This window comes from Megalobrama amblycephala, linkage group LG6 (assembly GCF_018812025.1).
Source record: "Megalobrama amblycephala isolate DHTTF-2021 linkage group LG6, ASM1881202v1, whole genome shotgun sequence".
Classification (NCBI taxonomy): Eukaryota; Metazoa; Chordata; class Actinopteri; order Cypriniformes; family Xenocyprididae; genus Megalobrama; species Megalobrama amblycephala.
The window spans coordinates 5,882,757-5,940,052 of record NC_063049.1 but is presented as its reverse complement, the minus strand read 5'-3'; the positions used below and the strand labels follow the sequence as shown (position 1 = coordinate 5,940,052).

At 38.5% G+C, this 57,296-nt stretch overlaps 1 protein-coding gene across 1 annotated transcript; it reads left to right on the top strand.

The window, feature by feature from the left end:
- Positions 1-10,485: 10,485 nt before the first annotated feature.
- Positions 10,486-39,911, top strand: LOC125269758 (sacsin-like). The gene is made up of 8 exons (XM_048192721.1): positions 10,486-10,671; positions 12,431-12,484; positions 13,018-13,105; positions 13,211-13,322; positions 22,307-22,453; positions 26,754-28,182; positions 28,291-28,379; positions 28,488-39,911. The coding sequence occupies exons 2-8, from the start codon at positions 12,450-12,452 to the stop codon at positions 39,377-39,379; spliced, it is 12,792 nt and encodes a 4,263-aa protein (XP_048048678.1). The 5' UTR covers positions 10,486-10,671; positions 12,431-12,449; the 3' UTR covers positions 39,380-39,911.
- The last annotated feature ends 17,385 nt before the right edge of the window (positions 39,912-57,296 follow it).

The following is a 57,296-nucleotide window of genomic DNA, read 5'->3' as shown; positions in this document are numbered from 1 at the left end:
TTACAATTTTGTAAGCTCGCATTGCCTTTTTACTTTTGCAATTATGCAAAACAGAACAATACAGTTTTAAATCATTTTTAAAGCAAAAAAAAAATTGGCTTGGAGTCAGACCACTTCATCTTATGAATGTGAAACTTTCCCATTAATATTAACGATTGTATAAAGTATGCCTTTTCTTTCTCAATCCCATGATCATTAAAGTGTATCATTATATCAAGTCCACTCAATTGCAATTCAATGTTCAATTTTTTCTTAATTAAAAGCTCGACATCAATCCAAAATATTTTTGTATATATACAATGGAAAAATAAATGAAAAATAGTTTCTTTTTCACCTTTACAGAAATTACAAGAATAATCGATATCTAATTTAAACCGTTCTAACACATGTTTCACTGGGTATATTCTATGCATTATTTTAAAAGAGACTTCTTTTACATTATTATTAACATAGAATTTATCCACTGTTCGCCAGGCTTTATGCCAATTCACATCCCCAAACACAGAAGACCAGAAAAAACGAGCTGGAGGATAAACAATATTATTAAGTATATTTCTAATATAATTATTTGAGACTCTATTTTGTAAAATATTTGTATAACCAATAAATATTTTACCCTTGATGTCTGTAAAATTTAGATCTTCCTCCTGTAGTGCATTCCTCAGAAGGATCAATACTTTTGGGGGAATTGCATCCAATACAACAGCAAACTCCTTAGGTCTAACTGGTATTTTAAATTTATTCAAAAATTCTCTGTAAGTCAATAAATTTCCATCATTATTTAAAAGCTGACTAACTAATATAATATTGTTTTCAACCCAGTAATAAAAAAAAAGAGATTTAGTTTTGTATAAGATGTCTTTGTTGTTCCAAATATAATATCTCCTAGGTGAAAAGTTATGCTTATAGGCCAGTGTCCATGCCATGAGAGCTTGTTTATGAAATTTTGCAAGCTTAACCGGTATTTTTTCAATTGAATAATTACACTTTAATAAAAATGAGAGGTCACCCAATTGCTTAAATAGATAATTGGGAAAGGAGTTCCAGATACTATCTTTATCTTTTAAATATTGAATAAGCCAATTTATCTTAAATACATTGTTTAAAGCATCATAACTCAACACCTCTAAACCACCATGGTCTTTGGAATTGCATAAAATTTCTTTTCTCAGATAATGAGGCTTGTTTTTCCAAATATAGTCAAAAAGCATTTTATCTAATTGCTTGGTAACTTTAGGGGGAATGTCCAAGGATAATGACACATATACTGATCTGGATATTCCTTCAGCTTTTGACAAAAGCACCCGCCCCTGAATTGACAAATCCCTTTGTAACCACATATTAAACTTCTTATTTGTTTTGTTAATAATTGGATTTAAGTTTAAACTATTACGCAAATATTCATCTTTACATATAACAACTCCAAGATATGTTACTTGGTTTGCAATTGGAATATTACAAAGATTAGTTAAACAACAGTCTTTAAGAGGAAACAGAATTGACTTATTCACATTCATTCTTAGTCCTGATACATCTGAGAAATCTTGTATGCATTTCACTGCTTTAATGATTTCATTCCTATCTTTCACAAATAAGGCAGTGTCATCTGCAAATTGACACAGCTTAAATGTTTTTCCTAATGCAGTAATTCCTTGAAAATGTCCTTTTTTGATGTGAAGGGCCATTATTTGTGTTGCTAACAAAACCAAAATGGCAAGATCGGGCACCCCTGCCTAATCCCTCTACTTATTTCAAATCTACCAGATGTACCCCTTGCTAATTTTACAGAACTGGTACATCCTTTGTATAGGGTTTTGATAGCTTTTTGAAAATAACTGCCAAACCCAAAAAATCAATTGCTTTAAATAAAAAGTTGTGTTCTATGGTATCAAATGCCTTATGAAAATCAATAAAAAAGATAAAACTATCATCTAATATATATTCATTGTAGTCTACCATATCTAGGATCAATCTAATATTATTACTGATGTGCCTTCCTTGAATAAATCCAGTCTGTTCCTCGTCTATAATATTTTCCAATCCTTTTTTTAGTCTTTTAGCAAAAATTAAAGCAAATAGTTTGGCATCATTATTTAATAGACTAATGGGTCTCCAGTTTTCTAAATTCAAAATATTTTTGTTTGGCTTTGGAATTAATGTAATAACGCCTTGTCTTAAAGAGGTGGGCAGTTCCCCCTTTTCAACAGATTTGATGAAGACGGCTAACAAAAAGGGGCGCTAACTTATCTCGAAACACTTTATAGAACTCACTAACAAGTCCATCATTACCTGGAGAACGATTATCTTTAAGATTGCCAATACACTCTTTAACTTCCTCCAATTTTAAATCACTATCACAAAACAATTTAAAATCATCATCAATAACTTTGGCTTTGTCTACAACACTATTCAGAAAGTCATTTAGATCAGCAAATACAAAATTGGAAGTATACAGGTCTTTATAAAACTTAGTAACAAACTGTGATATCTTTTTTCCATCCTCTGTGACTGTATTATTAATTAACAATTTACTTATAGAAGTCAATTCACCATTTCTTTTCTACAAATTAAAGAAATATTTTGTAATTTTTTCCCCCTGTTCCAACTATTTATGTCTTGACCTGATAAATGCACCCTCTGCTTTTTCTTGATAAATGTTATCCAATTGTAAATGTAAAATGTAATGATGATATGTCCATCAGTTCCTGTGTGTTCAAATTACCTTTACTAGACAGGCGCATTATTTATTTTATAACACTATATTCTTTTTGTCTTTTAACTGAAGCAATCGATTCCAATGGAATTTTCCCCATAAGCATTCATTATTTTAGCCTGAGACCATTGCTTATCTATTAATTTTGATACCATTTTTTTAAATTATCATCATCTAATAACCTTTTATTCAATTTCCAATAACCCCTTTTTAATTTAAATTCAGCTGGACCATGCATATTAATCAAGATTGATATACCCTTATGGTCAGTTAAAACTGACGGCTCTATCGAAACAGTCTGGACACACTGTTCCAATTCATGTGATATTAGGAAAAAATCAATCCGTGATTGTTTGGAATAATCTTTGTTGCTCCGTATATATATTCTTTTGTCTGTATTTTTGAGGCGCCAAATGTCAGCTAAACCTATACGGGTACATACATTCCTGATTTCACATCGAATTTCATTGCTCCTTGATGGCCATCGATCCAAATCTTCATCAAACACACTATTGAAATCACCCCGCCATATTATTTTTGCCAAGGGAAATTTATTTTTGATTTGCTTCAATTTAACTTCGATATTTGTGAAAAAAGTTTCATTAAGCTGTCTATTATTGGTGGCATATGAGTTCACAAGAGTGTAATGAGTTTGATCAATGTTAACATGCATTATTACCATTATTCCCAAACTATCAATTTCGTGGCTAAGAACCTGACCCTTGAAATTTCCCTTTAGTATAGCGACCCCCGCAGACCTAGTGCTGAAATGTGAAAACCATACGTCATTTCCCCATTGACTTCTCCAGAACCTTTCATCTTCCTTACAAGTATGCGTTTCTTGAATAAAATAAAAATCAACACCCTTTCCTTTTCAGTATAAAAATTTCATTTTCAAAGGATCACGTAAACCTCTGGCATTAATCGAAAAAACTGAAATAGACATCAAAACTTACACTTGCTCTTTTTACAAAAAATAAACTCTTAAATTAGGGTCTTTAAGGTGCTGTTGTTGCATAAATATCTTCTATATAATCCTCTGAAATATACAATGTAAATGTAACAGCCTGTAAATGCAGATTAAATATCTACAGTTACATATGAACACATTTTTAAATAGACTGTAAAGGTACCATTCTTAACATAACTACAACTTGTTACCAATATAGCCTACATAAGCTACTTCTTACTCAAAAATAGAGAAAGTTGCTTGAGAGCAATATATGTTCTAGTTAACCAAACTTTATGTAACTCGAACCTCTTTCTTATCTATGTAAGCCTTGTTACCTACAAAGTACGCTCTCTTTCCCGCTTTGCGTGCCTTTTCTACAAGAGGCCATAACTTAAAGCGTGCTTCTTTGTCTGCAGCAGTCAGATCCTCTTTGAAGTGAAGATGCTTTCTTTGCAGATAATCATTGGCTTTGGCAGATCTCCACACCAAGTCTCTTGCTGTCCGGGAAAGAAACCTGATGATTACTGGTCGCGGCGTGACGTTGTTCTTCATCTCTGGAGGTTTGCCAATCCTGTGGACGACATCGGTGGAACCTGCCACAAGTGTGCACTCAGCTTCTGGAAGGATCTCTCTACATATTTCTTTCACGACAGCTTTAATGTCTTCTTCTGTTCTCTCAGGGACTCCGTAAAGACGCAAGTTCCATCGCCTGTTATATCGCTCAGCATCATTCAGCTTTTGTTCCATTTCTTGAATCTTATTTTGAGATTCCACGCACTGTGTTTTAAGACATGCACTTTCCTTTTTTAAATCAGCAATGTCTTGATAACAGTTATCAAGTGACTTCTTAAGTCCTTCAATTTGCAGAGTGTTTTGTTTGACTGCCATATCAATTTGATCAGCTCTTTGGTCGATTTTTGCCGTCAGAACGCGAATAATGTTCTCTTGCATCTCGGTCAAAGACGGTTCATTCTCTCCATCGTTCTTAGCTTTCTAAGCGTTTCTCTGGAGTATTGGGGTTGGTGTTACAGGCACCTCCTTCATCCACTTTACAGGCATAAGAGTGAAGATCTTTACAACACCGCTTTTCTTTCGCTAATTCAATCTCCATCTCCACAGAGTCCTCCATCTCAATTATCCGGACGCAAATCAGTTGTTAAAAGTCTCCCAAAGTGTCTTAACAAATGTATCGCTAACAATAATTGGCAACCACACTGGTTAAAACTTATTATAAAAAGTGGACCCCATATTCTCTGTCTCAGCTCGAAACACCACAACCGCTCATGTCGCCATCTTGAGCAGAAGATATGATCTTCTTTCAGACAAACACAATCTGAGATATATTTAAAAATATCCTTAGTCCTCCAAGGTTTATAATGGTTGTGAACGGGGGGCACGTTTTGAAGTCAAAAATAATTCATCCATCCATAAATAAATCATCCATACCACTCCAGGGGGTTAATAAAGGCCTTCTGAAGCGAAGCGATATGACTTTCTAAGAGAAATATCCATATTTAAAACTTTTTAAATTCAAATAACTAGCTTCTGGCGGACGACCGTACACATACTGCACAAGTCGACTTGCATGACAAGAGTAATCCTCTGACGCGATGTATGATGCAAGATGTAGGAGTATCGTAAGCTTAGATGTCTCTTGTGGTTCAAATCAATAGGGCTGGGCAACAAATTTAAGCTCCTCTTCTCTTATATCAAAATTCCTCTTGATCGTTTTAGACTAATAATCTGTGACCAGTTATTTGTTTTGCTCTCTCCTCTGCGCCTCCGCGTTTGTCATTACGTTGTGCATCAGGTCAAAGGATACTCTTCTGCCGCAAATTGACTTGTGCATTCTGCGTGCAGTTGTCAGCCGGAAGCTAGTTATTTGAATTTATAAAGTTTTAAATATGGATATTTTTCCCACAAAAAATGCATTATTTTTTTTACTTCAAATAGTGGCCCCTCATTCACAACCATTATAAACCTTGGAAGAGCCAGGATATTTTTAAATGTATAAAAATATATTGTGTTTGTCTGAAAGAAAATAGTCATATACACCTAGGATGGCTTGAGGGTGAGTAAATCATGGGATAATTATCATTTTTGGGTGAACCCTTTAAATCTTTTTATAAGCTGATTCACTGGGTAAATACAATGAATAATTTTAAATGAAACTTTAAAACAATGAATCTTATTGATGACACAGTATCTCCTGGAAACCATAAAATGGGGAGAAAAATTGTTTTTGTACTCCAGCAACCAGGATAACAGAGCTTGCCTATGAAAGTTTGACAGCTTAATGGGGATTTTATTAATATCAAAGTTACAATTGAGGAGAAATTTAATACCACAATTTATACCTGTACCTAAAAAGCATCCTCATCACCAACACTAAGAGTCTGATCTCCAATGTGGACGACGACTCCTTTGGAAGCATATGGGTAGCAATAGTCAATATGAAATGTCATATGTAAAATCATCACCTGTGTTCGTGCCTCTGTAAATAAACATCTGTGTTCTAACATCTCTGTCTCTGTCCGAGTCTGACAGCAATATGTGAAATGGCAATGCATTTCTGTATTTAAGTTGATTAAAATGATCATTCAAATTCAATAATATAATTTACATTTGCCGTTTCCTACACTAGTTTTAACATATATTTTAACGCTTTGTAAGCTACAAAATTAAAATGAAAATGTATTACCGAAATGATTATATATGTTTAACATGTTCAAGCAAAAATGGTCACACTGCTTTCGCCACAGACTTTTGGGCCGTTCACTACGTGCCGACCCTCCACCCCTTCTGCTGCAGCAGGTTCCTCCCTCCCGCCAGGTACGCCTCTGTCCTCGGTCACACTGTCATCGCTCCAGTCCTTGGGTGCTCTGGCTCCGCCTCCATCGCTCGCACCTAGGGATCCATCTGCCTCGTCGACATCGGTTGTTCCCCAGATGCCGTCAGCCACCAAAACACCATCGTTTGTCGTGTTGATATATATTCTTCTGCCTTCGTCTGTTTCTGCAAGCAAAGTGACAGTGCTTTCTATATATAAAATCACTTTTGTAAATTTCTATTAATGCAGACTTCTAAATGTCTTTGACCCATATACAGCATGATGCGTTTATTACAGTATTTTTTGATAAGGAAAATCATAATACATTAAAAAAGGGATCTCATTCAAGCATTTTAAAAAGCTTTCAGAATCCTTGTGTAACTAGTATAGGCCAGGGCCCGTATTCACAAAACATTTTATCTTACCACTAAGAGTTCTCCTAAATAGCAGAAAAAGTTCTTAAGTAAGAGTTTCCTCTTAAAACCTATTCACAAAGCTGCTGAGACAAACTTTTAGTAAGGAACAGAGAGAAGTCTTAAGCTAAGAGAAAGGATGGGGTTGACTTTGTTGCTATGGATGATGTCAGCACACTTACTAACTATGCACACAGTGATTGGCTGATAGGGGAGGGGTCTCTTTCAGTGATTTAATCATAGAAATATTGTAGAACGAGTTATCATGTTGCCATATTCAAATAAAGATTTTAAAATAAGAATGTTGCCATATTCAAATGAAGATTGTAAAAAGTCTAAGTGTCACTAATTAAACAATTATGTTCAGCTAATTGTCAGCCTCTTACATGTCTGCATCTCGAGAGATTGCAGAATTCAAGTGACAAATTATGTTTTATAAACAAAGTTCAGGAGGAGCACTATCTAATCAGCTCAAGAGGAGACATACAGTATACACAGCCAACTCACCTAGCGGTCACTTCAAAATTGCGTCAGCTGACACTATGGGAACTCCTCTCCTTCTCTGAAAATCCTGAAATCTTATAGGATAACACTAGTTAAATTAACTGCCGAATTGTAGGGAAGTATGCAAATCGCATGCAAATACTGGCAGGCTTACTAGTAGTATATCATGTGGTGGCGTGACAATTGCATCAAAATCTTCTCCTTCACACTGCTGCCATCGTCGAAGACATCTACCCTTCATAGCATCCGATGGCTACATTCTGCAGAATCTGCACAGGCCCCATTGACCCGCCAGACCTGGATGAGCACTGCATTACCTGCCTGGGCCTAGCCCACGCTAAGGCTGCCCTTTAAGAGTCGGACTGTGTTGACTGCGTGGACCTGCTTCACTGGGGCACAGTGCCAGTCTGCAAACATTGGATCTGGCAATAGCGACCAGAGAGATTCCGCCGCTATGTCAGTTTCTAGATGCGTGAAGAGCCATTCGCATTGGCTGCTGGACATAATTCAACATGGGTATTCTCTTCAGTATAGGCGCAGACCGCCCCACTTCAACGGCGTGGTTCCGTCTCTAACACTACCCCAAAATTCCTCTGTTTTGAGACAGGAGGTTCACAGCCTGCTCGCAAAGGGAGCGATAGAGCAAGTCCCACAGAGCGAGTTACAGCGCATGTTGTACAGCCGATTGTACAGCTGGTATTTTGTAGTACCTAAATGAGATGGGAGATGGAGTCTGATCCTGGACCTGAGACCCATCAACCGCGCGCTTCACAAGCGCGCATTCAGGATGATGTCTCTAAAGCAGATCCTGGCACAAATCCATCCTGGTTCTCATCTGTGGATTTGAAGGACATGTACTTCCATGTTCAGATAGCGACACACCACAAGCGCTTCCTGAGGTTTGCTTTCGAGGGCACAGCATACCAGTATTCAGTGATCCCGTTTGGGCTGGCCTTAGCCCCTTGCACAATCTCAAAGTCAAGTCAAGTCAAGTCAAGTCAAGTCACCCTTATTTATATAGCGCTTTTTACAATGCAGATTGTGTCAAAGCAGCTTTACATTGATAATTGGTATAGAATTTTCCTTTTAAAGAATAGTGTCAATGCAGGCAGATCAAAAGCACTGTTGAATAAATGTCAAGAATACTGTTGAATATCAAATGTCAAGTCAAATTAAATTAAATTAGGGCTGCATGATTAATCGTATTTTAATCACGATAACGATATCTGCTTCTCCCGATTGATTTTAAATAATCGTCACGATATTGGCCCACTCTATGAAAATGAACATAATTTGGAAATATTGGAAGTAATATTAGGAGTTTCGCTGTTTTATCTTTTGAAGTTCCTAAAGGTTTCACCAGTTTTCATAATGTTGATCAGCTAGAAATGATTGTTCTTTGCTTTACAAATTTGCCGGGTAATTTGAATCTGGTTTGTCTTATTGCAAACGAATTTTGTTGCTTTAAAATCTAATGTGAATACATATTACAAAGCGCTCACCAAAACCATGTTTTGTATTGATTTACCATCTAACGAAGTTATCATAGTTGGTTAAATTAAGTCGTTGTGCCACCTACAGGCCTTTTGGGTGAATTGTAGGTTGGTAAAGAACTTGCAAAATAGCCATAATTACATTACTCTTTTTGATAGAATAAATGTAATTAATAATCGTGATTATAATTTTGAGGAAACTGTGGCACTGGCTGTCGTGTCGATGAGGCCTTCACAATGGATGATCTAGTCGACTCGATCTCTGCTGATACTTCAGGGCTGCGTTGTGGTCGTATCAAGGCGCCGGTCCTCGGTCTCATCTGGATACGGCCCGAATCCGGTTGACTACGGTAAACCTCGGGATAAACAGAAAGACTAATATTAGCGTAGATGCCATTCTTTTTCTGATGTAACGAGTACATCTGGTGTTATAGGAAGTGTTCCCGGTTCCGGCTGAACTAATTTATGCAGCCTAATAATCCTTTAACGGATTTGAAAATATAAATTTATAATGTGTTATGTGTATGCCAGGTTAAGGAGATGTGTTTTTAGTCTAGATTTAAACTGACAGAGTGTGTCTGCATCCCGAACAATGCTAGGAAGATTGTTCCACAGTTTAGGTGCCAAATAGGAGAAGGATCTACCACCTGCGGTTGATTTTGATATTCTAGGTATTATCAGCTGGCCTGAATTCTGAGATCGCAATAAACGTGAAGGACTATAATGCATTAAGAGCTCGCTTAGGTACTAAGGTAGTAGGTACTTAGGTACGCTTAGGTACTTAGGTACGCTTAGCGCTGTATCTCAAAGTGCGTAGATACAGCGCTTTCTCCTCTCAGAGAGGCTGATTTTGGCCCATTCACGAGATGTGCTTATCTGTCACACGGAATCGCTGCTTTGCCATCTGGAGTCCTTGGGGATGCGTGTGAATATGCAGAATAGCATGTTCACCCTGGGTGTGTATTTCGACTCGGTGGCGATGCGGCCTGCCTTTCTCAAGAATGCATAGAGGCCATTTAATTGACCGGGCCGGTCTGTTCTCCTGAGGGAATTTCAAAGACTTCTGGGACTTATGGCGTCGGCTTCATCAGTCTGCCATCTGAGCCTTCTGCACGCCCTTGGAGGGCATGAACCTCGGGTCGTATACGCATTCTGGTCACACACAGCTGCGTCAGCACTCTGAGGCCATGGCACAACCCAGGTATGTTCATTCGAGGGGTGCCCTTGGGACTGGTGACAGGTCGCACTGTAGTTACAACAGATGTGTCGACCTCAGGCCTCAGGGAGCAGTGTGCATGGGCATACCGATGTAAGGTCTGTGGTTGCAAGGCAAGTGGCACATAAAACCGCTTGGAATTAAAGGCAAGTTAGGAGCTACTTTTAGCCCTTAAAATGTTTTGTGAATACGGCCCTTGTTCTTATTTTTTCCTGATCTTTTCTATTCAGTTATCTAGGTGTGATTTCCCCTCAAATATGATGAATTCAAAATACAAAGTAATGCTTTTGTTTTCAAGTATTTCTTTTTTTTTTGGTTTGTGAATAGTAAATTCAAGTGTCGGGTTTAGTTAAATAGAGCCATTTTGATTGAAAACTGGTTTATTTTTTAACTCATTCACTGAATTATGAATGAAGGAGGAGTGTGAGTTTCATTTTTGCTAAACAGGCTGCTTCTAGTGAATAGAAACCTAGAGAATCCGCAAGCGCTGAGTGGCTTTATCAGTCTCATTCTGATCGCTGGATTTCACTCTGCATCAGGACCACTGAAGGTAGGAGATAACCGCATCAGGTTTTTGAAATGTCACTAATATGATATAATACTCTAATGTAATAGGCTATCATATATCGCAACAATGAATATATGTATTTTTCTTCAAAAAAATAAAAAAGGGATTATAAAATGGCATTTTGTTTTCATATTTTTATTTATCACAAGTATGAATAAGCTATTTTACATAAAAAGATTTTTGCATAAAGTCCACAATTGTTCTTATTTTGTTATTTGGAAAAATGTCTTTTCAAACGATCTTTAAAATGTATTTAATACCAGTTGTCGAGGTTCAAGCTCTTTAAGACCTTTAAGTGCATGCATAAAAATATTATGTATTATTTATCAAGCTTGTAAGCACCTTAATCAGAGACTAAAATGACCATTTTTGGTAACACTTTAGTTTAGGGTCCAATTCTGACTATTAATTATTTGCTTATTAGCTGCATATTATTAGGATATTGGCTGTTTATTAGTACTTATAAAGCAAATATTAATGCCTTATTCTGCATGAACTTATTCTACATCCCTTAATCCTTCCAATCCAATACCTAAACTTAACAACTACCTTACTAACTATTAATAAGCAGTAATTAGGAGTTTATTGAGGCAAAAGTCATAGTTAATAATTAGTTAATAGTGCGAATTGGACCCTAATCTAAAGTGTGACCCAATTTTCGTCAATTAAAGTATTTATCAATTTAATTTATCAATTAAAGTATGCTAATTTACCAAAGAAATTTGTACTACACTGGTTTTGCTGAGAAAAACGAGTGTGCCTTTTTCGAAAACAATAATAATTTCAAATATTTTAAAATTTTGATTGACACCAGAGGTTCTTGTGGCAAAGGTGAAGAGATCTAACATATGATTTGAATAATGTGTATGCAAGTGGTTCAGAGCCAAATGGGTGGAGCTTGACCTTTTCCAGCTCCACCTCTGTGAATCTAAGGGGTGGAGTTTAAGATGGACGGTCGAGCTCCACTGATTAGGTCCAGAGAGGGAGAGAGAGGGAGCTTGACGTCAAGCTCCACCCATTGGCTCTGCAGTAAGTAGCCTCTATGTGTATCTGTGACACATTAGCCTTCTTGAGTATCAGTGAATGTTTGCAGCTTTTGTAATAGTTGTGTATGAGTCCTGCAGTTTAACTGCTCAGAGATGCGTTTCTCAAAAGCATACTACGCCTAAGTTGATTGTAGAGACCACTGGTGGCAATGGTTCTAAGATAAACTTAGGCTTACAATGCTTTTGGGAAACACAGCCCAGGACAGTCATGATCAATCAAGGACTCTTGAACATCTATCACAAAACATGAAAACAGTGGAAGATCATCCAGGTAAAAACACACAGTATAAGGTTCAAGTGTGCAGTATGTAAAGTTTTGAACTGGTTCAGTTGTGTAAATTTGTCTTGTGACTGTATGGAAAAATCTGTTATGCTGTTTAGCTTATTCAGGGCAGTACAAAATAAAGGACAAAATGCAATTTTTCCCCCTTTTGTTTTATAATTATTATTTTTAATGATTAACATTTAGCAGATTCTTCCAGCTGTATGTAATCTTATGAGCAGACTTTAGCTTTAGGTCACATGAGACCCAAGAAAGCAAGGCTAACTAGCTACTTAAATTTGTATGAAAAAAAAAAAGATTACATTTAGAATATTATTATAACAATTACTACGGAATAACTGTTCAAAAAAGGCTTCTTTTGAGAATTTGGAAGTTAATTGTTTTTAAACAGTTTTCATTTTTAACCACACAGGAGAATGTAAAGAAGCACAATGAGTTCAACATCGAGGCAAAAGAAGAAAAAGAAGTATGTGGTTTTATTCACTGCATGTTTTTGTAATGATTATGTTCAGTTTATGTTCCTGTTTGACTGTGTTCCCTTTGTTAGTTTGTCTCTGTGGTTTTTGATTGAGTTCACATGTTCCTGGTTACGTTAAATATCCCTGTATGTATTTAAGTCTTTTTTTCCCCCTAGTTCAATTGTCTGTTATCATCATTGTTATATTGTGGTTTTGTTATATTTCCTGTAGATACTCCTAAGTGTTCTTTGTTTGGATTTATTACAGACTGTTTATTGTTTGGTTATTGTCTCCTCAGAGATAATGCGCTCATTACAGCCACATTGTGACAGTTTTATGCTTGTGCCCAGAACTAATATGGTGGAGTGGAAAGTTAAAGTACACTGAGTCATCAGATAAAGCATGTTTATGTTTTACAAATGATCTCAAGCATACTAACAATTAACTTATTAAGCTGATTTTTTACTTGCACAGTGAACCTTGAATTTGCTCTGTATGTGTTTTGTACAGTTTGTGATAAACTTTCCATTGTTCAATGCAGAAATAAATTTGGTGCGACGTCTCCACCGTTCATTGATTACTTGAAAGAAATTTTGAGAAGGTACCCAGATGGGGGACAAATATTGAAGGTAGTCAAAAAAAGCATTAAATATTAAATATCGCATCATTGTCAAATGGTATGCATCTTATATCTCATCGTATCTGTTGATAATATTTATCCTGTAATGTATCAGGAGCTGATACAGAATGCAGATGATGCAGGAGCTTCACGTGTGGTGTTTATTCATGATGAGAGGCATTATGGGACTCAGAGCCTGTGGACTGAAGAGCTTGGACAGTATCAAGGTATTTGTGCTGTAAACACTGGGAGCAGATTTAAAGGGTTAGTTCACCCCAAAATGAAAATTCTGTCATTAATTACTCACCCTCATGTCGTTCCAAACCTGTAAGACTTTTTACTCATCTTCAGAACACAAATGAAGACCTTTTTGATGACAGAATGCTGTCAGATTTCCTTCCATTGACTGCCTTTGTAACTACCTCTTTGACGCTTCAAAAACTTGATCGGAAAACTAATCAATATGAATCGAGAGGTTTAGACCACATTTTCTGAAGAGAATCGATCACTTTATATGATGAAAAGATTTAATTTAGGCTTAATTTGGCAGGTAAACATTGATCAGCGAACATAAGCAGAAGCTCAGCCTAACTTGAATAACACACAAGAACAAACCTCTTCCGGAAGCTCAAACGTGCTGCGTAACACAAGAATGAGCCTCATTGGTTACACCGCACGTTTGAGCTTCCAGAAGAGGTATGTTCTTTTGCGTTATTCAAGTTAGGTTGAGCTTCTGCTTATGTTCGCTGATCAATGTTTACATGCCAATGTTTAAAGACTAAATTAAATCAATTCATCATAACAAGTGATTGATTCTCTTTAGAACATTTGGACTAAACTGCTTGATTCATATGGATTAGTTTTCCGATCTCTTTATCAAGTTTTTGAAGCGTCAAAGTAGTTACAAAGTCTGACAGCATTCTGTCATCAAAAAGGTCTTCATTTGTCTTCTGAAGATGAGCTAAAGTCTTACGGGTTTGGAACAACATGAGGGTGAGTAATTAATGACAGAATTTTCATTTTGGGGTGAACTAACCCTTTAAGACAGTGGTCTCAAACTCATTTCCTGGAGGCCCACAGCTCTGCACAGTTTAGCTCCAACTCACACCTGCTTGAGCCTGCAACAAAGAAATTACACTATAGGACTTTACATTTGTCCTCGTTCACAACCATGAAGAGTTTTGCAACTATACCTTCTTTTTTTTTCTTTTTTCTTTTTAAATTGTAAAGGAGTTTTGCATTCTGAAAGTTTTCTTTTGAGTTCATGGAACTGACACATTTTAAGTAATCTGAATTGTTTAATTGTTTTGAGTTTTATGAACTTGTTTCTTTTCATTTAGACAAACTTAAATTTAACTTAAATTTCCCAGCATGTTTTGCCATGACACTCGAAAGGGAGAATAAATACTAAAATTAAGTGTTATATAATGTTTTTTGTGCAAGATTAAAGGGGCTATATGTAAGATTTTCACTTTAATAAAGCATAAAAAATACCCCGATATGTTTGCATATATTTAGGAAACATGCTAAGTTCACCTACTTGTTTCTCAGAAAAACAATGCTACAACCAGATATTCTACTTTGAAATGTGCGTTCTGTGTCGGAATGTCTGTCTTTGTTTTGTTCTGTGCGAAACCGTGTGCTGCCAGTTTATCCAATAGGTTGTTTGCAATCACGTGGTTCTGGTGACGCGCGAAATTCCGGTGGAGGGCAAGCAGTGAAAATTAGAATGAAAAAGATGGAGAAAAGTCCTTTCTGTGCTGATTTAGAAAGGTATAAACAGAAAATCACAACATATGTTGGACGTGATCCTTATGTTATGAAAAGAAGCGACCACTGAATTGAAAGACGCGTTCAGTTCTAGTCTGGGTTTGTTTATATCGTGCTGCCTTTCTGCTAGTGAAGTTAGTGCAGTATTTTGATTTTCTTTCATAATTGTGAAAAATATCGCCATTGTAGGTCATTTATGCTGAATCGAGAATTGCAACAGGAGCTCACATCATCGTTCAGGGAAGAAAATGGACGGTGTAATACAATTTTCGCCTTTCTATGTGTAAAAACACACTAAGCAGGCTGAGGAGGTGACGGCCGACTATGTATAGCAAATGTAATGTCACTGATTGAAACCACTCCCTATCACTCAATAAAATAATCACATTGCTGAGTGTTTTTGAAAGTTTTGTATTTTGTTTTGGTGTAATAATTAACATTACATTTGCAAGTATGACTCTCACTCAGCTTGTGAATGAGTATAACCTAAACACGGCCACTTCAAAACTGTTCACGAGCATCTATGGGCTTGATTTTGGTTGTCATTTGTTGAAATAAATACAAAAAAAGTGTGTCAGTGTCTGTCATAGACTAAAAAAGGGTGTCTGTCCACTGAATGCCCCTCTGATTCTCCTCCGTGGTCATATAGGGAAGTGAATATTTACAAAGACAACATTAAAACTACACTTACATTTAACGTTACACCCTTCCAACAAAGAAATTGATCAATTCAGCTTGTTAAACGTACTGCAAACTGGCAGTAACCAACTCACACCGGATCGTAGAGACGGGCATCCTGAGGAGCAGGACTTAAAACCCTTGCAATTGAGGGGTGTTACTCTGCTCAACCTAGGATCTACAGAGCACTTCTTAAACAAGGCACTCTGGCTGAGTACTCTACATAGGGTCCCTAATGAGAGGCAGTTTCAATAGGAGCTGATATACCAAGGGAGTTCATACAAAAAGAATCTCTTAAACCTTTAAGACCAACTCAGGGAGCGAGGTCCTCATATGACGACCCACACAAGAGAGGAGAGTACCTACAGCCTAAAAATACTGAACTACCAGGGAGGTCTCATGAGGGACCTTCAACCTTCCGTCCAGAACTCAGGAGTGCTGTACTCTAAGGAACGACCCTCAGTGCGAGGGGAGTACCAACTAGACTCAACCGAAAGGAGTATTGACCAAGCTCAACGCAAGTACCAGGGAGGCTCCTGAAGAGCCTACACTCTGATATAACACTAGGGACTTAGCTGGAACTTAGCTGGAAGTGCTAAGGACCTACTCGACCCAGAGGATCGCTCGAGGGCCAACTGCTTGCTAGCAAATCTAGAATTCTAGGACTAGTATCAGGGAGGCTCCACTGGAGCCTGAGCTACCTGACAACCATCTGCTCAACTCTAGGGAACTAGGACAGAGGAACCTAGCTCAACCTGGAGGATTACTCTCAAGGAGACCCAAGGAGACCCAAGGAGGGCCAACTACTTGGTAGCAAATCTAACTCCAGCAGAAACAGCCACTAGAGGTATTTCAGGCTTAGAATACTTGTTTGCATTGCCACAACGAGGAGTGTACTCAGCACAATGCTTTCTACCCTTAAAACAAGGTGAGTACAAATCTATGTAACCGGGTTTACGAGGAGGCCTCAGATAGGGCCTAGAACTCTAGCTTAACATGGCCACAGGCCCGGGGCCAAAGCTCGAGCTCTAAGGGAGCATGCTCAACTCACCCTGAAAGGAGGGAGTACTCGATACGCTCAACCTGAGCATCACTGGTGATGGGCACATATGGGGCACAGAGCTCTGGGAGCAAAGTGAGCTAAACCCGAGACACCGCTTAAGGGTGAAAGCCTGAGCATAAACTCTTGCTCCAAGATGAGAACGACAATCTGAGCTCAGCTCTGGAGGAATGGAGGCCTCAACAGGAAGAAATTCCACAGGAGGGGCCTGCAACACTCGATCCCACAACTTGATAATAATCAAAGAGCTTTTGGCTGAGAGATTGCTCTAAGCTTGAACCAGATAAAGCTACTACCAAAGCTCTAGAGAGCGGAGACTTCAGCATAGTGCTTTCCACTCTCTAAACGGGAGGAAGTCTAACAACGCTCAAGGATAACCACCAGGGCTATCTGACACCTGGCTATCTGTCTGTGCCTAACATCACTAGGGAACTGAAGCTCAGCATATCGCTTTAACTTTAATATAAAGAGGAGTCTCAGCTAAACCTAAGCAAATTAAGGAGGCTGGAAAGCCTGCTACTCGCATTAATAGCCTAATGCAGAAGGCGGGCCCCCGGCCAGGGACGACACTCACAGTGAGAGGAGGCATACTAGGATCACTAGCTGCCAGTCCTAAGCTGGAGAGGCTCTCCTAGGAGTAACCTACTCTGAGTTACGGCATGCTAGGAGGCGGAAAAGCTACAGTATAACCGCCTCCGTCTAAGAGACCCTCCTAAAGTACTAGCCTAGGCCGGATATAGGGGCGGCCCAAAAGAAGGGCCGACACACACACACTCATGACCTTCCTGGAGCTCAATGGAGCGGTAGCTTCGAATAGAGACTCAAATGAGAGGAAGCCAGCTCATTCACCACAGGGTAATGTCAAGGCGGCCCAGAGAGGGCCAACACCTACAGTCATGATCTATCTGGAGCTCGTGGGAGCAGAGGCTTCAGCATATCACCCTTTACTCTCTCAGCGAGAGAAAACCACTTCACTCGACCTAGGGAAGGTATCAAGGGGGCCTAACAAAGGCCATACACCTCAAATCGTGATATGACCTGAAGCTCAGCAGAGCAGTGGCTTCAGCTAATTGACTCTCTTCAATGAGAGGAAGCCAACTCATTCAACCAGAAGGATTATCAGGGCGGCCCTGAAGGCCTGAGCACCTGACATATCAACTATCTGGAGCTCAGATGAGTGGCGGCCTAGAAACTTGACTCTCAGGAGGCCATGCCATTCACTACAGGTAATATTTAATTCTAAATATTACCCACTATATAAAAACCTCACAAAGAAAGGAAGCACATAGTAAGGGTGTCATGATAACCTTCCCTAATCATGGGAGCTCCAGGGCCCCAGTTAAACACCCCAATACTAGGGGTGTAACGTTTCACTTTTTTTCTCGATGCATCGATTAAAATTCCTGACGATGCATATGCATCGATCTTGAAACATGTTTTTTGAATCGTGAATCGTTAATTTCAGCGGATAATCGATGTAAAATGTTAAGAATCGGATTAATCGCGATTCTATAGCGATTCAGTGCTTTAAAATACAGTATATAAACATTAAATTACTACATCCGCAAATTGATGGAGACGTTGTGCGCCATCATTCGCGCTCTCACAGCTCTCCTTCACACAGACGCGCTGCACTCTTTACCGCCTCTCACTGGATTGCGCTCGCACTCCGTCCATAGCTCTCATTGACATATTTTTGAGAAGCCTACATTTGAGCTCTCCTCAGGACGGCCACTGTTATTCACATGAGCAGATGACCGCCCTCTATTATAAAAGCAATAGTCCTGAGTCACACTGCTCAAGCCATTGATAAAGCTGCCAAGTCATTGCTTGGTCACTACTGTTGAAATAAAACACTTTTATTGCGTGGAAACATCACCGTTATTTTCTATAAGATAAAATACTTAAGTTTTTAACTTAAGTTTTTAAGCCATCGTTTAAGCCAAATGAAAAAGAGAGGAGGAAAAGAAAAATATAATAAACAATAGATAGAAAACAAATAGGTGATCTGATCTTGATGACGCAGACGTCTGGGTGGAAGTTTTATACCGCGACTCCGCCTCCGGGCTCCACTGACGATTCTTTCTGCGCATGCCCAGGCTCCAAAACTGACATTTTTGAGTAACATGTCAACGCTCATCATCGTCCGTTTTACCTTCAGTTCATTACAATGGAAGGAAGCGGTGTCGCGTCGTCCATCTTTTTTTACAGTCTATGGTCTAAATACATACGCACAGTTCCAATGAATGATAAATTATATTGTGAACTTAATGTCATTAAACTGAATGCACAAAGGAAACTGATGAAATAACTACAACATTAACAACACTGACATAAGAGCGTGTGGTTTATCTATACTATAGCAACAGTAAACAATCAGCGCATTTTCTTTCAGAATCATCATAAGGAAATGTTCCGTAGAACAAAGAGGGCTTTTCTTACTATTCCGTGGAGAAAAGTTAGTTTAGGATTAGTTGGAAAAGTGCATGATATTCTAAGGTAGTCTCTCCATGTAAGCATTAGTATGTTTAATGTACCTGGAACACTTTAATAAGGTTGTGTAGCCATTAACACTATCCTACACTATTGTTAACATGAACTAGGCCTAACAATACTTTTACAGCCTTTTAAAATGTTGGCTTATGTAAATTTCCACAAATGCCAATTTTTATAGGCTATTAAAATAAAGTTATGTAGCATCATTAAGAACTAACATGAACTAATGTTAATAATGGACAAAAGGTTTTTTGTTTGTTTGTTTTGTTTTGTTTTTTGCCCCCACTCTAACCGCCTTAAGGTCGCTGTGTAATTCTCACCCTGACTAAGACACATTGGGGGAAGCATTTCAATAACCCTATGTATGCATATTAAAATGGAGAATCGAATCGAGTCACATCGAATTTTAATGTGAATCGTCTCGAATCGAATTGTTCTGAATTTGCGAAAATCGTTCTTGAATCGAATCGAACACCCATGAATTGTAAATCGAATCGATTTGCTGTATACACAAAGATTCACAGCCCTACCCAATACATATCATAATCTAACACATATATAGAATAAACACCCCCTTATTCCTCTCTACTGGGAGCTGAGGTCACTGAATTTTTAACGGCTCTCACGAAAGGAGAGGTAACCTAAAAGCTCAAACTAAGACCTTAAAGAGCAGAGGCCTAAATGTAAAAGTGGCCTGCTATACTCTTCAGTCTGAAAGGATGCGCTCACTAACAAGCTCTTGTTTATTCCTTTCTATCCACCTGTTTCCGCGGGGCGCTACTGTAAAAAAGAACGTGGGTACAACTTCCGGTGAGGCAGCAAAAGTAGCATACCAATGGTATTTTGTGTATTAATTAGCGAAGAGGCTAAGTGTTTTTCGGATCATTGTTTACTTTGTAAAGTTGCAAATCTTTATGAGAGATATCGTTACGGCACTCAGGGACAACATTTCAGTTTAGTACAATTATTAGTTAATAATATCACAATACAATAAACAGTTTTTGTGCCCTTAATTGCCCTTTACTTTACTGACCTTCCACAAAAGTGCTGCTGCATGACTACAAGAGCATCCTGGCCCTGCAATACACGAACAACCTGCTGTCTGTTCTTCACCTGTCACTGATGCACCAAAGCCATATGATGTTATATTTTACTCCTAACCTGTCGTGCGTGCCAGAGCCAGTCGCGTTTCCACTGTCATATAGGCTATGCGATGATTATGTTAACCATTGCGATAATAAATACACTCGTTTATGGAAAATACTAGAGACTGCTTGAGGAACGTAGACCATTCTTATATGATTTATAATCGTCTATTTATTTGGTTTAATGTTTTCTGTCTCTTCCCTGTGCCTTTGTTGATTCCTCACAAATGCATATCTTTCATAGATTCACACACACTCTGTTAACTTGTATAATAACTCCCGTTGTCTTCTCATGAGCTCCCTCTGTTGCTCTGGCTCGAAGGATCAGGATAGATAGACGGAGAGATCGTGCAAACGTCCTCGGATTGCAATCGTCGCATAATTTATAAATTAATAGAAATGCACAGAAAAGTGACGCAAACATAGGGTATGTTATCAATATATTTCTAAATGTGTAAGCCTTTGGATTTAAAAGCCTTAATGCAGTTGTTTTGTGCATTCTTGTAATCGTAAATAAATGAAGCAGGTGCAACTGAATAGGTATGCGTTTTCTTTTTATGTCAATATAAATATCAGTTTAGCATGATTGATGTGCACCCTGACATAAATTAATAAATTATTGTTACTGTAACATTTTTTTATTGTAAAACGTTCAAATATTGATGCTGGAATCTTAAATCTTTAAGTAAAAGTCGCAAGTTTGGATCGCTAAATCTTGAATGACTGTCAACTGTTGAATGAATGAGTGTCACGTCCAGCTTGTTTACTTCGAACTGGAAGACACTCCCACTTTTGACGCAAGGCCTCATGGGGCGTAGGAAACTTGTGGATAGGGAGCAAAGGTCACTAAAACTAAAGGTTCTCACAAAGTGAGGTGACCTACAAAACTCAACCTGTAACTACAAATAGAAGAGGACTTAATGTAAATGAGGCCTGTCATACTCATGCAGACTGAAAGGATGCCGGACCAACAGAAGGGTTCCTAATGAGCTTTCAACGTCGATGCCACACCAGCCACTCGATAATTCGCAAACATCTTGTTCGATGGTCATCGACACTAAGCTCACGCAACGCCATCTGCATAAATTACATGCTTACGTTAATGGATGCGGGACAAAAACAGATTCTTCCACGACCTGTCAATCTAAAAGAGGAGGTTAAAAGGGAAAGGAAGGCTCATATACGCGGGTACAGATAAACAACACGCGACTGGGGTTGCCATGGGAAACACACACAGTGCGAGCAAACAGTTTCTTCAAAAACTTAACGTGCGCGCTCCTCACCCAAACAAACAACGCAAAAATTAATGTGTGTGATTAAGTGATTAAATTTGAACCAATCCACACATCACTCGAACGTAAAGAGCACAGTCTGCCAATATTGAGGGTGCAAAGACAACGCATCCTCAAACAGCAGAACACTCTCATCAGCCACTGAAGCTTATAACAAAAATAAACACCTACAAAAACCTACGAAATAAACACCTACAAACACTTAAGTCAAACTTCTTCTGTGCGCATCAAGCTCAAAAGATTGTCCCTCTTCCCACAGGAAGAGAGACAAACGAGAGTGGAGCTTCCTCAGCGGGAAAAGCTCTCACAAAAACATGTAAAGAACTCTCAAGCACTGATATGCATGCACTAACAAAGGACGCAAAAGTCATGAGTGTCATTAAGCATTAAATATCTATGGCACGGATGTACACACCGGTTGAAACGTCTGCTTAAAAAAGCCTTGAACAGTGTTTAGACAAAACAGTCCCTGAAGATGAAAAGAGGATGACTTGTTCTCTAGACGCCCCTTCAGTGCGGTCGGGTCGCACTAGTAGTGACATCATAGGCTGATTTGATAGCGCTTCAGACACCGGTTCCCGCAGAGGCGTTCCCCATAGCGCTAAACGCAGTGCGAGTTCCCTTTCGAAAGGGAACTCATTTTTTCTGTCATGACCAGTATTTGACCAGATATTGAAAGTCTTTACTGTGCTAAAGGCAAAGTGTGTCATTTTTTAAAAGTTGTTTGGCCATTTTTGTGTGATCCGCTGTTTGTATCTTTGATCTGGCAGGACCTGCTCTCTATGCCTTCAATGATGCAGCCTTCACAGAGGAAGACTGGGAGGGAATTCAGAGAGTTGGCAGAAGCATCAAGCAGGATGACCCAACAAAAGTTGGGCGATTTGGGATCGGTTTCAACTCTGTCTATCACATTACAGGTGAAATACATTACATTAACAGATTGGCTATAATTTTTTGGGGTATTCTACTAAGTGCCTGCTGATTAGAAATCCTACAATATCACTTGTTGATTTATGTTGCGCTGAGTTAATATCACAATATGTCAGTTCATGTCTTTTTAAATTATGTTACTTTACTTTACTTTATTATTATGCATGTTGTGGGAAATTGTCTCTGGCTTCACAGTACATCACATAACACATGACACAAATACACATAAGAAGAAGCATGCAATTCATAAAATAAAAAAACAAACAAACAAACATCAGTCTCATTTAAAATTTTGACTGCACTAGGCACGAAAGATAATTGGTAAACTTTCCTTGTCATTCGTGGTTGCCTAAATCGTCTCCCTGATGGCAACCATTGAAATTCGCCATGGTTGGGGTGAGACACATCCTCAACTATCTTTAAAGCCTTTTACTTAACTTTTCATCAGTAGAGATCATTCAGCTCTTTCTGCGTCTTACCAATTATCTTGCTTGCCTCATTCACAATCTTGGACAACTTGACTCTGTTTACAATATTCAGACTACCATACCACAAAGTCATGTTAAAATCAAAATACTTTACACAAATTTTACACACATTTTTTTTACAGAAAAAATTCTATTGGATTCCCGTTAAGCACTACAGGTTCCAACTCTAAGGTGTTCCGTTTGTCTCCAGTAATTACCAAATCTTTAGTGTTTTCTATATTCATCACAAGTGCACTCAACTGACACCACTCAAAAAGGGCTTTTATGTGCTCAAGATATGTAGAAGTCCTGCCATCACCTCAAACACTCAGAAGACCCACGAGAGCCATATCATCAGCATATTTAAAAAGACTGAAAACCTTGTTTTTAATTTTAAACTCATTAAAGGTGATACAGAGGATCTTTTCGTCGACTGAGAAACCAAAGACTGTTAGTGAGTTTTTGAAATGAGCGCATGCGTAAGAACAGCCCCCCTCCTTCACAGCTTGTAACAGTTTTGTCACATTAGTCCCAGTAGATTACCTAATGTTATAGCTAACCCAATCAGTAGGGGGCGATCTGGAGTCTGAGTTGGCTGACTGCCTAAAAGGGCTAGAGAAGAAGTATTGGGCAGGAAGTAGTGTGCTAAGCACATTGGATGTCTTCTCACTTTTGTTTGCTGTCCTTTGTTGGTGCCCTGATTTGAGGAACAACTTGTTCCTATTCTCAAATGTAAGTAAGCATCTATCTATGTATGTATGTATGAAGGGTTTGTAAATATGATTTTGTTGGGGCTTAGCATCAGACACATGTTTGTTTATTGTTTGTTTATATGCAGAGGGCTTCTTGTGTGCAAGGATCAGCTCAATTTCAAACAGGACCTAGACCAAAGGGATTAATTGTCTTCGTTCATCTAACAACCATCTGCTAACCATCTCATTGACTGTGGTCAACGACTGGTGAATTTGCTGATATGGATTTATTTCACTTCACTTAAAGACTTTTGCCTCACACATTCACCTTTGAAGACTGATCTGTGGCTGGATACTACTTATTGCTGTACTTATGAACTGATGGACTTTCCAACTGATGGTGTTTCTTAGACTGTGGTGTTGGAATAGACTTGTTGATGCTGATGTATTGCTCGCAATATGCATTGAATACACATGGGTCGTAGAAAGGTAGCAGTCTGTGTGGTCCCTCAGTTTATTTATGTAGCATCAAAAAGGTTAGGTGTTACAAGCTCATTTCAAGGGAACGCCTCCCAAAACTTGTGCACGAGTATTGGAACACGAGTGTTTGTTTACCACCGGCATTCGCAGTGTCGTGTTAGTGGATTCATTATGTCGGACTCACCGCAGGTAACTCATAATCTGCAGTTGTTACTCCTGTCTCCGGACAAAAACATTGCATGCAGCGCCTGTGGAGTGTGGAAAGTTACTGGAGCGCGGAGCGTTACTGGAGCGCGCAGCCGCTCATCTCTCACAAGGAATGTAATGGCAGTGATTGACAAGCCAGAGGGCCAATCGTTTACGCGATGATCACGTAAACGATTGGCTGATGTTTTTAAGGCCCTACCTCGTGCACAGATGATGTATATTAATATTATTACTTTCAGTGCACCTAATAAATAGTCTTTTATCAGTTAGTAAAGACCGTTTCAAGTAATATTGCAAAAATGTATAAAACAAAACATCATCTGTAGCACCTTTAATGTATAAAGAAAAAAAGTAGGGGTGATAAAATTGCTCCTTGTGGAGCTCCTGTATTCAAAATCATTGTTCCAGACATATTGCCATTGATAGCCACTCTTTGTGGGCGATTAGAAAGAAAATCTTTGATTCACCAAACAAGTCCCCCATTAACCCCCAAATCAATCAATTGCTGCATCAAAATATGAATCTTCATTGTGTTAAAAGCTGACGTAAAATCTAAAAACAGAATTCTAGCATAATTAGACGTTTGTTGTACATGCTCAGCAACTGAATTATGTAATGTTAGCACTGCACCATCAGTACCTCTAGCTTTCTTGTATGCAAATTGCAGCAGATCTGAAACATCCACAGAATTCGTTAAATGCCTCATAATAACCCTTTCCATGCATTTTCCCAGTACGGATGTGAGTGTATCAGTAAATATGTGAGATTCGATTTCTTTCCCTTCCTTTCCACCATCACATTCAGTCCCTCCCATGCTTGCTTTGCATTGCCCTCAAAAAATTAACCTTCAATTTTGGCTTTATATTCAAAAAAGTTTAGCACTTTTCATTTTTTCCCTGAGTTCTCTATTCTTTTCTCTAACTAACTCCTTATCACCCTTCATAAAGGCTACCTTCCTCTCATTGAGGCATAATTTTAGATCTTTGCTGAACCAGTTCTTATTGTTTGGGTATATACTCACAGTTTTAACTTGAACACAGTTGCTCTCACAAAAATGTAAGTAGGACGAAATACTATCAGTAATATCATGAACATTATCACTTGCGTTAAAAAACAGTTGCCAGTCTGTCTGTTCAAAACAGTCTTTCAATTGTTCTTTACTTTGTTCAGTCCACAGATGTACTTGTTTTAACTATCGGTTTCTCCTGTTTGATCTTAGCTCGATGTCTGGGGAATAAATGTAAGACATTGTGATCGGACTTTCCCAAGGGAGGGCAGCAAATGGCTTTATAACCATCGACAATATTGCCATAACATTTGTCCAGGATGCGCAAAAGTCTAGTCGGACAGTCCACATATTGGTGCAGAGCAGGCAAGAAAGTTGATAGATCACAAGAGTTCACATCCCCCAGGATTAATACCGGTTGTTCAGGTGAACGGGCTAGCGCGTCACTAAAACGTTTTGCTATTTTGTTTCCGGTTTTTTCATAGTCCAGTCCAGGAATATATACTAAAACAATTGTTATTTGTCCAATCTCTCTCGGGAGATAAAAAGGTCTAAAAGACACAAACAAGATTTCATAATCTGAATAATGCTGAATTAGCACAGCTTACACAAGTTACTACCAAAGTAAACCTCCTTAGAATGATGTGCTCACAGTAATATTGTAAAAATTCTTTTTGAATTTTATTATGATGTTAAACTGCCAGAGGGTAGGCTATATGTTTTAGTATTATTACTGTAGGCACAAAAGAAAGATAATGTTACAGAATACAATAACCTTTTTTTTTTAATGGTTAACAATAACCTATTATTAATATTAAAATGTACATGCTTATTTCCTATTTTTATACATTTAGATTTTCTTTTCCATCATCCAACACTCACTTAAAGTTAATCTTCAAATAACACTAAAATGACATACATTTCATAACACTGTTAAGTGTAATATTTAGCCAATCTCAAAACTGTACATGTTGTTATGATTCCTAAATTCACTTGAAGCACTAAAAATAAAATTTATTTTATATTTTACAGTTTTATCTTTAATCTATTTAGACAAAATAGTGAAGAATTTTATTACGTTTAATATAGACTTATTGTATTGGGCAAAATTTTAATATTGGTGCATCCCTAATTATAGTGTATCAGCACTCAGTGATTGTTTAATAATGTGTTTAATGACTGCATTGACTGCCCTGGGGTGCGTTTCCCGAAAGCATCATTGGTGAACCATGGTCGTAAGTCCCATTGAACTCTATTGGTAACGACGGAACTTGCGACCATAGTTCGCTTTGGGAAACGCACCCCAGATCAGCTGCAACATCAGTTTAAGTAACTGACCCTCAGAGTACTTGTGGTGTCGGATTCTGACATGGGAATTGGCACAACACTGGCAATGCTAACACTATTTAAAATTATTATTATTGTTTATTTACAGACTTGCCATGTGTATTTAGTTCTGAACACCTTGCCATTTTTGACCCACGAAAGAAAATGTTTGGAGATGATGAAGAAGGCTATCGATGGTCTTTGAATGACGAGGAGGACAGAGAGAGCCTTTTGAACTTGAGAGATCAGTTTCAGCCCTTTCAAAGTGTTCTCAGTCAAGTCAACAGTTGTTCCTGGGAGAAGGTCATCAGTGAGGAGCAATACTTCAAAGGAACGCTTTTCCGTTTCCCTCTGCGTAATGAAGCTTCTGAGATCTCCGATAACTTGTATGACTTCAAAAAAGTTACACAGCTTTTTGACAGTTTCATTGCTGATGCAGACATCAGTCTTCTTTTCCTGAGAAATGTGTCATCCATTACTTTGCTGCATATTGACACCAATGGCTTCTGCAACAATAGGTTAAAAGTTTCAGTGTCGAATCAATTTGACACAGACCTCTCTCATGTCAAGCAGGAATCATTTGACAGAAAAACTTGTTTCAAAACGGTATCACACATTTCCCATCAAATGAAAGAAACAAAGTCCCAGTGGCTTGTGACAACTTGCCTTCTGAAACACGGATCTATACCAGAAATTGACTCTCTAGCCAGTAAGCTGAGCTTCTACCCTCAAGCTGATGCAGCTTTTCGATTAGATGAAGACAGATCACTTTGCAGTGGGCGACTAAGTTGCTTTCTGCCACTTCCAAATAATGAATCAAACAAAACTGGGCTTCCCATTCACATCAATGCTTGCTTTGGCCTGACAGATAATCGGAGGTTCATTAAGTGGCAAGAGGAGGATCAGAAGAATGATGAGTCTGCAAAGTGGAATGAGATACTTATAAAAGATATTCTTCCTCATGCATATCTTATGATGATCCTGGATGCCATTCAGTTATCCAAAAACTCAACCCTGCCTGCTGCCACTGTGTACAATCTTTGGCCTGACCTATCCAAGACTGTACATAAAGACAGATGGCATGAAGTTGCAACAGACACTCTGAAGGGTCTAACTGAGTACAATATCTTTCACCTTGCTGAAGATGAGAAAATCTGGGTGTCTCCCTCAGATGCGGTTCTTCCAGTCAACAATATATGTAGTGACACAATGTCTGCAATATCAAGATTACTGATTGCTGAAGGAGAGAACCTGGTCACACTCCCAGAACATGTTTTGAAAGATGTTCAAGAAATCTTTCCTAAAAGTGACACCTTGACATGGGTGACTCCGTCTTATGTTAGAGATGTCCTTCACAGAAGTAAGGTTGGAAACCTCAGTAAAGATGACAAATACTCTCTTCTTGAATTTGCTCTCAGTGATGAGAAGTACACAGAACTACAAGGCCTTAAGCTTCTGCCTCTCAGCGATGGAACCTTCACTTCATTTAGCAAAGGAGCACAGAACACTGTTTTGATCGACAATGAGAAGTTTCCAAGGTAAGGTGTGATACAGTTGTCTCTTTCCTACTTGAATTCTTTAGTGTATTTTATTGTGTTTTCAAAGTAATAATGATCTGTTTGATTGTTTGTTTTTTCTTTGTTTAGAACATTGCTGCCATTTTGTAGAGACAGATTTTTACCCAATGATCTGAGCCATTTTTGCACTATGCAACTAAGGAAACTAGCAACAATGAGTGAGAAAATTGTTTCATATGTTTCATTGTGTACGCTTATAATAATATAAAATTAATATTATACATGTTTGTGAAATTTGGTCTCAATCATTTCACTTTTTTTTTTAGGCATATACAACATAATCGATTTGGATGCAAATCATGTTGTTGCACTCACCAAGAAGCACTTACCCATGGACTGGAAGATGACCCAAGGTCATGTGACATGGAAAACAGCAGAAGATCATCATCCACCAAAGAGCTGGCTGGCTGAATTCTGGAAGTTTCTTAGCACTGAATGGAATGAGTTAAATGACTTTATTGACATGCCTTTAATACCACTGGAGCCACTACACGGTTCAGGCAATTCTGTATTGTTAGCAAGGTTGCAGAGTAACACAACTTTGATTTTTCAAAGGAGCACAGCGTCTAGCTTGTCAGATCATGTTCAGAAAGTGTTAAGGATGGTGGGGTGTACAGAGATAAAAAGAGATGAGTGTCTTAGACATCATGACATTGAGAGGTATGTTCTTCCAGCTTCACCAAGAAGTGTCCTACAAGCCTTTGTAAACTCACACAGAGATCAGGTCATCAAAGGCATTGCCTCTGCATCATCACAGGAAATAGAGGAGTTGAAAGTGTACCTCTCTTCTTTAAATTCTCTGTCAAATGCAGAAAAGAACTTGCTTTCCATGTTGCCAATCTTCAGAATAATGTCTGGGAAATATGTTGCAGTTCAATCAAAGCAAGCAGTTGTTTCAACCACCAATTCAGCCATTCCAAATGATCTGCCAATGCCTGAGACCATTGTACAGTGTGCAAATGAAGCTGATCGCAGACTTTTGACTCTTCTTAATATTGAACTCTTAGATGCAGTTAATGTGGCTGTTCATTTGGTTGACTGCATTGAGACAGCCTCTTTCAAAAAAAATGAGGAACAGACAGTAATGACCTGGATATTGAATAATGGTAGCATTCTACTCTCACAAAGTGAGCAGCTGCTCATGAAAACTAAAAGTCTCAAATTTATTGAGACAACTCAGGGAGATCACAAACAAGCTTCAGATGTTTTTGATCCAAGAAACGGGACATTTCAGGATCTTTTTGGGGCAGATTTCTTTCCCCCACCTATTTACACAAAGACCAAGGAAATGCTTCAGAGTTTGCAATGCCTTGGCCTAAAGACAGAGCAAAAAGAAATATTAACAGAAAACATACTCCAAGTCATAAATCATATTGAAAAGCTTTGTGTCTACTCACCAGATAAGGCATTCAAAAAAGCACATACTCTTGTTCGAGTCCTGAATGAGAATGATTTTCTTTCAAAATTCACCAAGGCACAGATAGAAGAGCTGAAGCAAAGACAGTGGGTTCCCTGTGAAAATCCAAAGTTCTCAAATGCAAGCATTTGTAACATTAAGAGTGGTTTCTATAAGCCAGCTGAAGTAAGGGATTCAAAATATTCTTCAATTGTTGGATATGTAATGCCACTTACCTCTGAGCTAACAGGACATGTCTGCAAAATTCTTGGACTTTATGATCCCCCTCCTGCTGAAAAAGTCTTGGAGAACCTCACTGCACTGAGATCAATAGTCAACCCAAATTCAGATTTTCAGTTTAAAACCAAGCTGCACAGTACTTACAAATTCATGCAAGACAACATGAGAAATTTCACAGATGTAATGGACACAAAAAGCATCCCCTGGATATGGAATAAAAGTGAGTTTGTCTGTCCAGGAGATATAGTTTTAGCCTATCCATCTGAACTGGATCTAAGCCCCTACATCAAGAAAGTGCCTGAAGAATTTTTGCAATATGAAAACCTGCTAACAAAGTTTGGTGTGAAGAACACACTGTCCGATGAGGAGATTGAAGACATACTCCATGACATAAAACAAAGAATTGACTGCAGGTGTCCTCCTCATGGAAACTTGACAGAACTTAAAGTGTCAATTGCCATTCTTGACTGGATGCGAAAGAATGAGAAGCTTTTAAAAGACAGTACCCCTGTGCCTGTTATGGCACAAAATCAAAACTTTACTCTGCAGTCTTTGTCAAAAACAGTCTTCTGTGACATCAGTGCTGAAGGACTTGATGACCTGAAACAAGACAATGAGGAGTTCTATGTCATTCATGAAGAAGTTCTACCCATCACTGCAAGATGGTTGAAAGTCCCATTCTTAAGTACTCGCATCTTAAAACCACAGTTCATACAAGCAGAGCAAGATTCCTTTGGCATAGAACAGTGTGGGCAATCTGAACCAATTACTCAAAGAATTAAAAACATTCTTAAAGAGTATGATGAAGAAAGTGACATTTTCAAAGAACTCCTACAAAATGCTGAGGATTCTGGGGCAACCACATGTAAATGCCTCCTTGACTTCAGAAAACACAAAGATCCCCCTGAAACACTCTTTGATCCTGGAATGTCCCTCTGCAATGGACCATGCCTTTGGATCTTCAACAATGAGCTTTTTTCAGAAGAAGATTGGAGAAACATTGTCAAAGTGGGGTCAGCATCAAAGGAAAAAAAGGTTGAGATGATTGGAAAGTTTGGGCTTGGATTTAATGCTGTTTACCATGTGAGTGATATTCCCTCGATTTTGAGTGGGAAAACCCTTCTCATACTTGATCCAAATGTCACCCATTTGGAAAAGCACATAGTCAGCAAAGGAAACCCAGGAATTAAACTTGACCCATTCCAGGAACGACTGTACAAAAGGTTTCCTGGACAGTTTAAATCTTATGAAGGAATTTTTGATTGTGATCTGTCAGTGCAAAACAGCAAGAAAGCTTATGACGGCACCTTGATCAAATTACCATTTCGCACTCTGGAGGAGGCCAACAAGTCAGAGATCAGTTCAAAGGTATATGATGAAGAGCGAATTAGGAGTTTTAAAAATCATTTGACTGACAACTCACAAACACACCTACTATTTCTGAAAAGCATTACATCTATGTTCCTTCAAATTGTCCCTGAAAACGCATCGACTCCTCCAAGGAATGATAAGATTCAGACTCCTCTCAAAATATCCAGAGAAGTCATGAATTCATTTCCAGTCTCGATTGACACATTTCTCCAAGAAATCGAGAACACCTTCAGAAATAGTGATATCAAATGCCACAACATTATTGATGTCAACAAAGCAAACATTGTTAAAATAGTTCAAGAGCAGTCAGATAAATCTTTCACCCAGTATTGGCTTTTGTACTCATGTTTTGGGACGCATGCTTCTTTGCAAATGTTTCAGAGAGGAAATGAACAAGAACATGTGTTTTCATTTCCAATGGGAGGTATAGCTGTACCTTTGCATAGAGAGGCAAAAGCTAACACATGGTCCCCTGATGAAAACCTCTTTGGCCAGGCTTTTTGCTTTCTTCCTCTCTCAATTGAGACAGGTCTTCCAGTCCATGTCAATGGAACTTTTGCAGTCACATCTAATAGGAAAAGTCTATGGGAAAAAGGAGTGAAGTCTGAGTGGAACAAAGCTTTACTGAAAGATGCTGTAACTTCTGCCTACATTACTACACTGCTTGAGCTGAAAAAAATGGCCCAAAATGGACATATCCAGAACTATTCCTTCCATACATTCTGGCCTAACACACAGACAGTAAGCAAAGCATTTTTACCCATGGTTAAGTCATTCTACTCAGCAGTTGTGCAGAATGCCAATGGCAAATCTCTGGAGCTTTTCAGCCATGGAAAACATTGGTGTTCAATGGACAATGTGAGATTTCTTAATCCAAAAATTGAGGAGAACCAAGAAATTGGAGACATTGCCATGGAAGTGTTCTTGAGCTTGGGAGCTTCATACTCCAGTGTTGTTTTTCTTCCATCATGGGTAAGACAGAGTTTCATCGACTGCAGCTTCAAGCTGGAGATCAAACAGAGAACAATCAACTGGCCTGAATTTTACAACATTGTTTTTAAGAACTTGAGCTCTCTGAACACACACAGCAGAAATATTCTTGTGCTGAATGCCATTGACTTGAATGATCCTGCTGTTGATGACTTACTGAAAAGTTACCCTTGCATTCCAATACAGAGCAGTAAGAACCTTCAATTTATCAAGCGACTTGTGAATAGTTCTGGCAAAATGGCTTATTTGTATGAACTTGAGGAAGGACGTTTTCTTGAAGGAACAGCAAATGACTTTCTCTCACCAAAAAAGATTCAACGACTTTCAGAGTTGGGAATGCTGAGTGACCACCTCCCTTTAGAGGACATCATAGAAAGAGCAGGGAAGATATCCAGTGTTTGGCAACAGAATAAATTTAAATGTCTTAGACATCTTCAGAGTCTTATGGAGTCAATAAACGACTCCTCAGAAGATGTGAATTCTCTGCACTGGCACACACTGTCTCAAATTCCATTTCTTCCTGCCTTAGTTCCTTTAGTTCAGCAAAACAAGAATGCCACTGTTCTTAAAAAACCCTCTGAAGTTTACAGTGACATTTGTCGCAATTTAGTAAGCATGACAGAATTCACAGTTGATCATTCAGCCCTTCAAATACACAATTATGATCCAGTTCTCCAAAAATTGAGAGTACTGACAAATCCATCAGTTGAGACTGTGCTTCAGCAGCTGTTAAAAGCACACCAACACTGCAATGCATTTGGAAATACTGCCCTCTTCAACATTGTCCAGTCTTGTTATGAATATCTCAACTATTACTTGTTGGAACAGAAAGATCCCAATCCCATTATTGGCCATGCAAAATCAATTCCATTCATTTTCATTGAGGATCACTTTGTAAATGTGAGGTCAGTGGCCAAAAGTGAAGAATTTGAAGAGAAACCATATCTCTATGTGCTTCCAGTCATCTTCTCCAAATTTGAGAGGCTCTGGGACTGCCTTGGTGTCAACAAACAATTCACAAAAGAGCAATTTGTTGCTGCACTTAATGAAATTGAGGCTTTAAATGGATCTCACCCTCTCTCCATGTCAGACCTTCAAAAGTGTGTTGCAATACTCATTAAAGGACTATACAAAATCAAAGATGAAAAGGTTACAGACTGTCTCATACCTGATGAGAGAGGTGTGTTGACCTCTTCTAAAGAGCTGAGATTTAATGACAGCCCATGGATGCCTGTTGCAGCTGGTGTCAAGCTCGCCCATGATCTGATACCTCGACCTGTGGCCTGTCATTTTGGTGTAATGACAACAAGACACCATACTCTGAAGAATCATTTAGTCAGTGCGTTTCCCCTTCATGCCAAAGAATTTGGACAAACTGAGAAACTTACTGTCCGAATAAAAAATTTAATTGGTGCATATCCATCTAAAAAGGATATTCTGAAAGAGCTTATTCAAAATGCTGATGATGCACAGGCAACAGAAATTCACTTTGTATGGGACAAAAGAAAACATAAGACAGAAAAGATATTTGGAAAGAAATGGGAGCTGGTTCAGGGTCCAGCTCTTTGTGTGTACAACAACAGAACATTTTCTGATGCGGATCTGGAAGGTATCCAGCAGCTGGGGGAAGGAGGAAAACATGGTACTTTAGGGAGAACTGGTAAATATGGACTTGGCTTCAATTCTTTGTATCATCTGACAGATTGTCCATCCATCCTGACTGGTGACAAATGGCTCTGCATTTCTGATCCAAATTTAAAATATGTGGAAGATGTAACAGAACAGTCCCCAGGCTGCAAGTTTTTACTTGATGATGAATTAAAAAAGTCTTTTGAGGATGTTTATCATACCTTTCTTCCAGAAATGTTTGTACTCAATTCTGGAACAATGTTCAGGCTCCCTCTCAGGACAGAGGAAATGGCAGAAAAATCTGAAATATCTAGACATACAGTCACAGACCATGACATGAAGGAATTTTACTATGCCTTGACTGAAGAACTAATACTCTTCTTGAAACACATCACAAAAATACAGTTCTTGGAGATCAGTGAAGATGGAACACATAAATGTAATTTCCTTATTGAAAAGAAATTCACAGAGAAGAACATGGTAAGCAAGGAAAACTTTCACAGACATGTTCGAGAATCCCTCATGTCAGGAACAGCAGAACCCTGCAAAACCATCTATGACATGCAAATCTTATCTGGAAATAAACAGTGGAATTGGATCATTGCAGAGAGCTTTGGCTTTTCAAAACAAAACTATATGCAAAAAAACAAGCAAGATGATTCCAAAGTTCCTCAAGCTGCTCTGGCTGCATGTAGGAGCAGCCCATTTAACCACACATTTACTGGCAGGGCATTTTGTTCTTTGCCCTTACCTGGACAAACTGGTTTACCAGTTCATGTGAATGCAAATTTTGAAGTAGATTCTTCTAGAAGGGACTTGTGGAAAGAAGATGGTAATAGTCTAAAGACAGAGTGGAACCAGTCACTGAAAGTAAACATCATTTCACCACTCTATGCTGACCTCCTGTTACATCTGTGTTCAGTCATGAAGAAGGATACACCTGCAGCTCTTGTATTGCTCGAGTCCCAGCTAGAGTCTTCTTGCCTTAATTACTTTCCATGCATTTCTCTAGGAGTAGACAAAGTCTGGCATGAGATGATCCATGAGGTCTATAAATCAATCAGCCAACGTGACCTTCCTGTGATACCCACTGTACACGCTGTTTCTGAGTCATCAAATCTTTCACTACAAAAATACACAGTTACCTGGTGCAGTCAATCTAAACAACATTCAGAAAATTGTCCATATTTTTCAAGTGAAGAAAATGATGGAATTTTCAAAATTTTAGATGACATCGGGATGAAATTAGTACCAAACTCTTGGAAAATTAATGAAATAAAAAAGAATTTCATAGGAGCTGGTGTGAATGTGACAGAAGTCAGTGCTTCAACAGTGATTAATTTCTTGAAGCATAGATCTTTAAATGATCCTTCCCAGACAACTAGTGATTTGCCTTTGCCCATCAGCCAGACATGGATCAAAGACAAAACAAGATGTTCAGAACTTCTGAGCTTCTGCTTGACAAATGCCGATGAAAAAAATATCCATGACCTCAATGGGCTGCCTCTTCTCCTCACAGAAGATCAGATGTTAAGAGTCTTTGACTCTAAATCCCCAAAGCTGATATCAAGATTTAGCAGTCTTTTCCAAGGACATCAAGAAATGTTTGCAGACAATGATGTCAATAAAAATCATGTCCAAATTCTACATGAGGGAGAGTTTATTGATGACATAACAATTGACATAGCAGCTATGTATTTGAAACCAGAACTTGCTGAACTGCTCAGTCACTCATTACCTGATCAAATGTGCCAGCTTTACAAAGCGGAGACAAAGACGATTCAATGGCTGAAAACATTATGGAGCTTCTTTGATGATCAAGAGAAAAGTAACCAAAATGAATGTCTGAATGTCTTCAGTGAGATAAAGAAGCAATTTGAAAACTGCCCTATCTTACCAGTAATCTGCCCCAGTCAAAATAACGCACATTTCTTACAAACAATGGGGAACATATCAAAAGTGATTCAGTATCAAAATGAAAAAATAGCATCCATTCTCATAAAACTGGGGTTCATGAAATTAGACCTCAGCTTTTTCAGTGACCTCACAACTGAGTTCCGTTTCAAGTATATGAATCCAGAACTCCTGCAAACAGGAGACAGCAGTGCTGTTTTGGGGCAGGTTTATCATGTACCTCATACACAGTTTGAGGAACTGTCTAAAGAAGAATGTGTAGATCTTCAATGCTTTTTACAACATGGGATCAGAGATTCCAATAACAAGAGTCAAGATGTGTGGATGCTCAAGTCTTTGCCCCTGTTTGAGTCAATAACTGGAAAACGGAAAAAGATTGATTCACACAAAATGATATTCATTCTGAATTCTTCGCATTACACTGATTTTCCGAACTTGTACCAGGTTGAAGGATGTGACAGCATTTTCCTCAAGCACACCTGGGTGAACCTAGAATTGGCAGAACATTTAAATATTAAGGTTCTAAATGACTTGGAATTCTGTGTACAGTTTATTCTTCCTTCTGTGCACATGATGAATGAGGCCAAGCTTCTTGATTTAATGCAGTTTTTAGTGGAGCTTGGACCAGTGGACCCCAGGGTTGTCTCTGCACTGGGAGATGTCAGATTTATTCAAGACATCCATGGCTCTCTTCAGGTGGCTTCATACTTCTATGATGTCAATGTACCCCTTTACAGGGTAATGCTTCCAAAACAGAGATTTGTGCCAGAAACATTTTGGGAGATTTTCAAAGATAAATGTACTGAAGCACTTTGTCTCTTAAAGGACCTTGGATTGAAACATAAAGTGTCTAATGAGGAGATCATTCAGTTTGCAAAACAAATTGAATCTGAAACTAGAGGCAACACTCCTCTAGATGTTCTTAAGGAAAGATCAAATCTGCTCTTTAGGATTGTTTTGTCAAAGAGTAATGACAAAAACTCAAATTTACTGAACAGAGTTGCTAACATTAAATTCATCTTCCCAATACAAATTCAGCAAACACTTTGTTATTATCATAAGGCCTTTGCTCAAGAGAGGGAGGTTGTTGCAATCAGTGGATCATTGATTGACAGAGACAGTGATCACCATTATCTGATATGGACATCTATGTCAATCCTACCTTCAGAACGCTGCTTTCCACGTCACATAAAGAAAATAAAGGATGCCGGAGCCTTGGAGACTCCACCTCCTGAACAAATAGCTGCTAATCTGAAAAACATCTGTACTTCTCAGTGCCACAGTGACAGATTGTTGGAAACAAGAAACACAGTATTTAGCAAATCATACGCATACCTACAGTCAATAAATTTCGATGCCTCTCTGTTCTCAGACCTTCCCATTATCTTGGTGGAAAACAGGACAAAACTTGTGAAGGCTAAACAAACATCACTTTTGCTACATGGCGCTCTTGAGTTTAGGCCTTATTTGTACCGCATTCCCTCAAATTATATGAAATTTGAAGAATTCTTCAAGAAGATTGGTGTAAAGGAGAGGCCCAGCATCGATCAATATATCACTGTTCTTCAAGAAATCTATTCTGATAGTTCTGACAAAGACAGCCTTCAGGCAAATCAGCAGAAAGCTGTGAAGCGTGTTGTACAACAGCTGTTTTGCCTGCTGAAGGAGGAACAGAACAAAACCTCTTTCCAAAACAATCAACTTTATCTTCCATCAACAGATGGAAGACTCTATGAATCCAGCACTTTGTTTTTCAATGACACAGTCTTCCAGCCTGCAAGACTTGAGGGTCCTTTGGAAACCAAGCTGAAACTGCTTGAAAAATTAAACTGCTGCTATCTTGGAGATGATCACTATGAACATCAAACATTGTTGCAGCTCCTTCCCCAGCAAGTTCGCCCCAAATTTCTCTCTGATGTAATTTCTGAAAGCCTGGAGGAAACAAGTGTCCAGTACTGTGATGAAGGGGAATGTGAATTCAGTGGCTGGTTTGACAAACACTTGTCTTCTGCTGCTTTTCTTCATGGACTAGTCTGTCTCATCAGAGAAGACAGCAAAGGTGAGATTTCACAGTCTGAAGCTGCTGGAAAGTGTGAAGAAATCTTTTCTAAGATTCAAATTATCTGTTGCAAAACTCTTCAAACTGAACTTCTCTTAAACCGTGAGCCACTTGAAGGTAGCAAGGCTGAAACAGATGTTTATGTGAAAAAACAGAAAGATGGATGCAGTTTCTACTTGAAACACAATGATGACATGGCCTTCAAAGTAGTAAATGAAGTTAATATGTGTCTTACTAAAGAAATAAATGCTCTTCTAAAGAACTGCCTGACCAACTCAAGCCTTCTAGTGCTTGGGCAACTTCTGCTGTGTGATAACATGGAGGATGTTGAGAAAACATTGGCAAATCATGGCATTCATAACAGTGGTCACAAGGAGGAAGGACACAGTGCCTTACCGAAACCTGGATGTCGCATTCCTGAAGAATGGCACGACTGCCTTGATATGAACTATCTTAACAACTTTGAAAGTGGAGAGTATGTTGGCTTCAGCAAGGACGAATCTGGTGAATATTTCTATGCCATTGTTGTAAACCGACTAGATGATTCAATGGGACAAATTAGACATTTTCTTGCCAGATATAAAATACAAGTTGGCAGCGATGACTTCATTGAAGTAAGCTCTCTTGACCTTTACCAATTTAAAAGGGAAAAGAAGGCAACTGTGTCAACAGGGTCCACTTGCACAGATATAAAATGTATTTTGACATCCAGGCCTCCACCCAACACAGAGTCCTCTTGCACAGATATAGAATGTTTTTTGACATCTAGACCTCCACCCAAAGTAGTCTTTCCAGGGACATTTACAGAGATCAAAAGTGAAATTGACCAAAGCTTAAATGAAATCTGGAATATGTCAAGCGAGGACAAACAAAAAGCCATTAAACGTCTCTACCTCCGGTGGCATCCAGACAAGAATCCAGGGAATGAAGAACTTGCCAATGAGGCATTCAAATACCTGCAAAACAGAATTGAGGAACTACAACAAGGGGAAACTGAACAAAGCACATCCTCAACCTGTAGAGACTTTCGCGATTTCTATGACACGTGGAACACAGAGGCACAAAGCCACAGGAGGGGACGCGAGAGGTTCTATCAGAACTACTCTAGAAGGCATTATAACTTTTGGTCATACCACAGAGAAACACCAAGGCCAAACAGAGGAGAGGCAAAACGCTGGTTTGAACAGGCTCAATGTGACATCAGAGCAGCTCACAACGACACTGGAGGAGATTGCTCAGAGTGGTGTCTGTTCAAGGTGCATCAGGCTGTGGAAAAGTCCCTGATAGCAGCAATGTACAAGAGAAGTGGACAGCATCCCAACAACTGCTCAATAACTAGCCTTGCTCAGCAGGTGTCCCATTACAGCTCACAGCTGACTTCTTTACCCAACACTGTGAGGCAACTGACTGAACTTGGTGTTGATGGCAAAAAAACCCAGTATCCAAACCATCACCAATTTCCTCACATTCCTAACAAGCAGTTCAGCCTTAATAATGCCAGACAGGCATTGGATATTGCAACAAATCTTTTAGAAAAAATAGAAGTATACATTTCTTGAAACTACTGTCTATGTTTCATTGAGAGAATCATGAGTTCACCAGCCCATTCAGTCTTAATTGGAAATGGTAAACAGACTTAGCTTGCTGTCCTTGAAGGAGGCTCAAGCCCGAGGCTCGGTACAAACTCTGAGCTAAACCCCCCTATGACAGTACTGCGCAGAGGGAGAATAAGAGAAATAGAGGAGATGGGGAGGAGGAGAGATTCTGGAAGAATTGTCACTGGGATGACGCAGTGACTGCTGCTTATATACGCTCATAATGATGATTGACAGGACTGAATGTTTAGGTTCCTCCCGAACCTACGTTTGGAACTACATTTTGTACTGCTACCATACATATTGGAAATTCTTAATTCTTTGTAATCATGTTTTGATAATTCTGGTTCCAAGCCTTTTTCTCCTCTTACATACAATTATATGCAACATTTATATTATTGTATACTGGGCATACAAGGTCATGGGTTCGATTCCCAGGAAATGCATGAAATAAATTGTATATCTTGAATGCAATGTAAGTTGCTTTAAATGGAATGTCTGCACAATTTGCATTAAAAATGACATTAGAAATAAAAGTTCAACTTCAATCATTTAAAAAAGCATGTTTTTTATTAAAAAATATTAATAGAATTCAAAAGCTGTTTCAACCAAATATTCTCTAAATGGCAGAACTGCAAAACCATAAACAGTCATCCTGCAATACAGATGCTGTATGTGCTTTACAATCCTGACAGCAAAACCATTTCTTGAGTCCATTGCAATAAAAACAATCTTGAAACGACAACTGCTGTAAATAATGTACATTTGAGCAGAAATATTTTTCAGATTGGGTTACCTGAATAAGACTCTTCATCTATTCACTGTTATTACCCTGATTCCTATCCTGCAAAGTCTAAAAGCTCACACATAAGTAAAACATTTTAATAAAGAATGGATAAAAGAAATGAAATACAAATAACAAACAATCCACAGGCATATGAACATATTTAAGGCTCATGATGAAACTCTAGCTGGGAATGCATTAGCTTGTGAATTCGTGGAGCAGCATATCCACAGCACACCTTCAGTACTGCTTTCTTGCAAACAAAGACTCAGATTTCCATTTCCTTATTGCCATTCGGTCTCCGGATAAAACATTTATCAAAGATTTGCATGATGATGTAAAAGGAACAAATCAAACAAAACTTGGGTTGGTGCATTTTTTACAGCCACAACAGCAATGCTGTGAAATGAAATGCATTACATATTTTCACATGCCCTTGAAAATACAATTGTCCTGGAATCTGGATCCTGCTTTTGACATCAGGCACTCCTCTGCCCATTTGGGCAGGTCCTCCTCACACACAGGGAACAATCATCATGCATATCATCTCTCGTATGTCAAATTAGCAGCAATTGCTTGAATGGTGGTTATTATTTTTACTGAAAAACACAACAACAAAACAGTACAACGATACAAACAGTACAAACTCGCTTATATTAAACATAAAACATTTATTAACAAAACAAATAAGAATATATGCTATATTCTATGCTAGGCCTAATATAAAATAACAAATAGGCTAACTTACACAACGTTTATATAAAAAACTGAAAATCAAACCGTGGGATATTTTTGATAAAATCCGATGCTCAGAAAGGTGCTAAAAACATATTTGAAACAGTTCATGTGACTAGAGTTGTTCAGCCTTAATATTATAAAGCTATGAGAATACTTATTGAGCGGCAAAAAAACAAAATATGACTTTTCAACAAGATCAACGTTACGTCAATAGTAATGTTTCGCAATTTCAATAGTTCACGTGACTTTGGCAGTTTGATATGCGATCTGAACCACTGATCTGAAACAAAAGATTTGTAAAGCTTCGAACCTTCATGAAGCAGTCTTTTGAAATCGGCCATCACTAGATATTGTTGAAAAGTCATTATTTTGTTTTTTTTGGTGCACAAAAAGTATTCTCGTCGCTTTAAAATATTAAGGTTGAACCACTGTAGTCACATGAACTGTTTTAAATTTGTTTTTAGTAGCTTTCTGGGCATGTGAAAGTGTTAATGATCTTGCTGTCAACGGAGGCCTCACTGAGCCATCGGATTTTATCAAAAATATCATTTGTGTTCTGAAGATGAAAGGTCTTACGGGTGTGGAACGACATGAGGGTGAGGAATTAATAACAGAATTTTCATTTTTGGGTAAACTAACCCTTTAAGATATGCCGCTGCTCCATGCGACGCGGATGTAACACACGTCCCATTTTCTCACAAATCTTTACGTTCAGGACTTAATTTAACTAATTTGAGACTGCTCTTATGAGGACACTTGATAAAACTGACATTTTGCCATAATTTGTGTGTTACGGTTCGTTCAAGCGTGGAAGAGAGGTCGATAGCTACTGGTGCACATTGTGTGTGTGTCACAGGCAGGACATTCACAGACAGTGTGTTCTCTTTTGTTTTGTCATGCTTGAATGGTTTAAAAGCATTTGCATGAATAAGAGCTTGATCATATAACACAGAAAAATGGATACTGTGTTAATTGTGTTAAATATCTTTAACGTGTTAAACTGAAAAAATTTGCCTCGGTGCCCTAGTGGGCAAGTGATGAATCCGATGTTGCGACTGAACACCGGTAACACCGACTATCATAGCAAGCCTGACGCTTCCTTTGTAAATTTTCATATGAAGAGTTTTCTGGCATGTGGTTGCTCCTCCATGTTACACATTCTCACATGTTGTAGGCCATGTACTGTATATGGGATCCAGCTGGTCAGCGAGGAAGCCACCTCACAAGCGCATCCTCTGCTTCTCCCCTCTGGGGTTGATAGGAATGACTCCATGGTCCACTACCACAATAACCCCTACCAGAACCATGTTGGTCACCAGGTGCCTCAACAAGTAAAGTCATAACATAATGATATCTTTGCAATTCATGAGCTAATGATTAATTAAAGCAGACAAATAGAAATTGAAATACATACTGTATCTTCAACCTATTGTGGTAATTAACACATTAATTTACACTATTAGTTAATACTATATGTTGTTAAGGAATTAATACATGAAACCAACCTGGTCTCATGACAAAAACGTACCTGTGGGCACGTTTTCGCGAGTCGCGAAATACGTACCAGTGAGTACATATCGCTGCAGTTTCGCTCTGAAATGTCCACTGAGCGGCGCTAAAAGCGTGTTTTTTTTGGGTTTTTTTTGCCGGAGCAGATAATAGAGTGAATGCAGTACGTTTTTATGATGTTGCTTTTTAGACAAATTGCTGCGGTTCTCGATTTGACATTTGCACTCCGTTGCATTTTAAAATAACTTCCCACCGACACTACGCCTAAACCTACCTGATAGTGTTAACAAAAGCAAACGTGACGTAAGAAGCGTCCGTTTTTCAGCTCGTTTAGATCTCTCTTTGAGCTCTTTTTTTTTTTTTTTTGCCGTCAGTCGCCTTTCACGGGATTTGTACCCAGGCAGGGGGAGTCGACTCCTCGCCGTAAGTCCAACTCCGTATCGGCTGAGCTACCGAGCAAGCTTGGTCACGGCCAAAAAAAGGGAAACGCGTAGAGCCGGAAAGTCCAAATTACGTTCGTTTACAAATCAGGCACTCCAGTCAGATGCGTTTTGAAGTCGTGACATGATATCGCGCGAGGAGACGCCAAAACGAGTCTTTACGAATCGATAATCCGACCCCAGCCGTCATTGAAACCGTGTGTGAAAATGAGCAAAAGCGCTTATCGACGTTTTACCGGCCTCTAGCGTTCGTTTCTGTCGGAAACTGCAGCGAGACGTACTCGTCGGTACGTAAGTTTGTGTCTTGCGAAAACGTGCCCACGGGTACGTCTCTCCTATGAGACCAGGTTGCATGAAACATTAAATTAAAATCAATTTAGATTACTTAATCTATTAATCAGTCCACAGTGTTGGGCAGTAGCTAGCTACAAGTAGTGACGTTATTAACTTAACTACATTTTTCAGTAGCTTGACAGTAGCTCGGTTACTTTTAAAACAGTAGCTTTTCCAGTAGCTAACTACTTTTTCCAGCAAGTAGCGGTGAAGAACGACCAAAAGCTACATTCCTTTTTGCATTCAAAGGAGTCATGAGCCTAAATTTGTTCATTACCACCATCTGTCGTTATATCACAGATCTTGCGGCTTTACAGTCCGTCCACCGACAAGAGATCTTCTGATGATTTTGTACAGGAGTGGATATTTCACTGTAGTCTATGTCAAAGACTTAAAATACATACAGGAGATGAATAATAGCTTTTTTAAAATGATTAATTATCCTGCTTTTTGCACTCTATATCAAATGTCTATTTCTGATTTAATTATAAAGATTACCCACCATGGTTTAATCTGTTCATCCCGTGACAGCCCCATAGAAGAGGCTATGCGGTGTAGGGAAAACACCCTAGGAAGTAAAATTAGCTCAAATGAATAAAGAGTTGTTTAGATTACGACCGAGCAACTGATTCGTCCAGCGTTCATTTGCTCGAGCCGTAATAAGCTCTGGTAACGGATATAAATATCCAACAATCGTGACACTGATTAGAGCACGGTAACTTAAAATCGACAGTTTAAGACATTAAATTTTAGAATCACATAATACAAGACACTTTCTTTTTAAAATCTACAGATTTAATTTATTCTAACACAAACTAATCTAACACAAACACATGCACATATGCACACACATACATTCATACGCGTTGCAGTAAGAAGGAAATGAGAGAGAAAGAGTTTTGAAAGAGAGAGAGCGAGAGTGATATGATTAACAGAATTCCTATCAATGCATTTCAAAGACCCGAACGAACCATGAATCATTAATTTAAATGCACAAGTTCAGTTTTCATCTGGAGGTACTTGCTTGCGTTGACTTAAAGGTGAATCTCCCTCGTCGTGTAGAGAAGGGTTTCCCAAGTCGATGATTGGTCCAGGTCAGGTCCATGTGGAACAATGAAAGAAGTCTCTTTGTCGCTGGAGTTGAAGCGGCAAAAGTCGTTGGTTGAACTTTGCGGCGAAACTTAGGACACAAGACTTTCAGCGGTAAAGGAAAATTAAGTAAAAGAAAAGAAAAGTGAGTGAAGGTTGGATGGCTTGAATGAGCGGCTTGTCTGTTCTTCTTGTTACTCCATTGTTCTTGGCACTTGTCTTGACTTCTTTTAACAGAACTAACCAACTCCTAGGCTAGTTCACTATCTTGCAATATGATCATTTAAACTTAGTTGTTTGTCACACCTCTGAGGAGTCCTGGCCAATCAGACATTGTCCTGTTTCAAGAGGGCCTTCCTCTGCCCCCAATAAAACATAGGTGTTACATCCCGGTCTGTCTCTGCTTTAGCAGAGTGCCATTTTAACATAATTTCTATTAACTGGAATATGATACATTTTAAACAGATTTCATTCAAGCCATGATTTAAGAAAGATAAAAAGAAATAAATCAAGTCCAAATAAGGCATACTTTCAGTCATTCAGTCAAGAGTTAACATATTTACATGAATTGTGAGTGTTCTAAAGCCTAACTGTTTACAGGTAGTACTTGTGGACACATAATGCAAAATGTATGTAGTTAAAAGATGTTTGATAAGTCCATTAAAATTGTTGGAACAATTTTGAAGCAGTTTTATTTGTAGAACAGTCTCTTTGGCTTTCCTGTGAAGTAAGGAAACAAAAGGGGTCTGCATTGTCTATCTGTTTCTTTGCTCTGGTGATCAAAGGATCTATCTTCTTGGGTGACCCTTTGGTATGTTGCTTCTCCTGCTATCAGGAAGCATAGGGTGTCGTAAAAGCCATCAGCATTGGTTCTCTCTGTAGACGAGCCGGAGCCGAAACCTCGATTCTGAATTAGAAATATGTTTTGAAAGAATCATCTGAATGATTCATTTGTCTGGTTCGTCCACAGTTCCTACAGCTGTCTGTACTGGAAAGAGAAATGATTAGTTCACCTCCCGAGTCTTCGGGTCTGACTCTGAGTTGTTCGTTCTTTTGTCACATGACATGACAGCCAAATACAAAAATTTGTTAATAATTCCCAAACTTCCTTACAAAGTGTGTAGTCAGTATTTTTCTTTAATTCTTTAAATGGGTAGTTCCCCCAAAAATGAAAATAATTATTACTCACCCTCATGCCGTTCCACACTTGTAAGACCTTTGTTAATCTTCAGAACAAAAATTAAGATATTTTTGATGAAATCCGATGGCTCAGTGAGGCCTGCATAGCCAGCAATGACATTTCCTCTCTCAAGATCCATTAATGTACTAAAAACATATTTAAATCAGTTCATGTGAGTATAGTGCTTCAATATTAATATTATAAAGCGAAGATAATATTTTTGGTGCGCCAAAAAAACCCTAAATAACGACTTATTTAGTGATGGCTGATTTCAAAACACTGCTTCAGGAAGATTCGGAACGTTATGAATCAGTGTATCGAATCTGCTGTTCGGAGCGCCAAAGTCACGTGATTTCAGCCGTTGGCAGTTTGACGCACGATCCGAATCATGATTCGACACACTGATTCATCTGTGCTCCGAAGCTTCCTGAAGCAGTGTTTTGAAATCGGCCATCACTAAATAACGCTGTCACATCTGCAGGCAATGAGCTTGTTGCTCACACATTTAAATGGCTGGTTACATTTATTATAGCAGTTTGCAGCGCACTTCAGAGTTCCTCTAAAACCATCATATCCATTACCATGCTAACAATCTTCCGAGAGTTGTCATGATTGAAATTTTATTATAAATAGTTTCCTCTCCTTATTTTCATAATTAAGGCTCCTGATGGCTTAGACCTTTTTTCTTAACCACAATTTCAATTTGTGTTGATTTAAAACCACTCTTGAGGTGAGGTAAACTACTTCTCCCACTCCTTATTACTTATGATTATGTGAGAGTACTTCTCCGGTTGCACACTCCGAGTCCTGACCAGGTTTATGACCCACAGGGTGACATGATATCATTGACGTGATGTGCAAATGAGCCGTAAAACCCAGATTGTGCATTTCTTCTTTTTCCTCTTTTGCGCGGGCACCCCATGCTGCCCCGTCAAGATGCCGCTGTCACGTTTGGACTTTCAGTTTGCATTTTGATTCGTTCCTGTGCTCCTTTGTTCAGTTTCCCGCCAGTACTTTGTTTCCATGGTTACCATCTTTATTAGTTCATTAGTTCCAGCTGTGTCTGATTCATTTATCTCATGAGTTCCCTCATTAGTTTCTGTATAAGTACTAACTGGTTCATTCACTCTTTGTCCTGTCACTGTGTATGCTTACCTATTGAGTTATTATTAATCCTTTTGAGTATTTTGGAGACCTGCTTCTCCTGCTTTCTTCTGCATAAATCCGCCACTGGTAATACATACTGTAGTCTAAAATACAATTATGTACACATGATTGTTAACTGTTTACTATCCCTTATATATGTGACTTTTGTGTTTTAAGTTTACAATGTTTCACAATCAAATACTAATTGAATCTTGATAAATGCTCTGCGATCCACAGCCCAGACAATTGGACAAGCTTTTGACAATTTGATGGTCCTTGAGTGTCATCTTTTGGTTAAACTTAACAGAGATCAAGGACACTGACAAGACAGTCCTTCTTGACTCACCTGTCTGTTCGGTTCCATGGTGGATGGCTTTGCTGAGCGTTTTACCATGGCCCAGAAGTCGTCGCAAGCTATGCGCAACTTCCTTCCCAAGAGGGCTAGTTCTACAGCTTTCAGTCTCCCCAGGCCAGCGTCGACTCAGCAGCATGCCAAGCCAGTGTTTACGCCTGCTCAGTCCCTGCCCAAGGCAGAACCCGAGGTAGGACAGCGTTCCTGTAGCTCTAAGCTACCACTTTCCAAGGTGCCAGGGACCCTGTCCTAAGATAGGCTGCTGCTCAGGGTCCAGCACTAAGTAGCCCTGATGTTTCAGGCACAAAAAGTAGGAGGTTAAGTCCCGCTAAGGCCGGACCGTACAAGCAACCATGTGTTTACCTCCCAACCCCGTTCAGTTCCAAGCATTGGAGGCGTTGCGTTTGTTGCCGATGCTAGGTCTGCACCCAAGCTCCTTACTGCTGTTATAACAACTCAGGATACAAAAATATAAAACATCCTCAAAAAAAGAGCACTCCACTCTCCAGATCATTAACCAATGATGGACTATACACAACTCATCAACTTAAACCATGGAAAATATCCCAGATTAAATAAACATGAGAAACCACAGGCAGAGGTGCAAAATAATGTTGATTTTATTGTTTATTTTGATGACTTTCTCTATACTTCAGAGTAACAGCAGCAGGTAAATGGAGGAATATTTAGGCTAATGAACAGAGATGATGAAAAACAGAGAAAATATAAAAGGCAAGTGTCCAAAATTGCACCTGAAAGGCAGAAACCTCGAATGTGAAAAACCTGGGAATTATTTTTATTTAACAAAGGGAAATACATTCATTCCTTTTTATTAAAGGATAATGAGCAACAAAGATGTTATTTTTCCTGATATGTGAAGCTCAGCATAACTATCATATCATGGCTAAAAACAGAGTCAACTGTGATACTTCATTGTGGTATTTTACTGTTTTAACCCTTCACTTTGTGCAGCAAATTCTTTTGCATAGTACGGTAAATAAAATTTTGTAGCTGACATGCACAAACAGCACAGCACAGTCTCTGTATATAATATGGGGTTGGGCACTTGTCCTTCATACTTACAGAGTAATATGCCCACTATAGAGAATTCATGCAGCAAAGCAATCATTTCCAGTAGGGTTAGCAGCACTGACAGCTGAGGGAGATGGACGAGAAAGGCCATATAATAAGGTCTGAATAATGTCTGGACCAACAGATTAGGCGTACAATTGCAATTACGTTAAGCAGATGAAACAAGGTATATTTAAAGGACTGATCAGGGTTATTGCATGTATTTCAGGTGATCAGTTACCATAATAATACCTCGCCCCAGCAGGGGAAACAATATCACTGTAAAGTGCTGTGTATTATGTACATCCTAAACTTACATTTTTACCCTAGATCTTTGGCTTAGAATCACCTCATCATTCAAAGTGCAGCATCTATAGATGTGTTCACTTATATTTAGCTGCACAGCCCCATACCAGAGCAAAACACTGACAAATATCAGACAGCTTACAACATACACACACTATTAAATGAACAGGATTTATACAGTATGAAACCAACTTTCACTTATATTAATGTTCGCTAAAAAAAGTGTAACAATTTAGTCATGAACATTCCTAAAAATGGGCACCAAATGTGCTCCGCAATAAACAAACATAAAAAAACAACAAAAATCATGAATTATTTATAAAATCATATAAATTATGTTATTAATCTTAAAGGCATAATTCACACAAAAAATGAAAATTCTGTCATCATGTAGCCTTAAGATTTTTTTTAAAATTGAGTTATTTTGTATGGAGCCCTGCACATGACATGTGGAAACAAGAGATCTTGGCCACAAAATTTGTTCCCACAATTGAACTATATTAAAATAATGGAATGGATTTGTCATGTTTATGTTCAGTTTTGGTTTAGTTTTAGTGTTCCTTGTCCCTGTTTAAATGTGTGACCATTTGTTTCTGTGCAACCCATTGTGATCACCTGTGTTTCGTTTAGCTCCATCATTTGGTCCGTGTATTTAAACTCTCCGTTCTGGTGTCTTCAGTATAAAGGTTGGTTTTTGTTACTCATGTGTAGTTCTGCTGTGCCTTATGCCAGAGTGTACTATGGTAAATTCACTGTGTTATTTTCACCTTATTAGAGCTTATTGCCATTCACTTTCACAGTATACAAAGAGTTGCCAATATATTCTGCTTGACATCCTCTTTAGTTCCCCACTGAAGAAAGAAAGTCACACAGTTTTGGAACAACATGACGGTGACTAAATAATGACAGAATTTTTACTTTTGTATGAACTATTCCTCTCTGGCCATTTATATGTAGAATCAAGTCCATCCCATAATTCTACTCAACATGTCTCTCTAAGGCTAAGCCATGCAGCTATCAATTACTTCTGTCAAATAAACAATTGAGAAATGATGGGGGTCTGAGATCGTGTTGACAACATTTATATTCTTCATAGGTCGTTATGCTGTATTCTGCTGAATATGGGCATCAGCCATGCAAACTCTTCAAAGAGGTGCCAAGGCCAGGCTGTTGTGTTGTCATGCTTCTGTAGTGTAAGAATGATCTGATTGGCTGTTGGGGGAGAGGGGGATATATCAATAAATTGGCTCTGAGAGAGAAGGGTGGAGCTTATAAAAGGGGGTGGAGCTACACAACTAAGGTATTGTTGGTTGAATTCATCACTATTATGTATAATATTTTCAAGTATAACTAATGCCAGAATACAGAAGCTCTGGAGATTGGAGCGTTCCTTCTGTCCACTAGATGGCAGAAGCATTTGGATCATATCCTCGCCGTTTGACGTTTCTTGTTGTTTGGAAGAAGAGGAAAGAAGAAAAAACGTTATTGGGAAACAAAACACTGCTGTTTTTGAGATAGAAATGTATCATAACCAAGACTGTTTCAGCTCCACAGTACCCAAATAAGAAGAGAATCAAATTCTACAGTTTAATACAGTTTTATGTATCTGCACATGGTCACTGAAATGTGTTGCTTATGTAGTGAATTTGTAAACACATTTGTTACACATTGTGGAACTGAAGCAGAACAATGTGCACTACAGAGAACAAGCCTTACGTCAGCAGACAAGGACATACAGAGTGACAATGGACTATTTCAGTAGAAATGCACTGCTTTAAGAAGAACAGACCACACCCATGTGACCTACTGAAGTGGTGTCGGTCTTGAGGGTGTTTACACTGACAGCAAATTGCAGGGACCAAGCAACCAGTTGGAGTTTGAGGTGACATAAGCAATGATGTGACATAAATGTGTCCAATATAAAGAAAAAAACCTTTTAAAAATGTAGTAGAAATGTACACTTTGTATCTATGTTCATTCTATATAATGAAACCTTTATACATTGTTGTACAAGTTTTTTTTAGTTTTAAACTGAATTACTCTAAAATGTCATGTGCTCTAGCCATCCAGTAAAAAGTAAAAGTGAGACTTTACATTTCATTTTTTAACAGTATTTAACTACATTAGTTAACATGAGCTAACAATTAATTTTTTTTAACTATTCATTATTATATTAGCCAATATATTAATAATGTTAATTAATGGGACCTTATTGTATAGTGCAGTGGTTCCCAAACTGGGGTACGCATACCCCTGGGGCTATGTTAGGTGACAGAGGGGGTATGCGAACAAAATCCCCACTTTAAAATAACCGAATTAAAACCGATCATGTATTTCTAATAGGCACAATGCCGTAAATACATAACATCCAATCAAATCTGTAGCATTCCTGGCTGAACAGATGCAATTTACTCTCAGGAACTGATGTTTATAAAGAATTTAATTTCCAAAAACACTGTAAGAGCTGAATAAAAACAAACAAAAAATCATTAGATATCATAAAAAATCATAAAAAAATGAGTGCCATGTCATTGACCCTACTATCAAAATGAGTAAATCGAACATGATCCACCTACAGTTGACGCACACCGCAGTCGAGCAGAAACATCTACTAACAATATATACTGTGACTTGCCAACCTCCAGCAAATGTAGTGAATTGCTGTTAGTGTGAACGCCCATCCAAAATGATGCATTTCCTGGACAGCCCCATGCAAATGGTGTAATTGTGTGCGAGAGTGAAATGCCAGCATTTCTGGACGTGGTCATGCAGACCAGTGCCAGCGAGAGCTGTCTGTACCAGGTGGGTTTGCCAGCCAGCAGCTCCACAAGGAGACAGGAAGTGAACAGCACATGTCATGTCACAAAGGCTGATACCCTGCTTTCCTCTTGAGTTTACACAAGACTGAAAGAGAGTGTAAGTTAGAGTGAGTGCTGAAAGATTGTTATCATGATGTCTCGCCACACTCCTCCATTACTTACCAACACACTTCATCATTTAAAAGAACAGTGCACTCAAAAATGAAAAGTCGGTCATCATTTACTAACCCTCCAAACCTGGATGAATTTCTTTTTGTCTGTCAAGCACAAATGATCCAAAATTACATTTTTGAGACATGAATGTCGAGTCTGATGTATAATTTTTGTGCGTACAGTGCAAATTGTCTCTCCATTTACTTTTACATTACGGCTGACAGCTAACTGAGTCCGATCTGATTGAAATGTGACTCAATTTCAAATTTCATGATGCATCTCAATCATAAGGTAAAGGATTGTAATCAGAGCACTCTGGGCATTCTGCTAAACATTTCCTCTTATTCCATGGATGAAAGAAAGTCATACATTTGGAACGAGGGTGAGTAAATGATGACAGGATTTTCATTTTTGGGTGAAAAAGCTCCTTAAATTTTATTTTGAATATGAAGCTCATTGTAGAAACTTTGTATGCATAGATATCTATCCTAGATACCACATTAGAGTGCTCCAGATAAGCCAACGCGTCCGCCATCTTGGAACATCAACATTTCAGACAATACTCATGTCACATTAAAAACCAATGCATTTTAAAAAATACCACATTCCCTGAAAAATAAGTGCGGTTGATTGTATTAAATGTGCACTTGTAGTGATCTTCAAATTTTTTGAAATAAAAGTCACTTAAGTGTAATTAAAAAGAGTATACTTTTTAGACCGCTTTTAACAAACTTTGGTACACTTTTAAAAAAAGTGCTCTTTGTAGTAGGAGAATTTTACATTAAAGTATACACTTTAAATCATGTTTTAATAATCGTTTGTCATGCTTTAAAGAAATACACTCATTTTGATGTTTACTAACATACTAAAGCACATGTAAAGTACTTGATTGTAACTGTAGTGTGTTATTCGATATTACATTTAAAGTTAATTTTAAATGTATAATTATTACAAAAGTGTGTTTAAAAATATATTTAAATACACAACATTCAAGTTTTAATAGAAATGACATTAAAGTACATTCTAGTTTATCATAAATACTTGTCAGTACACTAACCATATTTCAAAGACAATAATTATGAAATAGCATATTAAGATGTACTTAAGTGGGTCAAAAAGCATTTTAAAGTTACGCTAATTACATTAAATATAAATTTAAACTATTAACTATTAAATTATAACTATTATATACATTAAAAATATAACTATTATTACATTATTTGCTAACCGCATTCTTCTTTAAATTGTAATGTTGACATGCATTCTCTGTAAAGCTGCTTTGAAATGATATGTATTGTGAAAAGTGCTATACAAATAAATCTGAATTGAACTGAATTGAACTATTAAACTATTATGCTGAATATTTTAAGGAAAGGTTACAGGATTCAGTTTGCCTTCAACCCACCTTGATTCAATGACGCAGTAGCTAAATTGGTACAGAAAAAAAGTTTTCTTCAAACAAGAACTACAGTCTCTCTTGACAAATGGGGCCATGGGAAGTGTCTCCCTCCCAGAGAGGGACTTGGGGTTCTTTTATATTGTGCCCAAAAAGGATGGGTTGCATCCGATTTTAGATCTGAGGGGCCTGAACTGTACTGTTTGGACAAACAAGTTCAAGATGCTTACCCTAAAGTTAGTTGTGTTGCAAATCCACAAACACATAACTAAACTAACAAACACATAACATACACGCAGGTCACACACATACGCAGGTAAGAATGAACAATGATAGAGTTGAAACGGAAGGGGAACCGTTAATGGATCTATAGGAAAAAGTCAAAGACAATCTGGAAAGGAATCATCAGTTTCTTCAGCAATAAAACACCTTTGCTGACAAAAGGTAAGTTTTACAAATCAATACTAAATCACTGTTTAGTGTTCAAATGTACGACACTTGCAAGATGCCTTTAGGCTGAGGAGCATCGGATCTGCAGGCTGAGGAGAAATCTTGATGATTTCGTCTGAAGTTGTTGCCAGTATTTTCTGCGTTGGATGATGAGCACATGGCTGTGCTCATCATTGGCCTGAAGAGGCCTGCAGCAAGGAGGGGTCTGTTCAGTCGTCCAAGGCCCTGTCCCAAATGGTGCACTTCATGTGGACTTTTAGTTTTGTGGACTTAAATTGCGTGTGCTCGCCGAGTCTACGAGTCCGTAGGCCTTCCGCGAAGCCTGCATAGATTCAGGCTCTGCACACTTTAACTACCCAGGAATCCTTGCAAAATGCCAATCAGACAACGGATGGGAGGAGATTTCGCTCAAGAGCAATCGATGACATGGCTGAGAAGAAAATATTGAAGTGTAGGTATCATTACAGTTTTTATGACTTAGGTGTTCATTTTACCAGTTGTTACCTACAGTTCATACAAACATTATGGTCATCGACCAGTGGTTGATATCTCAAACATAATAATAGCGCGCTGAATAATATGATCGCATTATGATTCAGTAAATAAATAGAACCGAATGTCAGGGATTTATGAGTCATATGTAAACCTAGTATGTATATTTAAACCTGTAAATTCATCTCATTCATCAGCACATGTTTATTATGTGTTAAAATTGTAATCTTAGTTCAAATGGAACATTATGTATTATTACAACATTATTTAAATAAGCATGTATATATTGTCTAATGCCCAGGTGGCATAAGCAAAAGCAGGCTGTGTAGTGGAGATAATATTTTGCAAAAGAAAAGAAACCTGTTCTCAATGCTAAATATTATAATATTTGTATAAGATATTTGTGATATTTATCTAATAAAGGGACTCTTCTACTAGACGTTGGAGTGCAAAAATATGATTTTAATGGTAAAAACAACAACAACAACAATAGGCAGCATATTCCCCGAACCTGCAGCTCCTGTCAAAAAACAACCAGACCGTTATTTCTGGCGTGACGATCGAGTCTGTCCCAAAAATACCTCTCAATGCGCCCTCGTGGACTCGTGCCAAGGGCCCTATAGGTCTGCACTACATGACGTCACCAAAGTGTGGACTCTGAGGAAGTCCACAAGTCCGGAGTGTGCCATTTGTGACAGGGCCCAAGAAGCAAGGAAAAAAAAAAGGGAGTGGCATTGTTCACTGGCTTTTAACCTCTGGTCAAAGTCACACCTCTTAGTTGTTGACCGGACCAATGAAGATGTTGTATTTCCAGGCGACAACACACCTCCTGTCAGGGCTTTTACGACCGAGCAAGATTAAATGGCTGAGTTTTTGAAGAAGAACTATTAAAGATTCTTGTAATGCTGATGTGTTGCACAGGTATGGACATACCGCATACACAATCATTTAAATCTTCTCAATACGAACCCATAGACACTAAACATGGCATAATTGAAGTTACCTTAAATGTATCATAAAACATGTGAATACAATGAGTGCAATTAGTGCTCTTGTTATGTGTTGTGTGAACATGCAGCTTATGAGTTTTCATAGTTGCGTGTCCATGTCTGTTTTGTGTAAGCACATGGCTTGTGATTTGTTTTCATTGGCCATGTGCTTGTGTTTTTGTCATGCTTGGTATGAGCACATGGCTTGTCATTTGTTTCTTTGTGCCATGTGCTCTCATGTCTATTGTCTTAACCACGCACCTCTCCTTACCTCATTATTGGTTCATTTGCCCCACCTGTCCTCCTTGTTACCTGCCTTGTTTGCTCTCCTATTTATTCTCCTTGTGTTTGCAGTCCTGTGCTGGATCGTTGCTGAATGTCACCTTGTGTTTGCTTCCCGGTCAAGTCTGGTTTTCCCCCCTTGGGATAGTTTTTGTTGTGTTTTGTTTTATTTTTTATTATAAATAAAAGCCATTTTTCCTGAAAATTGAGGCCTCATTTAATCCCGTCAACACCCAAACCTGACAATAACTCTTCATCTATTCACTGTTATTACCCTCATTTTTATCCTGCACAGTAATAACATACAATCCATAGGCATATGAAATCATTTAAGGTAATGCTGTAATGCTGTGAAATGAAATGCATTACACATTTTCACACGCCCTTGAAAATACAATTGTCGAGGGGCGTCACGTGACCCAGAGTGAGATGGCTGCCTGAGTTCTTTGCTCCGCTCAAACTTTCAAATAATTTACATTTCTCTCCTCTGATTTCTCATTTTATTTAATTGAACGGACTTATAACTATGTCAGACACACCTTCTGATATAGATTTTCCTATTTTTCGAAGCACTCACAGAAGGTTAAAGAAAAAGATAAGAAGAAGCCTACTCACCACGCGCCTTCGGCTGACGCTAACGTTAACGCAGCTGAATCTCATCTAGATATGTCACTGATTATATCAGAAATAAAGGCCACCGGATCACGCCTCGATGGAATTACTATCTGTCTGGAGGGGATAGCCAATTCTGTGTCTTGCCTCAGTCCTTCTCCACAATCTTCCTCAGGGTCCGGTCACCTCTTCTCGTTGTGCAGCGTTTTTTGCCACACTTTTTCCTTCCCACAGACTTCCCACTGAGGTGCCTTGATACAGCACTCTGGGAACAGCCTATTCGTTCAGAAATTTCTTTCTGTGTCTTACCCTCTCGCTTGAGGGTGTCAATGATGGCCTTCTGGACAGCAGTCAGGTCGGCAGTCTTACCCATGATTGCGGTTTTGAGTAATGAACCAGGCTGGGAGTTTTTAAAAGCCTCAGGAATCTTTTGCAGGTGTTTAGAGTTAATTAGTTGATTCAGATGATTAGGTTAATAGCTCGTTTAGAGAACCTTTTCATGATATGCTAATTTTTTTAGATTTTTGGGTTTTCATGAGCTGTATGCCAAAATCATCAGTATTAAAACAATAAAGGACCTGAAATATTTCAATTGGTGTGCAATGAATCTAAAATATATGAAAGTTTAATTTTTATCATTATATTATGGAAAATAATGAACTTTTATCACAATATGCTAATTTTTTGAGAAGGACCTGTATATACCATCGACCTGTCCTAAAACGTTAGCACGCTTTGATCGATTGTTTGGAGATCGCGTGTTTCTCTGTTCGAGAGCGCATTTCCTGTTCACATCCACGACAAAACAGTTGATTATTTATGAACGGAAGCTCACAGAAACTTGAAAATGGTCTCATTTGAAAGAAAATATCCTAAGCTAAAAGATGATATAGTGTGACTGATTGAAGCAGCCTTTATCAAAAGTTCGGGAGTCGATTTCTGTCTTTTCAAAACTGCGGGGGTCCTGACCCCCCTGTCCCCCGTGCCAACGGTGCACCATCTATTACGGTTTTATGTTTAGTATTATACTCGTTAGTGGAGCGGGCCATGACGGGGCTGTATAACTTGGTGGTATTATGTTATCAGCTGTTTCAAGGCTTCTTGTGTTATTTTGTGACTTTTTGATATCATCTGTGCCTCATCGTTTGGGGATGGGGTCTTGAGGGGAGGGATTTTCAGGTTTGTTTCGTGTTTTACTTGTGGTACTCTTCTGTTCGTATTTGGTATGTCATACTGACATAATCTGTTGTATAATTTTGCACGTTATTCTTATGATTCTACACTTTTCTGCATGCAGAAATCCAAGTAACTTGGAAAGTGAAGGGCATAGGTCATAGTAAAATTTTAACATTCCTTAAAAAAGAACATATATCTATCGCGAGTTGGTCAGATTTATTTTTCCTTATTTACTTGAAATAGTAGGGGCACTAAAATTATTATTCATAAAAACATCCCAATCATTCTCAAGCATGCAGAATATGATTCTGAAGAGAGATTTGTGTTGACTTCAGGTTTAATTCTTGGAAGACATATCACTGTAGGAAATGTATACGCTCCAAATACAGATTGCCCTAATTTTATTGTCACATATGGTCTTAAATTTAATCAGCATTGCAAGATAATGGGTTTTTTGGGAGGTGACTTCAATTGCATACACAATTGAAATTTAGATAAATCATCACCCCAGGTTTCACTTGGTTGTAAATCCTCAAATATTTTGCGCAATACTTGTAAGAACCT

Excerpts from the sequence above, each read along its gene's own strand:
- LOC125269758 (XM_048192721.1), top strand. The coding sequence starts at position 12,450 with ATGAGTTCAACATCGAGGCAAAAGAAGAAAAAGAA. Across the intron at positions 12,485-13,017 it reads AGGCAAAAGAAGAAAAAGAA|AAATAAATTTGGTGCGACGT; the intron begins GTATGTGGTTTT and ends TGTTCAATGCAG. Across the intron at positions 28,380-28,487 it reads AAGGAAACTAGCAACAATGA|GCATATACAACATAATCGAT; the intron begins GTGAGAAAATTG and ends TTTTTTTTTTAG.